Source organism: Durio zibethinus, chromosome 8, assembly GCF_047325235.1.
Source record: "Durio zibethinus cultivar Kanyao isolate XHJ-2024 chromosome 8, ASM4732523v1, whole genome shotgun sequence".
Classification (NCBI taxonomy): domain Eukaryota; kingdom Viridiplantae; phylum Streptophyta; class Magnoliopsida; order Malvales; family Malvaceae; genus Durio; species Durio zibethinus.
Window position 1 is genome coordinate 27,345,414 of NC_143169.1, and position 72,089 is coordinate 27,417,502.

Genomic DNA, 72,089 nt, shown 5'->3' on the forward strand with positions numbered 1-72,089 from the left:
GTGTGCACTACTATGAGCTAGGTGGGTTAGTGGTTAGAACCTCAATGCCTGCAAGTAGATGCGGATGTTTAAGGCCACCTGAGAATCATGGGTTGATCATGCATTGATTATGATAATGGGAGTTAGGTTCCTCCTTACCAAGTTTGAGATTATTGTGAGCAACCCACGAGGTTCAAGCTAAGAAAGGCTCACGAGTATGTACCTTGAAGGATAAAAAATGATCTATCTATGGAGAAAAAAATTTGAGAAAGGTTAACCTCGACTAAGAGTAGTCTTGGTGCTGCATGGACACATGATTTTGGTCTAAGAAATGTACGACCCATGACAACCAGCTTGTAGACTGTGACACATGCACATGCCTTAACCACCATCAGCACCAAATGACCCTCAGTGCATCTTTCATAGTTCACAAGCTAGTCCAAGCCTAGGGATTCTCTTCAAGTTGAGTGATAGTTCTAGTTCTACAGGGATAGTGTCTGACAGCCAAGGGGATCAAGCCATGAGGTGCACTAGAGATCCAGGTTACTTAGAACTAGCCTAAAACAATGAGACGGGTAGTGATCAAGACTCCAGAGGCTCAGAGAAGGTGTTCAAGTTCGGCAGGATTGAGCCAAACCTAGGGGCAGGTGCTGGTGAGCAATACAGGGTCACCCAGTCAGACCCAAGTGGAAGCACGATGATTGAGGTGTGGGCATAAGGTTAGGCCTAGGTTTGGCCATGCCTAAACACAAACTTGGTAGGATTAGATTTGGAGGTTTCTAGAAGGCCTAGTGCTCAACATGAATTTTGCAAGTCAAGGATTGTTCAATAGCACCAAATCTCCTAAAATCAAAGGTTGTATCTTTACTCATGGAATCAAGGGATGGCATTCTCTAAAGTTTAGGAATGTATCTCAAGCACTAAATGTAAGGGGGCTTAGCTATAAATAAAGAGTCCTACACCCTCATTGTACACACACCAGAACCATTGAGTAATAACATCCTTATTCTTGACTTAAACCTTTTTGTTATTCTTTTGTTAGCCTTTTTTCTAGAACTTGCTATGCCTTTTTGTTTTGCAACATACTTGGTAGCCAAGCCTTGCAGTTTAGAGTATTTGTGCACTGTTTCTTATGTTAGTCTAATTTGGGATACAGAAGAGTCTATTCCTAGTCCTAGAGCTTGAGTCTCAATCCGTGACAAGTGGTGTCAGAGCCCAGTTCAAGGGAACCTTTTAAAGTAGGTAGGAAAACTAGTACCAAGGTGTATCAAAGCTTGGATCAGACTAGAGGCAGTGACCAAAGCCTTGGTTCAGAGTGTGAAATAGATCCCAACTTATTACATGAGGAGCCAGAGTTACCATGAGAGTCAGAATTGGCATGGGAAGCTAGAGTTGCCATTGATGTAGGTAGAGCGATTTGTGTGTAGGCATCTTGGTGTGGTGTGCATGCATCTTTCTATGTGTGTGGACATTTGACTATGTGGTGCAAGTAGTTTGCTGCTTGGTGCATGCATCCTAGAAAGGTTATTGTGCTCATATGCTGGTGAAACACTCTTGGTGTGCCAAGTTTGAGTGTACTAGAATGCAAGATAGGTTCTCAACAAGTTGTTGTTGTATGCTATAGGTGAGCTATGTGTCACGGTCTATGTACAAGTCTTCAGCCAAGTGGGTCAAAAGACGTAACTTATTTGAGTTGGCATGGGTAAAGGACCAGGAAAGAGTAAGACTAAGGTCTTAAAGGCGTAGGGCCTAGGCTAAGGTGTAAGGGCATGGAGAGTTAAGTAGCCTAGTACTAAGAATAGGGACTACTCATTGAAAGGATCCTGAATGCCCTAAAAGAATGGCGCGGGAAGGCCAGTACAAAAGGCTCTAAATTAGCCTGGAGATAGGAAAAGTGTGCAAGCACAAAATAGTTTAGAAAAGCTTGGAGGTAGGCTATGTGTGTAGGCACTGAAGGTTTCAGAAAGGCTAGATACAGGAACAATGGTAGGTACTATAGCACCTAGATGAGGAAGGCTTTAGAAGGCCCTAGCAACAAGCAAAGCAATGACTAGTCAAGGAACATTTTGGAACCCAGTAGGGGTAGGCACTCAGTGGGAGTGCCCAAACTCTTCCAAACTCGAGGCTTAGTAGGGAGCCTAGAATAAGCTGGATTCTACAAAGGCCATAGCCAACCTAAGAAGTGTCTAGTGACCATGGAATGGTCTAAAAGGCCTGTGATGGCCACACACTTGGATCAATAAAGGTCATATGTGCTAGAAAGGCTTAAGTATAAATAGGGGCCCTCCTCCTCATTTGTAAAGAGTTAGAAGCTACACAAGTAAGAAGAACCAAGTCATAAACCTAGGCATTAAGCAATTGTCTATAGCATCAAGTAAATAGAAGTTACAATTGCTTTAACTCTCCTTCATAGCATTCTCCCAAGCTCCTAGAGAGCCAATGGAGTGCATGGCAAAAGTGTTTGGCATATAGTCAAGAGAAAGGCTAACCTAGGAATACGAACGATAGTTTCCTACCTAAGGCCACACGATAGCTAGGATTAAGCTCTTGGCCCATGAAACTATGTAGGTGAGAAATGTACATATTAGAGCCTAACCAAGAGAGGCTTGTGTATTGAGCCATTATACAGACCAGTGCCCGATAGTGTGTGCTATGTTGGTGTGCTGTATTGATAGACTAGTGTGCTGGCTTACAAGAACTAAAATCGGATTGCTTGAGTGCCTACTAGAGTTAAGGTAATCTTTTGATTTGTGCATTCATGATCTAATAGTTTGTGCGTTTTGAGCTATGGTATAGCTAGGGAAAACCAAATAGGGGGCCTCAGTGAGGTGCTCGAGGAACACCCACCTACAAATAAGTGACGAAAGGCTTCAAAAAGATATGTCCTAACAAGCACTTGGTTAGCGAAATGTGTAGAGGCCATGCTTCAGATAATAGATCGGTTTAGGACATTAAGGGATCCTTAAATAAGGTAATGGGAAAGCTCATATAGGGTAATGAAGCATTACAGTCCATAGTGACAACCTTATAAGAGGAGTTGGCCAGGCTCAAGATTGACCATGCTGCATTGTGAGCTATTATGGTTGATATTACAGGCTAAGCTGAGAGTGGAGGTGTCTAAGCATTTCATTGATGGACCAAAGTCATAGGTAAAGGCTAAGCTACAATAAAAAGAGGTACAAGAGTCAAGTCAAGTGAAAATTGCTATTAATCATTGAGTCTGATTGAGTACACCAATTCTCCAAGGCCAAAAGGAAAAGGGCAAAGTGGGGGAGAACCGATGTTTATTCCTCAGAAGAGGAAAGGGCTATAGGGAAACCTAAATTTTGCAAGATCACTAGAGCCACCAATAGGAGCAAAAGGCTTCAAGTTACTATTTTTATGCCAGTCAACATCGGGTTAGGGAGTGATCGAAGCTTTTGGCCCTCAAACAAGCAAAAAGGCTATTTGAAAGCCAAAATGGAAGTGGTAAATAGCACCAGAATAAGCCCAAAGAAGAGCAGCCAGGTGCTAGTCAAGAGTACCAAGGGGTTAAGACCTCTTGAGGAGTTGATGAGGGAAAATCAATGGTAGTGGAGAGCCATAACATGAGTCCTATAGTACAGGCAGATTCCTCATAAGAGAGTGTACCACAAGTAACTCAATGAAAGCATAGGAAGCATCAGTAGCATAGATGGAAAGGGCCATTGTAGTAGAGTATTGAGGAACATAGGATTGTAGCAAAATGTTGAGGAACATAGGATCAAGAATAGCAAAATCCAACAAAGTACATGTTTAGGAATAGGACCAAAATGTTGGAAAATTGGCTCATAGGGTAGGACTCAATACTAGTGTGCAAGGTGGGTGCATCATTCCCTAGCAATAAAGGCATTGCTAGAATGAGTGAGGGAGAATGTCACAGCCCGCAAGTTAGTCCAAGTCCAAGGGTTATCTCCAAGTCAAGTGACAGTTGTAATTCTAGAAAGATAGAGTCTTGAGGTGCATTGGAGGTCTAGGTCATGAGGAACTACCCCAAAATAATGGGGTAAATAGTGATCAAGACTCTAAAGGCTCAAAGAAGGTGTTTAGCTTTAGCAGGATTAAGCAAGGCCCAAGGGTGGGTGCTAGTGAGTGATGCACGAGCACCCAATCAGACCTAGCCAGTAGCACCGATGATCGAGTTATGGGTGCATGATCCGACCCAGGTGCGAGCATGCTTAAACATAGACTTGGGAAAATCAAATTTGGGGGCTTCAAGAAGGCTTGTTGCTCAAGTTGATTTTAGCAAGTCAAATATTATGCATTAGCACCAAATCCCCTAAAATCAAGGATTGTAACTTAGCTCCTACAATCAAGGAATTATAATCTCTAGAGTTTAGGAATATATCTCACACACTAAATGTAAGAGGGACTCAGCTATATATAGAGTCTCCCACCCTCATTGTACACACACTAGAACCATTGAGTAACAACATCCTTACTCTCACTTTAAACCTTTTTGTTGTTGTTTTGTTAGCCTTTTCTCTAGCATTTATTGTGCCTTTTTGTTTTGTTCTGTACAAGGCTACCAAGCCCATAGTCTAGAGTGTTCGTGCACAATTTCTTATGTTATGCTAAATTAAGATGCAAATGAGTCCATTCGCATGTCCTGGAGCCACACTAGCCTAAAGCTTGAGTCTCAGCCCATGATAAGTGGGGTTTTCTCCAAGTTGAGTGACAATTTTAGTTCTAGCAGGATAGAGTCTAAAATCCAAGGCAACTAAGCCCTGAGGTGCACTAGAGGTCTAGGTCATGAGGAACTAGCCCAAAACAATAAAAGCCAGTGATCAAGACTCTAAAGGCCTAGGGAAGGTGTTCAAGTTTGATAGGATTGAGCCAAGCCCAAAGGCAGGCACTAGTGAACAATGCACAGGCTCTTATTTGGATCTAGACGAGTAGACTGATGATTGAGATGTAGGTGCATGGTCATTCCTAGGTGTTGGCATGCTTGAACACAATCTTAAGAGGATTAGACTTAAACGCTTCTAAAAGGCCTGGTGCTTAGCATGATTTTAGCAAGTCAAGGATTATGCAGCAACACCAAATCACCTAAAATCAGCTTCTAGAATCAAGGGATTGTAATCTCTAGAATTTATGAATGTATCTCAGGTAGTAAATGTAAGGAGGACTCAGCTATAAGTAAAGAGCCTCCACCCTCATTGTATATACAATAGAACCATTGAGTAATAACATCTTTACTCTTACCTTAAACCTTTCTATTGTTCTTTTGTCAACTTTTCTTCTGACACTTGCTATGCCCTTTTGCTTTACAACATGATGGGTAACCAAGCTTCTAGTATAGAGTGCCTATGCACCATTTCTTGTGTTACGTTGATCTGGGACATGAAAGAGTCCATTTTTATGTCTTGGACCTACTTGAGCTTGGAGCTTGAGTCTTGGCCTATGACATGTGAACATGCATCGACCACTAGCAAAACTTGCTGGCCTTTTGTCTCGACACATGCCTCGACCACCATCGACACATCCTAGCCCTTATATGGGCAGTTCCCTTGAACACTGTCAGCACATGTTGGGTTGTGAACCACATGTGGTTGTCCTACGCTCGAGTCACACACCATGTGCACCATAACTAGGTAATAAATGGGTTCAAGCATATGTTCATACTTTTTCCATGCCAATTGCATTTTTATGGCTTGTAAATTCATATAATGGTCCTCTAACCTTTGTGTGAAGTTTCATGGCAAGATGACTTATTTTCTATTTGTCACAATTTTTAAAATTTTTCGCTATTTAGGATTTTTTGAAATTTTTTTAAGAGTTTTGGCCCCAAATTTGGTATATATGATCCTTGTATTTTTGTTGGAATCTATAAAAAAATTCAATTAAAAAAATCAAAATGTAGAAGATTTTGTGGCCATTTGAAAAAAGCATCCCTATTTTAGACACTTGAATGGTTACTAGCTGAGAAACTATAATAGCTTTTATACTCTTTAAGGGGGTGTGAGTTGTCAAGGTTCCTTAGGGGATAAGTGGCCAACATAATGGGCAAAGACTAGCACCCATTGCATATCATGTGTAAACACTCTCTGACCCCCCACCCCCAATCATCGAAACCCCTAATGCCATCAGTCAAGTTCTATAACGATGCTCCAACAATGGTTCCCTAGGCGAAAAATGTGGCACCAACGCATGCCTGAGCTCAGCATGTGCACCATGGCCTAGAATCAAACTTTAGTTAAGGCCTTGACCATTAATGGCACAAGTTGGCACATGGTGCAAGTACATGCCTTGACCATCATCAAGGGCACTTACCTTAACCACCATTGGCACAAGCTAGCCCTTGGTATAGCACTTGCCTAAACCACCATTAGCACATGCTAGCCTTTGGTGTAGGCACATGCCTCGATCAACATTGGCTGAAGATGGCCTATGGTATGGGTAGCTGGCTTAAACACCATTGGCACATGCTGGCCCTTGCAGCAGGCACTTACCTTGAACACCTTTGGCACATGCTAGGCCTTGGTGCAAGTACATACCTTGACCACCACTGGCACCTGCGAACCTTTGGTGCAAGATAACCTATTTGAAAAAAGTGTCCCCATTTTAGACACTTTAATGTCTATTGCTAGCATATCTCTAAAATCTCTCATGCTCTTTAAAGGGTGGTTGTCCTGGGCCTCCTCTCCCCCTACAAGGGGAGTAGGTGTGTGTGATGGGCCTATAATTTTATACATGCATGGCAATGTCCTTAGAGCAAATTCCAGGCTATGAATGTCTTTTGGCTATGTTGTCCTGTGGCTAGTTACTTTAGTGACCCACAAATGCCCATGGCCTCTACAGATTGGCATACATGTGAAAAAAAGGCTCAGCTATGCCAAGCTTAAGCCTATGCCTATAGCTGATGCTGGCCTAAACACCAGACCAAGTCCTTAAATCAGGTAATGGCACCCTGAAGTGGGCAAGCAAAATCTACGACCATAGGCCAGGTCTAGCCAAGTCTTTTAGGTATTTGGTAGTCTCATGGTTGTGGACCACAAAAATGCCTTAGCCTGGCCAAGCTTGTGCATATGTCACACCCCACATGAGCACCATCGAGGCCAAGGCTTCAGTGCTAGAACATGGAGGCTAGACCCTCACTAAAGCGCTAGGTCACATGAATGAGTCCCTATGAGAGTTACTTGATGTTGAACCTAATGACCATTTGAGAGAAGCTTCTCAAAAGCCCTAAAAAGATGGTGTGGCACTATAGGTGCGAAGGCTCTAGATAAGCCTAGTTACAAGCCAAGTGCATGGGCATATAACCTTCTAAAAGGGTGAGATACAAAAATGGGTATGGTTACTACAACACCAGGTAGGAATGCTTCCAGAAGGCTAGGGGTGTAGGTATTTTGTGAGAGAGCCTAGAACCTTTTAGACCTGGTGCACCACAAAGTGTATAGAACCAACTTCTTTTTAGAAATTCCCTAACCTTGTATGTGTTAAGAGCCTTGCAACCCTTTAGATTGTCTCTAGGGTCCAACAAGTCATTAGTGAGTGGTACACTCACTCAACCCGATTAAAGGATGACTTAGGCATCTGTGAATGGTAGTTTCCTACCTAAGGCTACATGGTTCCAAAGCTTAAGATTGAAGCTTGTGATAGTTGGCACCAGTGCACAGTTTAGTGTGCGACCCCGATCCAGGACAATGTCTACTTTTAAAAGAGCCCTCAAAACACTGAGGGACAAGAGACTCATGAGACACACACTGTTGGAATGGGCAAAAAGACACCAATAAGCACATGATCTTAACCTTAGATGCTCAATTGGCCAAGGTGGAATTAGCCATGGCTAAAATACAAGACAAGTACGAAGACTAAATGGAAGAATTGGTCTTGGCTCGAAAAGAGATCATGGAAGAGTTAAAGCAAACTCTTTATGAAGAAATCAAAAGCCTTACCTATACAAACTCTACCCTAGAGGCTTTAGTGGAGGCCATGAGAGAGGAGATAAAGCAACTTAAGAGGAGGCTTTTTGTATACAAGGCAACCATAGGGGGTGGCATACTCACCATAGCTTCTAGGACTAGGAGGGAGGTTTCCAAGTCAAAGGAGTTCAAGGGGACATGATCTTCAAAAGACATAGCCAACTTCTTATGGGGCATAAAGTAGTATTTTCAAGCATTGGGCACCGAAAAGGATGTTGCTAAGGTAAGCATTGCCTCTATATACCTTGCAGACATTGCACTTCTATGGTGGCATTGCAGGTCCAATGAGGTTAGGCATGGGGGTGCCGCCATTAGAACATTAGAAGAGTTCCAAAGGGAATTTAGGTAGCAGCTTTACGCTAGATATGCTATAGACGAGGCACATACCAAGCTACGATAGTTCACCCAACATAAAGAGGTGCGAGACTATGTTCTGGAGTTCTAAGAACTCATGCTCCAAATTCCCAACCTTAGGGAGGATGAGGCCATTTTTTCATTTATGGATGGGCTCAAGCCATGGGCTAAGCAAGAGCTAAGGAGGATGGGTGTCTAGGACCTCACTCGAGCCATGACCATCACTCAATCCTTAGTGGAATTCAAGAAAAGGTATAATTTTAAGTCTTTCAAGCCCAAAGGCAAGGTAAAGGTAGGGGAGACAGGGACAAGAGTAGAAATGGTAAAACACCAATACACAAATGGAAGTCCTCCAAGAAGGGACATAAAAAGAAGGACAAATAGTTAGTGACCAAAGATGGACCTATAACCTATTTTCTATGTGACAGTCAACACTGAGCCAGGGATTATCCTAATAAAACCAAGCTCATGGCCATCATTAAGGGGTATGAAAAGCAACTCGAGAAAGAGAGACTAAAGCTTGGTTTGATCATGCTAAGTTCTATATTAGCAAAGAAAGGGCATAAGAGAAAAGGGCTCATGTTCGACAAAATCTCAATTATAGGTAAGTACTTGAATGCCTTGGTAGACATAAGTACATTTGATCTCTTCATGTTCGAAGGAGTGGCCAAGAGACTAGGGCTCAAGGCCTAGAAAGGTGTGGGATGGATTAAGAGCATGAACTCTAAAAAGGTTTTGATCATGGGCATGGCACAAGGAGTCGAGCTATAACTTGGAGCATGGAAAAGTAAGGAATCTCTTAAGGTAATCCCTCTCAATGACTATGACTTTGTTATCGATTTAGATTTCCTCTAAAGGATCAATAAACTTTTTATTCCCTTTAGCAATTGCATTTGCATCTTAGATGATTAACATCTTGGACCATTGGTGCCAATGCATTGTCTCAATGAAACAAGAGCAAGAGACCAGAACCAAGGCACTATTCGTAATCTAGCTCGCCAAGGGCATGTGAAAAGAGGAGCCACCTTTTTGGTGGCCCCAAAGGAGGATGAGCCTTAAGAATTAAAGGACAACACCTCTTTAAAGGTGTTGAAGTCCTTCAAGGTTGTCATGCCAATAGAATTGTCCAAGAGACTACCTTCCAAAAGACATGTAGACCACAAGATTGAACTAGTGCTTGATCCCAAGCCACTAGCCTAAGCCCCGTATAAAATGTCACCCCCAAAGTTGAAAAAGCTAAAGAGATAGCTCAAGGAGCTTCTAGATGCAAGGTTTTATCAAGCCTTCTAAAGCTCCATATGGTGCACTTGTCTTGTTTCAATGGAACCACAATGGGTCTTTACAGATGTTCATCAACTATTAGGCACTAAACAAGCTTACGGTGAAGAAAAAGTATCCCACTCCCCTTATTGTTGACTTGTTCAACCAATTGGGAGGAATACGATGGTTTATCAAGCTGGATCTAAGATTAGGATATGATCAAGTGAGGATAGTTGAAGGTGATGAACCAGAGATAGCATGTGTGACTTGTTATAAGGCGTACTAGTTCCTAGTAATGCCTTTCAATCTGATGAATGCACCATTACATTATGCACACTGATGAACAACATACTACAACTATTCCTTGACCAATTTGTTATCATGTGCCTTGATGATATTGTTATCTATAGTCAATCATTTGAGGAACATGTGGATCACTTAAGGCAAGTGTTCCAAGTACTAAGCAAAAATGAACTATACATAAAAAAGGAGAAATATTCATTTACCCAGCAAGAGGTCTCATTCTTAGGCCATGTTGTAAGGAATGGCCAGATCCAGATGAATGTGACAAGGTCCATGCAATCTAAAAATAGAAATCGCCAACCAATGTCATAGAGTTAAAGTTACTCTTAGGTTTAGCAAACTACTATTAACACTTCATAAAATGGTACTCAGCCATTTGTCGCAGTACATGCTTTAACCACCATTGGCACATACTGGCCCTAGTGTGGCTAGTTACCTTTAACACCATTGGCATATGCTAGGCTATGCACCATGTATGGGTATCCTAGGCCTGGGCTGGGCGCCATACACACCATAACAGGGCAATAGGTGGGTTTAGGCACATCTTCATATTTCTGCGGAGCCAATGCCATTTTTATGGCATTAAATTCATATAAATGCTCACCAGTGCTCACATTTTGGCTTGGCTCAATTTTACTAAACATGAACACCATGCCTAGACCACTATTCTAGCAAGTTCTGTATGACCTGGGCCTCTAGTAGGCTTCAAGACCTTTTCCCCTAGCTATCAAACCCTATGTCACTAGAACTAGAACTGCTCCATAACTTAAAGAGAACCTTTAGGTCTGGAATAGCTTGTGGACTATGACACATGCACATGCCTTGACCACCATTGCGACATGTTGGCCCTTGGTCTCGGCACATGCTTCATTCACTATCGACACATGCTTGCCCTTTGTATGGGCAGTTTACTCAAACACCAATAGCACATGCTAGGCCAGACACCATGCATAAGTATCCTGGGCTCAGACTGTACACCATTTACACCATGATTGGGTAATTGGTGGGTTCTAGCACATTATATTTGTGCTATGCCAAAGCCATTTTTATGGCTTGTAAATTTATATAAACACTCACTAGCACACGCACCTTGGCTTGGTTCCCCTGGCTATTGAACCCTATCTTGCAAGAACTAGAATTGCTAATCGACTAAGAAAGAACCTTTAGGCCTGGACCAACTTACCGACTGTGACACATCCACATGCCTCAACCACCATCGGCACCTAAAGACCTGTGGTGCATGTACATGCCTTGACCACCATCGATAAATGCTAGCCTTTAGTGTAGGTTATTACCTCAGACACCATCATCAAATGCTGACAATTTGTATGACATCTGTACCATGACCCTTCCACCACTCTTTTATCCCTTCCAAGGCACTTATCTACCCCTCAAGCACTGTCAACACAAAATGATGCTCAGTGTATGTGTTATGGGCTCTAGTCTTAAGCTAAAATCTGTGTGGCCTTAGATAGGGAATTGACTCTATGTGCCTAAGTTAGCTTACGAAGCTTAAGTGCTTAGCATAATTCTAGCTTGTCAAAGATTGTGCTATAGTACTAGGCCTTCTAGAAGCCTCAAAATCTTATCCTCCTAGGACTATGTTTAGGTGTGCTTGCACTTGGGTCTAACCATGTACCCATACCTTGATCATCAAGGCCATTGCCTGGGTCTGACTATGTTCCCATGAATGTTCACAAGCATTTACACTAGGGCCTTGCTTAATTCTACTAAACTTAAACACTGTGCCTGAGCCTTTAGAGTCTTGATCACTACCTATACCATTGTTCTGTGCTAATTCATCATGACATTAGCCTCCAATAGGCCTCAATGCTTGGTCTCTCTAGTTTTTAGATCCAATCATGCTAGAACTGGACTACTCCTTAACTAATAGAGAACTTTTAGGCCTACACCAACTTACAGGTCATGACACATGCACATGGCTTAACCATTATTGGCACTAAATGACCCTCGATGTATGCACATACCTCGACCACCATCAAGACTTGTTGGTCCTTTGTCTTGGCACATACTTTGACCACCATCAATACATGCTAGCCCTTTGTGTAGGTAGTTCCCTTGAACACTATCGGCGCGTGCTAGATCACGCATCATACGCGTGTATATCGGGCTTAGGCTACGCACCATGCGTACCATGACCTGGTAGTAGGTGGGTTTAGGCATGTCTTAATATTTTTTCCATGCAAATGCCAATTTTATGGCTTGTAAATTCATCTAATGGTCCCTTAAGCCTTCATGTGAAGTTTCATGACAAGATGACACATTTTTTATTTTTCACAATTTTAAAAATTTTTCATGATTCAAGATTTTTTGAAATTTTTTTAGAATGTGTTTTAGCCTTAAATTTGGTGTACGAGATCCTTGTATTTTTTTTAGCATCCAAAAAAAATTTAGGTAAAAAATCAAAGTATAAAAGAACATACCTATTTTGGACGCTTGAATGGCTGCTGTCTATGAACCTATAAAAGCTCTTATGCTCATTAAGGGGGTGTGAGTTTTCAAGGTTCCTTGAGGGATAGGGGGCCAATACAAAGGCCAAAGACTAGCACCCATCACACATCATGTGTGCACACCCCTTAGCCCCTACCCCTTATCACTAGATCCCTAATGATATTGATCAAGTTCTCTGGTGATGCTTTGACGATGGTGCCTTAGACAAAAAAATGTAGCACCATCACATGCCCGAGCCTAGCATGTGTACTGTGGCTTAGAATCAATCTCCAGCCAAGGTCTCAACCATTAATGGCACATGCTGGCACATGGTGTGGGCACATACCTCGATCATCATCAACACAAGCTAGCCTTTGGTATAGGCACTTGCTTGAACCACCATTGGTATATGCTAGCCCTTGGTATATTTTAGATGCCTCGATCAGAATCAATAAAAAATGGCCCTTGATGTGGGTAGTTGCTTTGAACATAATCAGTACATACTGGCCCTTGGTGCAAGCAGTTGCCTTAAACCCATTGGCATATACTAGGCCTTGGTGCAAGCACATACCTTGACCACCATCAGCACCTATGGACCTTTAGTGCAAGATTTGCTTGTTTGAAAAAAGTATCCCAATTTCAAAACACTTTAATGTCTATTGCTACCATATTTGTAAAATCTCTCATGCTCTTTAGAGGGTGGTTGTTTAGGCTCTTCTCACTCCCCTATGAGGGGACTAGGTGTGTGTAACGGGCCTATCATTGTGTACATTCATGGCAACATCCCTAGAGTAAAATCTAGGTTGTGCATGCCTTCTAGCCATGTTGTTTGGTGACTGGTTGCTATGGTGAACCACAAGCACCCATCACCTCAACTAATTGGCATGCATATGAAAAAGGGGCTTGACTATGTTGATTTCAAGTCCATGCCTACGGTTGATGCTAATCTCAAGTCTATGCTTATGATTAATGCTACCTGAAACTATAAACTAAGTCCCTAAATTGGGTAACTACTCTTCAAGGTGGTGCAAGTGGAAGCTAAGGTCGTGGGCTAGGTCTAGCCAAGTCTCTTAAGTATTTGGAAGTTTCATGATCCCTTCTCATAGACCACAAAAATGCCTTGGCTGGCCAAGCCTACATGTGTCATAAGCTGGTAGCTTAAGCCTAGCTACCCTGTAACCTTAGGTGGGAAACTACCATCCATAGGCCTAAATCAGCCTTTCCCTTACTCTTTGCCAATCATTTTTGCCATACACTCCATTAGCTCCCTAAAAGCTTAGAAGAAAGCTAGGAAGGAGGGTTAAAGCAATTGTAACTTTTATTTACATGATACTATATACAATTACTTTATGCCTAAGTCTATGACATGGTTTTTCTTGTTTATGTAGCTTCAACTTGTTTACAAATGAAGAGAATGGCCTTTATTTATACTTGAGCCTCACCAACACATATGACCCTTATTGATCCAAGTGTGTGGCCCTTATGGGCCTTTTAGACACTTTCACGGTCCTTAAACACTTTCTAGGTCAACTAAGGCCTTTGCAAAATCTAGCTTGTTCTACACTCCCTGCTAAGCCTCGAGTCTACAAGTGTCCGAGTACTTTCACTTAGTGCCTGTACCTAGCAGGTTCTAAAACCTTCCCCGTCTGGTCATTACTCCACATGAAGCTAGGGCCTTTTAGAGCCTTTCTTAATTAGGTGTTATAGTACCTATTACTATTCCTACCTTAATCCCTTTTAGAACCTTCAGTACCTATGTAAGTAGTTAGCCTTTAGGCTTATCTAAACTGTTTTGCACTCGTGCACCTAGCGTATCTCTAGGCTAATCTAGAGCCTTCTGTGACTGCTCGTCTATGCCACTTTTTTGAGGCATTTTAGATTCTTCAAATGAGCAATCTTCCTTCTCGGCACTAGGCTGCTTACCCCACCATGCTCTTACAGCTTAGCCTAGGCCCTAATCTACAAACTTGGGCCTCGTATATGCCTTTAGGACCTTATTTTCAATCCTTCCCAATCTTTTACCCACACCAACTTGAACAAGCCACTTCTTTTAACCCACTTGGCTTATGATTTGCACATGAACTATGACACATGCAACTGATGCTACCTAAGAACCCAGGAAAAAGTCCCTGAATCAGGTAATGTCCCCCTGGGTGCTGACAATATAGTTTACATGTGCGGTCCAAACCAGACCAAGCATCGATGGTGTCATGTCATTGTTGTTTATTAGATGGTAGATGTAGTCTCTAGCCTTTACTTGTGTTTTACTTGTGCATAGTAGTTGTGGCATGACCTCATATGTCATTTCCTCTGCTCACTTGTTGTATAATTGAATGGGTGGGTTGTGGAATGATGTGTGTGGATGCTACCACTTATACACAATGGGTATATGAGTGGTGCTATGGTTGTGTATGTTGGCAGACTCCATGATCGATGCATTGAACTATCAACCCATCATCTTTTTCAATCTCCCTCTATGAGGTCATCGTACCTTAAGGGTGCCATCGAGATCCTGTGTTGCATACTAAATCAATGGAAACTGGATGTCTTGCCATCCTTTATTGGTTTTATGTCTTTTTGGGCTATACGTCGAACCTCAATCGTGCCCCATGTCCCAAGTGTGCCACCCAAACCTCTATGGCCACATTGGTGCATTAGTGTTTGATCATGCTCTTAGATGCAGAACATTTTGTAAGCATGGTCTCTTAGCCCTTATTCATCCAATGCTATGCATTTTATGTGCTTGACATGCACGATGCTTATGCTTTGTGTTAGCTCTCTCTGTTGTTTAGTCAGTGTGTTAAGGCCCATGTAGTGCCAACATCCCAAAAGAATGCTACCTAGTTGATCCTACCAGTAGTCATATGCTTGTCTAAAAAATTAAGCCATGCATGTGTAAGTTTAAACTAATTCAGACTATGAAACTACAAATGGTTCAACAAATTAGTTATAGTTTGTTTGATGGTATCTAGTACTCGAATAACCGTAGTAATTCTAGAGCTAATATGTGCAACAAATCTTGACTTCTAAAAGGGATGCATTATTAAATAAAAGGTCAATGCAGGGTTTGCCTATTACTCAAATGATTCATGATAACATGATGGATCACATGGCCTTTGTATCGATGATGCATCATTCAAATTTTTGCCCTATCAACTTTTGATGGTAGGATAGTGGCTTCCTATAGTGGCAACAAGTAACAAAGAATTAGGGTTTGATTCTAGAGAGGGATCCTAAGAAATGGTAGCGGGTGTGCAAATTACCCAATTCTGACTTGAGGAGGTAGTAACAATAAATAACAATACTAGGCTCTATGAGTCTGGTAATTGGAATGAGTATAGTCTAAAACCCTTAATAAGGATCCATTAGAGTTTAAGTTTAGTGCTAGCAGTTACAATAATTCCAGCTCTAATAGTGTATATTTATGTTGTTGCAATTAAAAAACTTGTAGTTAGAACTAAGGTTGGGTTATTCGGTCTACCTCATAGTGAGCATTGGTCTACTCATCCCTGCTGCCAGTGATGTACTCTTGGCCTTAACTAGCCGAGTCATTGCTTTAGAGTTGTTACTTTGAAGAAATTAGAGTGCTCAAAGCAAGCCTAAGATTGTATACATTAGCATGGATAACATCATAGGATTTTAGTCCTACTGTGTTAGCCTTTGGGATTAGAGTAATGATTAATAGGGATAGTCAAGCGCATTCATATTTCATAGTCAGAGGTGAAACTCTTGGATTTATAAAAAATGAACAATTACAAAAGCATTTGCCAAGGATGTTTTCATTAATCAAGAATGAAAGTTGAGGGCTCAAAGACAATCAGATATCATCCTAGTCTCAACCATAAACAATGTTGACCAAGGATTGATAGTGTTACTTTTAGAAATCCATCAACACATTATGAGAAATCAAAGTCATTAGGTTTCGAGGGGAGTATGGTTGCAAGGCTGAAACTTAAAAGGATTGACATAAGGGTACCACCAAGAGTAGAGCCTGTGGCTTAATTTGACTTAACATGGGGGAACTTACCAGGTTTAGACATAGTAAGGATTGATAGAATGAGAGCTCTTTCTTGATTCTATAGGTGGTGGTGCATGGCTGTTCTTGGTTGGTGAAGCAATTTGTCTAGTTAATTTTGTTAACAAATGAGACTTCAGCCTACTAACTAGCTACGAAGAGGTGATCCTTCATGGCTAGCCTCTTAGAGGGACTATGGTCACTTAGGTTAAGGAAGTTTGAGGCAATAACAAGTTTGTGATGCCCTTAGATGTTCTAGACTACACACACACTACACTAATGTATTCAACGAGTTTATATGTCACTGTCCATAGGAAAGACCAAGCCAAGGGTTCTCATTGAGATAGGGAGCATTTCTAAAGCTAATGAGACCAAGTCAATTTGTAAGGTAGACTAGGCATAGAGGTGCAATAGAGGTCCCAGGGGTAGGACCATGACCCAAAATGGATGCATAGGCACTGAAATGAACTCAAGAAGCTTAAGCCAGTGGATTTGGTTTAGTAGCTTTCAGATAGACCCAGGCATGGGTGCAGGTGTATGCCTAAGCATAGGTAGAACCAAACCTAGCACAAGCCCAAAAAAGGGCCCTACATGGGCACTGCTAAAGAAGGAGTCCAAGATAATTCAAACTCCTTTGTAATAGAGTCCATGTAAAAATAGAACTCTTTAATGTAATCCTATTGTAATGTCCTATATATATTGGACTCTTTGTAAGCTTAAGATAGGAACTATGTCAACCATTGATTCAAGGGAGCCTTAGTTATAAATAGATGGGGCCCCCAACCTCATTATACTCTCCACAACTTGAGTAATACAAGTTTACTCTTGCCTATCTCTATCATTCACTTTAGCTTTCTATTAAACAGTTTAGGTATAGCCTTATCTAATAGCAGATTGGGGCAACTAGCCTTGGAGTTTTGAGTACCCATGCATATGTCTAGTTAAAGGATTATCTAAGATACTAGATAAGTTAATTCCAGGGTCTTAGAGCCATACAAGTCAAAGAGTCTCAGCCTATGATAAGTGGTATTAGAGTAGGTTTAGAACTAGTTTAGAGTCAGCAAAAACTATTCCAGAGTGATTAATACTGTGTGCTGCTGGAACTAAACTTAACATTGGGAGAGGTTTCGAACGTGTTGGTGTAGGCATTCAATTTTTTGGTGTAGGCATTCAATTTTTTGGTGTGGGCATCGTAGGTCATTTTTGTGCTTGTGTGCTGGTGATATGCCCCTTAGTGCACAAGATACATGTGTACAAAAGTGTAGACTAGGTGTTCAATCGATTACTATTATGGTACTATAGAAATGCTAGGCATGGTGTGTAGGTGCATAGACTGGTGGCTGACCAAGAATGCAAGGCATGTTAAGCTAATGTGTAGATTGGTGCTTGACAATGTGTGTGTGTTGGTGTGTTGTGCCAACAGATAGGTGTGTTGGTTCATAGGGACCAAGACTAGATCACTGGAATGTGCAAAAGGTTGAGGTAGTCTCTTTAGTTTTGTAAATTGTTTAGGGTTGTTGCATCACTAGGGAAAACTAGACTGAAGGCCAGGGTAAGGGCCTTGATAAGTGCCCTCCTATAGATGAAGAAAGGAAGGCTAGATTGAGAGACATGGTGATGTCACTAGATACCCAATTGTAAAAGTTCAAGGTAACTATTGTTGAATTGAGGTATAGGTTCAAGGATAAGGAAGGATCCTTGAATGAGGCATTAGAGGTGCTCATGCAGTGGAATGAGGCATTGGAGGCCATGGTGTCAACCTTGCAAAAGGAGCTAGCAAGGCTTAGGGTTGATCATACTACATTTCAAACTGCCATAGTTGTTGGTAAGGGCTTAGGACCTAAGGTGGTGGTGGCTAAGCAATTTTTAGATGGTCAAAAGCTAGGAGTAAAGACCATGCTGCAACAAAGAGGTATGTAAGAGTCAAGTTGGGCTAATGTTGTTATGGAATCGAAGACTCGGGTTTAGTGCACCAAATCTCCAAAGCTTAGGGGAAACAACCAAAGTAGGGAGACACCAATGTTTGATCCTTAGGGGAGGAAAGGCCTATGAGAAATCCCAAATTTTGCATGGCCACTATTGCCACTAATAGGGGCAAGGAGAATAAACCCTTGAGTTGTTTTTTATGTAACAATTAGCATAGGGTGAAGGAGTGCCCGAGGTGTGCAAGGCCTTCAACCATCAACTACTCAGAGAAGTTGTTTGTAGGCAAGAGTAGTAGTGGTGATGAGCACTAAAATGAGCCTAAGGTGATGCAGCTTGACACTTTTTAATTCTGTTGAAAAGGCAGAACCTCTCTAGGAGATGACAGTGAAGTGGTAATGGAGTGCCACAGCATTAGTCCCAAGATGTAGCCATATCCCTCCAAAAAAAATTTTGTAGCAGGCAACTTAAAGAAAGTAGAGGAGACATTGGGTGTGTAGGCAAAAAAGACTAGTGCAGCACAGGGTTAATGATACTCGAAGAACAACAGTAAAGTACTTATTTGGGTATAGGACAGACACATAGGAAATCTAGTTCGAGGGGAGAAGACGAAGTTGATTTGCACAGAAGCATGCAGTTCAAGTGTAGCATCCATCTAGCAATGAGGATGTTGCTAGAATGAGTGGGAGAGAATGTCACAGTCCATAAGAAAGACCAAGCCCATGGGTTCTCACTGAGATAGGGACGGGTTCTAAGGTAATCAGGACCAAGTTAGAATGCAAGGAAAACTAGGCCCAGAGGCGTAATAGAGGTCTTGGTGGTAAGACCATGACCTAGAATATATGCATGGGTGTCGAAACAAGCTTAGGGAGCTCAAGCTAAGGGATCTAGTTTGACAGCTTTCAAATAGACCTAGGCATAAGCACGTGAGTAGGCCCAAGCATAGTAGAACTAAACCTGCAAAAAAGAGCCTCATATGGATATTGCTAAAAAAGGAGTCCAAGCTAATTCAAACTCCTTTCTGATAAAGTTTATGTAAAATTAAAACTCTCCAATGTAATCATATTGTAATGTCCTATATATATTGGACTCTTTGTAAGCCCTAGGATAGGAACTATGTTAGCCATTGGTTCAAGGGGGTCGTAGCTATAAATAGGAGAAGCCCCCCACCCTCACTATACACACTACAATTTGAATAATACAAGTTTACTCCTTCCTATCTCTATTGTTCTCTTTAGCTTTCCATTAAGGCTATAAATAGGAGAAACCCCCCACCCTCACTATACACACCACAATTTGAATAATACAAGTTTACTCCTTCCTATCTCTATTGTTCTCTTTAGCTTTCCATCAAGCAATTTATGTGCAGCCTTGTCTAGAAGTATATTAGGATGGTTGGCCTTGGAGTTTCAAGTGTCCATGCATTAATCTAGTTAAAGGCTGCTCTAGGACACCGAATGAGTTAATTCTTGGGTCTTAGAGCTACACAAGTCAAAGCTTGAGTCTCAACCTGTGACATATAGCCTTGGCTGATAGGCCCAAGTAATATTTGAAATTTCATCATCATGGTGATTGATCATTTTAATTGTTGGTATTTAATGAGGAATTCCTAGTAGGCATGAGTCATCAGCTCACACTAACTACATCCTTGCCCTTTGTACATACCGCCCATCACTCCTACTGATTGAATGGTCTGATGAAGTGTTTGGATCATGGCAATATGATAGTTCATTGCCTATGATGTCTCGAGAAGTCCATCGAACCTTACATTTAGAGGAAGGAAAAGTGATAACAAGGTTTTCGTATGTGAACTTGTGAAAAGATCATTATTGAAACTTGCTACAATGCATTAACAAAACACTAAGGGGGCAAGGGTACCTTCATGTGTCAAGCCCCTTCCTGTTCTAGCTGTGCATGACAATCGATTCATTTCACTTCCTAAGCGGGTGAAACTATTAGTATCATTGCTTACGGCTGAATAACGAACCCTTGGTGCCAAACACCCTAGTGAACCAGAATGAAAAAGAGTATGTGTGCCTTCTCTATCCTGTTCATGGTGCATACATGGGCGACATCATGACTCTTTTTTTCATGAAAAATGAAAACAACTCTCAGCAATGGATATCTCAACTCTCACATCAATGAAGAATGTACTAAAATGTGATACATGATGTGAATTGTAGAATTTCATGAACCATTGAGTCTTTGAATGCAAGTTATGCTACAAGCCATTAGGCTGAGGGCACGCCTGGCTGGGTGTCATGCGTTATCTCCCCCTCTAAACCCCCACCCATTAGGCTCTACAGTAAGGGGCTGAAAGTTGCCCCTCATGATCTCACTGATCGTGGTTGGCCCAAAAGCGAGTCCCCGACAATGATAGCATTGTGATCATTGGTGGTAAAGCTCTTGGCATGCCTCAACTCTAGTGTTGCATGCTCGTTGTCCATCTAGACCCCATTGGACCCCTTGCATCACTTGATTGATGCTAGCATCATAACCCCAGGTTAAGTAAGATTACATGATGAATTTAAGCATATATACATGTAGAGAAAAGAAACTTACCAAGATTCCCTTAGCAATAAAAAGCAAACTAGAAAGAGCCGAACTTGAGAATCGGGTGCCCACGGTGTCTGAATTGTAGTTTACAGACAAGTCCTCAGTGGTGGACCAGGCCCAAGTCCCCAGGAATGGGAAGCCAAAAAAGTTGAGAGCCCAGTTATGCCTAGACCCTATCACACCATAAGGCACTATCTGTGAGTCAGGTTGTTTGGGTATATAGCCCTAATAAGGTAGTAAATTCCATCCAAGGCTGAATATGGGTGAGAAACTGATAGAGAACAAGTATCACGAGGGAAAGATGAAAAGGACTTTGAAAAGAGAGTCAAAGAGTTCTTGAAATTATTAAGAAAGAAGTGAAATGGGGGCCAATGATGCATCTTGGTTAAATGTGGAACAATGATAGCTGATCCGTCGATCGACTAGGGCATGGGCCATTGTGGGTCATGGCGGTGGCCCAAACCTAAGCTTTCAATATGCCTATGGAGACATTGTTACCATAATTATAAAATGTAGCACATGCCATCTCGACATGCCTCAACACTCACATGCTCCTGACATAGGCTTGTAGGTTCCTCATCTGACTTATCTTGAAACATAGACCAAAGAGTCTAACATGTGTGTGAGTCAATGGGGTAGAAAACCTATAAAACACAAAGAAGCTGATTGATGGGATCCCTCATGAGTGAGCTACTGACCGACCTTGATCTTTTAAGAAGGGTTCGAGTGTGAGCATGGTTGTAAATACCTAAAAGATAAGGAACTATGCCTAAGTGGGACAAAGCCAAAGGAAACTATGGTGGAGGCCCACAATGATACTAGCATGTAAATTGTTCAATTAACTTGTGAATAGGGGTGAAAGACTAATCAACAATTTAATAGCTAGTTCCCTCTGAAGTTGTTCTTAGGATAGTTGGAGCCCTTAGTGAATTCCATCAGGTAAAGCTAATGATTAGAGGCATTGGGTCCGTAACACCCTCGACCTATTCTTAAACTTTAACTAGGTAGGACAGTGTAGCTTCATTAAGCCATGCCATGAAATTGAGAGCTCCAAGTGAGCTATTTTTGGAAAGTAGAATTGGTGATGCAGGATAAACCAAAAGCCAAGTTATGGTGCCCAACTTTGCACTAACCTAGAACCCAAAAATTGTGTTGGTCGATTAAGATAGTAGAATAGTGGTCATGAAAGTTAAAATTTGCTAAGGAGTGTGTAACAACTCACCTACTAAGTCAACTGGCCTTGAAAATGGATGACGCTTAAGCATATGACCTATACTCAACTATTAGGGCAATGGCCGAGCCCTAATAAGTAACAAGACACATGGTCACTATAAAACCTGAGGCATAAGCTTGGGTGGAGCAGCCCTCAATGTAGATCTTGGCATTAGTAGTAAATATTCAAATGAAAACTTTGAAGGCCAAAGAGAGGAAAGGTTCCATGTGAATGGCACTTGTATATGGGTCAGTTAATCTTAAGAGATGGGGGAAGATAGTCTAATAGTGCATCCTGAACAAGCTTTTAAAAGGGAATAAAGTTAAAATTCTTGAACCGAGATACAGCGATTGATGGCAACATTAAAGAATCTAGAGACATTGGTGGGGTCCTCGAAAAGAGTTATCTTTTCTATTCCATGGCCTCCCTACCTTGGAAATGACTCAACTGTAGGTAGGGTCCAGTAGCCAAATGAGCAACGTATGTTGCTTGGTGTCTGGTGCACCCTTGGCAAGTCTTGAAAATTTGGAGCATCGAGTGCCATTCATGTATGATCATACTCATAACCACATCAGGTCTCCAAGGTAAACAACCATTGGTCAATGGAACAATGTATGCAAGGGAAGTCAGCAAAATGGATTCGTAACCTCGAGAAAAGGATTAACTCTAAGGGCTATGCATGGAGGTCCTATTTTTAAACCCGTCGACTATCAATGCACTACTGAGCTACTCCCATGGTAAGAGCAAGTCACCATGTGCCAGTTAAAAGCCTTCCTTAAACAATGAATAGTCAACTTTAAACTAGTATGGACTAAGGGAATCTGACTACTTAATTAAAACAAAACATTGTGATAGTCCCTACAAATGTTCACACAATGTAATTTTTGCCCAGTGTTTTTAATGTTAAAGTGAAAAAATTCAGCCAAGCGTAGGCAAATGGTGGGAGTAACTATGACTTTTTTAAGGTAGCCAAATGCCTTGTCATCTAATTATTGATGCGCATGAAAGGATTAATGAGATTCCCACTATCCTTGTCTACTATCTGGCGAAACTACAACCAAAGGAATGGGTTTGGCAGAATCAATGAGGAAAGAAGACCCAATTGAGCTTAACTCTAGTCTGACTTTGTGAAATGACTTGAGAGGTGTAGGGTAAGTGGCAGCCCTCAAGTGAAATTAAAATACCACTACTTTTAACGCTACTTTACTTATTCTGTAAATCAAAGGTAAGGTACGACCCCTTCTTCTAAACCTAAAGCCAGCCTCGATCAGTGAATCTAAGTGAAAAACATTATCAAGTAGAGAGTTTGGTTGGGTGGTACATATGTTAAAAGATAATGCAAGTGTCGTAAGATGAGCTCAATGAGAATAGAAATCTCATGTAGAACAAAAGGGTAAAAGCTCATTTGCTTTTGATTTTTAGTACAAATACAAACTATGAAAAAATGGCCTATCGATCCTTTAGACCATCAGAATTTGAAGCTAGAGGTGTTAGAAACCACATGGATAATTGGCTTGTGGTAGCCAAGCATTCATAGTGACTTTGCTTCTTTATCTTTCAATGTTAACTTTTTCAATCATTATGAAGCAAAATTCACCAAGTGTTGGATTGTTCACCAGCCATTGGGAACGTGAACTAGGTTTAGACTATCATGAGATAGGTTAGATTTACCTTACTAATTACAGTGTCGCAATAGTAATTCAACCTAGTATGAAAACAATTGTTTATTTGCACAATAGGTCATCGCATTTGGTTGAAAAGCTAAAGGTACAAAGCTACCATGTGCTGGATTATAACCAAATGCCTTCAAGTCAAAATCTAGGCTAGAAGTGATGCATGTGCCTATCACCCAAATGTTGACCCACAGTAGGGGCCAATGCCCCCAAGGGCATGTGTCCTAGGTGTAGCCCCCATGGTGAATAAGCCACACAAGCCTCCTTGGAGCTCAGTTCCCATCGAGTGGCAAGTAGAATCTTTTATAGATGACTTAAATACGTGATAGGATATTGTATGTGGTAGAGTAGCCTTGCTACCACATCCATTGAGATTTAACCCTTTATTGCTTCAATTTTTCCCTCCCCCCACAACACCCATCGAAGTCCTTTCATTTTATTTTTTTACACCGCACCCTTCTAGGGTTGGGGATGAATGGGGTTCTCCATTGCAATAGATTTGGTCAGGAATTTGTTATAGCCACCAAGTAAACTACAATTGAATACCTTTGGTAGTTGTTATAATGATAGCCTCGCCCTTAGTGTTGGCACTTGCCTTGAACTCTATCAGTGCATGCCAGCCTCTAGTGTAGGTTGTTGCCTGGAATAGCATCAATAGCATGTGGCCTTTGGTTGGAATAGGCAATTGCATCCAATACCATCTACTGATGCTGGCTTATTGTTACCCCGACACCATTAATAGATGTTGGCCCTTAGTGTAAGATGTTGCCTCGAACACCATTGCCAAATGCTGGCACTTGGTATAGGCACTTGCCTCAACCACCGATAGTGCAAGTGAGCTCTTGGTATAGGTTGTTGCCTCGAACTCCTCTTAGTAGATGCTGGCACTTGGTGCGGCTTGTGTATCATGAACCTCCCACCCATAACACTTGCGTACCCCTCGATCACCATCAGCACCAAATGATGCTCGATGCATGCGTTACATGCTCCAATCTTAAGCCAAACTTCATGCAACCTTGGATAGGGAATTGACTTTGTTTGCCTAAGTTAGCCTACAAAAGTCAAGTGCTTAACATAATTCTAGCTTATCAAAAATTATGCTGCAGTATTAGGCCTTTTAGAAGCCCATAAATTTGATCCTCCTAGGACTATGTTCAAGTGTGCCCATACTATGTCTGACTATGCACCCATACCTCGATCATCAGTGCCCATAGCTGGGTCTGATTGTGTGCCCATGCATCGTTCACCAGCATCTACACCTAGGTTTGGCTGAATTCTACTAAACTTGAACACTATGTCTAAGCCTCTAAAGTCTTGATCAGTACCCATACCACTAAAAAAGGCTAGTTCCTCATGACCTAGGCCTCTAGTAGGCCTCAAGGCCTAGCTCCCTAACTATTGAACCTATCTCACTGGAATTGGAACTGCTCATCGACTCGAAGAGAACCCTTAGGCCAAGGCCAGCTTATAAACCATGATACATGTGTCACTAGTTAAGACTTAAGCTTTGACTCTTAAGGCTCCAGGACCTAGGAATGGACCCATCCAACTTCCCACATTAGCCTTCAACTGAATTGGTGAACAGACACTCAAGACTTTAGGGCCAACCACCTAAGCTACTGCTAGACAAGCCTCTGTATAAGGTGTTTAATGGAAAGCTAAAGAGAACAACAAAGATAGGCAAGAGTAAACTTGTATTACTCAAGTTATGGTGTGTATAATAAGGGTGGGCACACCTTTTATTTATAGCTAAAACCCCCTTGAATCAATGGTTGACATTATTCCTATTCTAATGCTCACAAAGAGTATAATATGTATAAGACATACAATGGGATTACAATGAATAGTTCTAAATTTACATGTCTACACATACTTTGGTTTTGCCTGCACCTAGGCTTACTCTCACACTTGTGCTTGGGTTTGTCTAAAAGTTGCCAAACTAGATCCTTTGGCCTAAGCTGCCTAAGCTTGTTTCAATGCTTGCACACCCATTCTAAGTCATGGTCCTGCACATAGGGCCTCCATTGCACCTTTGGACCTGGTTTCCCTTACATTTTGACTTGGTCCGTGTTTTCTTAAAACCGCTTCCTATCTTGGTAAGAACCTTTCAAGAGCAGAATGCATACGCAAGCATCATAACCGCTCATGCAAGCTCCCTAAACCAAGGTTAACACTTGTAAATGGGCCTCAAATGGACTAAGCCCCGGTGCAAGTGGACTAGGCCTTGGTGTGGGCACACCATGCCATAGTAGACCTAACTATCATCAGGCCGAAGTAGACCTAATAGGTAGAACTTTCTAGAAGGATCTGGAGACTCCCATGATAATATAGTTCCTTACACAATTCAAACTTTTGACGTATATCTCATGTAATCTCTTTGTAATCTTGGATACTGTAATAGCCATTAGATTGAGTCAATCCTAACCATTAATTCATGGGGGCTTCAACTATAAATAGAGGGCTTCCCCACCCTCATTTGGTATACAAAAACACTTGAGTGAATACAAGTTATAGCATTTCCAAGCATCTCTTGCTTTCTAGCCTTTTCTAGCTTTATAGTGCCTTTCAATGTTCTTTTAAGTGCTCATTGCTTGAAAGTGTTTGCATGCTAACTTAAGCATACAAGGAGGGAGTCCAGCCTAAGGCCACATGGAGCATTTGGTTTAAGTCCTAGGCCCATGACACATGTACATGCCTCAAGCACCATCAGGACATGTTGGCCCATGGTCTCAGCATATGTTTCGACCACCATCAACATATGCTGGCCCTTTGTGCAGGTAGTTCCCTTAGACACCATCAACATATGTTGGGCTATGCGTACACCACGATAGACAGTATGTGGGTTCAGGCACATCTTCATATTTCTACCATGCCAATGCCATTTTTATTGCTTGTAAACTTGTATAAGAGCTTACTGGTGCCCATACCTAGGCCTGGTTCAATTTTGCCAAACATGAACATCATGCCTGAGCCTCAAGAGTCTTGATCACTACCCATACCACTACTCTAGGCTAGTTCCTCATAACTTGGGTCTCTAGTAGGCCTCAATGCCTAGTCCCCCTAGATGTCAGACCCTATCCCACTAGAACTAGAACTGCTTTTTGACTTAGAAAGAACCTATAGGCTTGGACCAGCTTGCAAACTATGACCCATGCATATGCCTCAACCACCATTAATACATCTTGGCCCTTGGTCTCGACATATGCTTCATGCACCATCAACACATGTTGTGTCATGCACCACGTGTGGGTATCCTAGGCTCAGGATGTGTGTCATGGGCTCCAACCTAAGACTCAGAATTCATGCAACCTTAGGCTTGGAATCACCTCCTTCTAGCCTAAGTTAGCCTAGAACACAAGTGTGCAGGCAATAGAACAATAGGAAAGACAGAATGCTCAAGTTTGAGAAAAACAAAAGAACAAGAGAATTGTTGGAATATACTCTATATTTTACTAAAACTAAAGTGTAAGATAATGTACAAAGGAGGGTGGGGCAACCCTTTATTTATAATTGAGGTCCCAGCTACACTTATGGCTAAATCCCTAGAATCAAGGAATTACAATCAATCAAGGATCACATAGATTACATTAATACATGATTTTGCTTTCCAATTTTTAAGGTCAACCAAATCTTCCAAAAGGCTCCTGCTGATCTTGTGTGCTTCTAAAAAATCTTGCTGGACACTTCCTTTCTTGTGCCTTCTTGGATATGGTGTGGGCATCTTGTGAGCCTAGCCTTAGCCTTGCAAGCTAACCTGCATACTATATAGGCGGTTTGAACTCCTCTCCAAGGGCTAGTGTGCAAACCCTCACCAATGCTCCTAGTGCACGAGCCTCAACCTCAAGTGCTTGAGCTTGTGTGCCTTGTACACCCACCCAGGGCATGACATTCTCCCTCACTTGATTGCGTAATGCCTTTATTACGTCTTCTATATGGTGCTACTTCATCTGGTCCCAAAATTGTCTAAGTCTTCTGCCAGTTCACAACTTGCCTCACTATTTGGAAGTCCTTTTCAGTACACCAATTACTCTTGTCTTGGTTGGTAGTTCTTCTACCTTATTTTTTGGTCAACTATGATGTTGTGGACCTCCTTCTTATATAAGACCCTAGCTCCTAATGGCATATGCTTTGACTCTGCCCATCCTAGATCTCTTTTATCTTCACAGAATGGCTTGAGCATGCTAACTTGGAACATCGGGTGTACTTTTAGCTTGGGTGGCATATCTAAGTTACAGGCAACCTTGCCTACTCTCTTCACTACTCAAAAAGATCCTTTATACCTCTGGACTAGGCCTTTGTGTAGCCTCTTGTGGTGCACAATGGGGTGCAGCTTCACCAACACCAAGTCTCCTACTTGGAACTGTATCTCCCACCTATTATGGTCTACCCATTTCTTTGACCTCTTTGTCTTTTTGTGTAGATAGACTCTAGCTAAGTTAGCTTGCTCTTGCCAAGCCTTGGCAAACTTGTATGCTACTGGATTTGGCCTTGTATAACTTACAGTAATCAAACCGGGTGTTAGCGATTGCTAACCTATTATGATCTCAAATGGAATCTAGTTCGTTACCTCACTCTTTTACAAGTTGTAAGAAAATTGGGTGACATCTAACAGCTTTGGCTAGTTCCTTTGTGTGGTACTCACATAGTGCCGAGGTAGACCTCTAATACTCCATTCACATGCTCAGTCTGCTCATCGGTCTATGGATGTATACTAATGGAAAAGTTCAAGTCTGACCCTAAAAACTTGAACAACTTAGTCCAGAACCTACCCGTGAAATGCCTATCCTGATCACTAACAATGGTCCTTGGCACTCCCTAATACTTCACCATGTTCTTCAGAAACAACTAGGCTACTTCTCAATTGGCACTCTTTAGTTACTGGAATGAAAATCCCATACTTGGAAAACCTGTCCACCACTACCACGATGCTTCCAAACCCTTTTGCCTTAGGTAGACTGACTATAAAGTCCAGAGTGATGCTCTCCCATGGTCGCTTTGGCACTGGCAATGGCTCCAAGAGACCACTTGGTTTCTTGAGCTTCACCTTATCCTATTGGCACACAAGATAAGTCTTCACATAGGCCTCCACATCTTCCCTCATGTATGGCTAGTAGTAGCAGTCCTCTATTAAAGCTAAGGTACAACTTACCTATGGGTGTCGAGCCAACCTCGAATCATGGCACTCTTGCATGACTTCCCTACAAAGTGTCTTATACTACGGCACAAATAGCCTACTGCCCTTAGTGTACAATAAACCATCCTACAACCAAAATCGCCTAGTCTTACTTTGCTAAGCGTACTAGCATCATGCACAAGGCCTTCCTTGATGCGCGGCACCAAAGACTTCTTTTGTTGGCTAATGGTAGCAAGGTTTGCCTTTCTGATTAGGGTGTCAACCACTAAGTTCACCCGTCCTGGCTTGTACTCCATATAAAAATCAAACTCCACAAGAAAATCTTACCACCTTACCTGCTTGAAGGATAGCTTCTTCTGTGACTGGCAGTAGTTGGTCACCACATTATCCATTCTGACCATGAACCTCAACCCCAATAGGTAATGGCATTAAGTACACAAGTAGTGCACCATTGTAGTCATCTCCTTCTCTTGGACCGTGTATCTACACTCAGTCTCATTGAGCTTTTAGCTCTCAAATGCAACTAGATGTCCTTCTTACATCAACACACCCCTATTGCATAATCTAATGCATCTATATACACCTCATATGACTTGGCATGGTCTAGCAAGGCTAAGACTGGTTTCTTGGCCACAATATGCTTCAACCGATCAAAGGCTTCTTGGCACCCTATGCTCTACTCCCATGCTCTTTCTTTCTTGAGCAAGTTAATAAATGGCATGTGGCTGAGTGGCTTTTGATAAAGGGCTTGTAGCAGTTGACCAGCCTAAGGAATGATCAGTGACCTTGGTTGGTGGTTCCCATTCCAAGATGGCATGCACCTTGCCTTCATCCATGTGAATCCTACCACCTCCCACTATGTGGCCTAAGAACAAGATCTCCTGCTAGGCAAATGAGCACTTCTCCTTATTGACATACAGCTTGTGCACTTACAACACCTTAAACACCTATCTCAAGTGGTCTACATGCTCTCCTAATATCTAGCTATAGATCACAATGTCATTTAGATAAATCACAACAAATTGATCAAGAAATGACTGAAGTACCTTGTTCATGAATGTACAGAAGGTTGCTGGGGCATTGGTAAGTCCAAATGGTATGACCAAGAACTCATACGAGCCATACCAAGTGACACACGCTATCTTGGGCTTATCTCCCTCCATGATCCTAACCTAATAGTAGCCTGACCTCAAATCCAGCTTAGTGAACCACTTTGTGCTCCCAAGTTGGTCGAACAATTTCGTAATGAGTGGGATAGGATACTTGTTCTTGATGGTCAACTTATTCAAAGCCTGGTAATCTATACACAACTGCAATGACCCATCATGCTTGCACTGGAATAGAACTATTGCACCATATGGCACCTTAGATGGCCTTATAAAGCTAGCATTAATCAACTTCTTGAGCTGTTTCCTTAACTCTTCAAACTCTGGTGGGGACATTTGGTAAGGGGCTCTAGCTGATGGCTTGGCCTTGGGCACTAGCTTGATTTTATGGTCCACCTTCCTCTTAGATGGTAGCTTGCTAAGCAACTTTGCAGGCATCACATCACTAAAGGACTCCAGCTCCTTTAGCACCTCCAAGGGGGTATTAGACTCCTCTTCTCTTGGCTCCTCATACTTCAGAGCTGCCAATAAGGTGTCTTCATCCCTGTTCACTGCCTTGGCAAATTGAATGCTAACACCACTTTAGACCCAATCTAAAACCCTCCCCTCAATGGTACAAGGCATTGGCACTGTGCATCCATAATGCAAATACAATTGGCAAAAGGCACAAGGAGGGCATTAATCCGAACAAGGAAATGCAACCCAATCACAAACTCATAGTCATCCAAGGGTATTACCTCATTGGTTTCTTTACCCTTCCAATCTCTAAGCTATAACTCCACTCCTTATGCTACTCTAATGGCTGAAACTTCCTTGGAGTTCATTGTCTTGATGGTACTAGTTCTTTTCTACACCTTTAAAATGAGCTTTTAGGTTCAAACCCATGAAATAAACAAGTGTGAGGCATTTGTGTCTACTAGTGCACTCACCTTCTAACCTGTACCCATCAAATCAGCAAACATCAAGCCTTTGGTTTATAGCTCCCCTTACTCTAGATAGCATTGAGCACCAATGACCTAAGCTTTGCTGCCCTTACCTTTGACTCCTCATCAAACTCTTTATATACAATAGCCAGCTTGCCTTTCTATGGGTAGTTACATGTTATGTAGCTCCCTTCACATAGGTAGCATGCAAGCGGCTTTTGATCCCTCTTTGCCTTCCATTTCCTTACTAATGGCTCGCCATCTTTGTCTGAATGGTCTCGGTCCCCATCCTTGGACTATTGGTCATAGTCTCTTCTCTTGGACTACTTCTCCCTGTCTCTTTTATCCTTACCCTTACCCTTTCCCTTGGGCTAGGATGACTCAAACTTGTTTAATGGTTTGAACTCCACCAAGGACTCCGCAATAGACATGGCTTTAGCCAAGTCATGAACTCCCTACCTTTGTAGCTCATGCTTCTATCATGGTCCTAAAGTAAAGTCAAGAATCCCACATCAGTTAAGTACTAGAGCTGGTCTTGGGATATAAAGGTTCACACCTCTTCTTCCTTGTGAGGCACCTTTTGTGGGAAAAAACCATGAGGCCAAAAGAGCCAAAGCAGACAATACCTTACAAGGGTGTGAACTGTAGTAAGTAGGCTAATCTAGGATGCTGGATGAGTGCATGATTGAGTCTTGGAGCCACATAGGCTTGGATATTAATTCTTGGTCTATGACAAATGGAATAAAAGCCAACTCTATAAGGTACTAGAGATGTGCCATGAAGGATGGTGGGCCCTCATTAGAGTGGGAAAAGATGTCATGGTCCTGAAGTGAAGTCAGGAATCCCACATTAGTTAAATACTATAGTTGGTCTTGGGATATAAGGGTTCACACCTCTTCCTCCTTGTGAGGCATCTTTTGTGGGACAAAACTATGAGGCTAGAGGGGCCAGAGCGAACAATACCTCACAAGGGTGTAAATTGTAGTACGTAGGTTGATCTAGGACATCGAATGAGTGCACGTCGAGGCCTTGGAGCCACATAGGCTTAGAGATTAAGTCTTGATCTGTGGCACTTCACCCACAGCTTCAACCTATCCATAAAAGCAAGTAGGCCCTTTATCTCACTCAAATCTTAGATCTAAAGCATCAGTTTAGAGAATTTTTAAACATAGTCCCTTATCTCTCATTACTGGGTAACCCTACACAACTCTGCCTGAGCCTCATTGTTGGTATACTCTGAGTTGAATTGCTCTTTGAACTTTCTTTTTAAACTCTACCCAAGTTCCAATCATGGCACCTCACACCTTACATCATTACACCCGCACCTTCACCACAACAAGGCAACATTAGTAAGATACATTGATGTAATGCTTACCTTGGTAGCCTCATCTTGCATGCTCATGGCCTAGAAGTACTGGTCCATGCCCTATAAAAAGTTGTCTACTTTCCTAGTTGCCCCGGTCTTCTTGAACCCTTTGAGCTTAGGGATCTCCACACGGGTCTTAGATGCTCCAGCAAACATGCCATTCCCTATGGCAGTCTTGCACGCAGTGAACTCGTTCTTGAGCTCCTCTATCTCTTTGAGCATGGCCTGCATGCCATCATGCATGGTCTCTACCTAGGCCTCCAAAGTCTTATTCCTTTGGGTGATCAAATCCAAGCCTTGATTGAGAATAGTTTCTAACTCACCCTTGAGCTTTTCCTCCATAGAGTCTAGCACTTTAATATGAGCCTCCATATCATCAAGCTTCTCCTTCATGTCACCCACGGTCACCTCCACCTTGGATAGCCTCCCATCCATGGCAGACCAGATGTCTCTTGAACTGGCCTTTTTGCCCCTTCTATGCCCTTACTCTTGGGCCTGTGGTTGTTGGCTAGCCACATCGCTCTGGGATGCCATCTCTTTGACTGCAATCTAACCTGCACATACATAAACAAGCAGAACCAAAACTACTCTGATACCAACTGTCATAGGCTCCGACCTAAGACTCAAAATCCATGCAACCTTAAGCTTGGAATCACCTTTTTCTAGCCTAAGTCAGCCTAGAACACAAGCGTGTAAGCACTAGAACAATAGCAAGGATAGAATGTGCAAGTTTGAAAAAAACAAAAGAATAAGAGAATTGCTAGAATATGCTTTGTATTTTACTAAAGCAAAAGTGTAAGATGATGTATAAAAGAGGGTGGGGTGACCCTCTATTTATAGTTGATGCCCCTAACTACACTTACGACTAAATCTCTAAAATCAAAGAATTACAATCAATCAAGGATTACATATATTACATTAATACAGGATTCTATTTCCTAATTTTTAGGGTCAACCAAATCCTTTAGAAGGCACATATTGATCCTATATGCTTCTAGAAGATCTTATTACGCACTTCTTTTCTTGGGCCTTCCTAGACGTGGTGCGAGCATCATGCGGGCCTGGCCTTGGCCATGCAGGCTATCTTGCATCCTGTGTAGGTGATCTGGACTCCTCACCAAGGCCTAGTGTGCAAACCCTGACCAATACTCTTAGTGCGTAAGCCTCAACCTTGGGCATTTCAGCTTGTGCACTCGGCGCGCTTGCCCAGGGCGTAACACATGCACCATTTACACCATAACTGGGTAATAGGTGGATTTAACCACATCTTCTTATTTTTGCCATGCCAATGCCATTTTTATAGCTTGTCAATTCATATAAGTGCTCACTAGCACCCATACCTGGGCCTAACTCAATTCTGTCGAACATGAACACCATGCTTAAGCCTCTAAAATCTTGATCACTGCCAATACCTTTGTTCTAGGCTAGCTTTTCACAACCTGGGCCTCCAATAAGCCTCAAGGCCTATCCATCTAGCCATCAAACCTTGTCTGGCTAGAACTGGAACTACTCCTTGACTTGTAGAGAACCTATGGGATTAGACTAGCTTATGGACTGTGATACATGCACATGCCTCAACCACTATCGGGATATGTTGACCCTTAGTCTCAGGTCATGCTTTGACCACCTTTAAAACATGCTGGCCCTTTATGTGAGTAGTTCCCTTGAACACATGCTAGGCCACTCACCACACATAGGTATCTTAGGCTCGAGATATGCACTATACATACCACGATCAGATAGTATGTGGGTTAAGGTACATATTTATATTTCTACCATACCAATGCCATTTTTATGACTTGTAATTCATATAAGCACTCACTAGTGCCCATATATAGGCTTGGCTCAAGTCTACCAAACCTAAACACCATGCTTGAGCCTTTAAAGTCTTTATCACTACCTATAACACTATTTTGGGGTAGTTCCCTACAAAACCTCAAGGCATGGTCCTTGTGGCTGTCAAACCCTATCCTACTAGAACTAAAACTATTCATTGACTTAAAAAGAACCCCTAAGCTTGGACCAGCTTGTGGACTATGGCACATCTCATGCCTTGACCTCTATCGACATTGAAAGACCCTTAGTGCATGCACATGCCTCAACCATCATCGGGACTTGATGGCCCTTTATCTCAACACATGTTTTGACCCCCATCGACACATGCTAGCCTTTGTGCAGGCAATTCCCTCAAACAAGATCAGCACATGCTGGGCCCCACACTATGCGCAAGTATCCTAGGCCTAGGCCACACACCATGTGCACCATGATTGGGCAATAAGTGGGTTCAAGCACATCATCATATTTTTGTTGTGCCAATGACATTTTCATGGCTTGTAAATTCATATAATGGTCCCTTAAGCCTTCATGTGAAGTTTCATGGCAAGATGACTCATTTTTTATTTTTCATAAATTTTAAAATTTTTCTCAATTTAGATTTTTTGATTTTTTTTAAAAGAAGTTTTGGCCCTAATTTTGGAATACATGATCCTTGTATTTTTATTGGCTTCCCTAAAAAAATTCAGCTAAAAAATTGAAGTGTAGACGATTTTTTGGCCATTTAAAAAAAGTACCCCAATTTTAGACTCTTGAATGGCTACTAGCTGTGAACCTGTAAAAGCTCTTACGCTCTTTAAGTGGGTGTGAGTAGTCAAGGTTCCTTGGGGATATAGGGCCAATATAAGGGCCAAGGACCAGTGCCCATTGTATATAATGTACGCACACCTCCCCCTACCTTCAATCGTTGGAACCTCTAATGGCACCAATCAAGTTCTCCAACGATGGTGCCCTAGGTAAAAAAAAGTTAAACCAGCACATGCTTGAGTCCAATATGTGCACCATGGCCTAGAATCAAGCTTTGACCAAGGCCTTAACCATCAATGGCACATGTTGGTGCAAAGTGCAGGCACATGGCTCAAACATCATTAGCACAAGTTAACCTTTGGTAGGGGCACTTGCCTCGACCACCATCGACACAAGTTGGCATTAGGTATGGGCACTTGCCTTGACCACCATTGGCATATGCTGGCCTTTGGTATGGGCACATGCCTCGATCAGCATTGGTAGTAAATGGCCTTCGATGCAAGTAGTTACCTTAAACACCATCACCACATGCTAGGCCTTGGTGTCCGCACATACCTTAACCACCATCAAAACCTATGGAATCTTGGTGCAGGATATACCTGTTTGAAAAAAGTGTCCCTATTTTGAATGCTCTAATGTCTACTACAAGCATATCTATAAAACTCTCATGTTCTTTATAAGTTGGTTATCCGAGCCCCTTTTCTTCTTTATGAGGGGAGTAGGTGTACATTATGGGCCTATCAATGCATATATCCATGATAATGTCCCTGGAGAAAAATCTAGGCCATGCTTACCCTCTCATCATGTTGTCTAGTGATTAGTTAGTCTAGTGACCTGTAGGCACCTATGGCCTTGACTAGTTGACATGCATGTGAAAGAATGGCTTGGTTGTGCTAAGCTCAAACCCATGCTTGTGTCACAAGCCAGGAGCTTATGTCATGCCCTGAACAGGTGCGCCAAGCACATCAGGTGCACCAACAGGTGAGCAAAATATTGAGGCTCGCAGACTAGGCGCACCGGCAAGTATTTACACGCAAGGCCAAAGAGATGAGGCCAGAACACCTGCCCAACTTGTAGGCCAGCCCGTGAGGCCAAGGCCTGGCATTCAGGCTACCCGTACCATATCCAGAAGGGCCCAAGGTGCTAGATATGCAAGTGAACATTCTGAAAGCTTGCAGGATCAGCAGAAGCCTCCTAGCAGATTTGGTTGACCATGGAAATCAGGAGTTAGAATCCTGATTGATTGTAATCTGTGTAATCCCTTGATTTTAGCCTTTATTCTAGGGATATTGCCATTAAGTGTAGCTAGAGCCTCAACTATAAATAGAGGGCTACTCCACCCTCATTTGTACACCATCAAACGCTTTTGTTTCAGTGAATACAGAGCATATTCTAGCATTCTGCCTTGTTATCTTGTTTTTCTTTAACTTGCGTAATCAGCCTTTCCCATTATTCTAGTGCCTGCACGCTTGTGTTTTAGGCTAACTTAGGCATAAAAGAGGAGATTCCAAGCCTAAGGCCACACAAATTTGAGTCTAAGGTCAGAGCCCGTGACAATTGGTATCAGAGCAAGTTTGGTTCTACGTGTTTATGTTGTGCAGGTTAGATCGTGATTGAGGAGATGGCATCCCAAAGTGACATTGCTAACCAACAACCTGAGGCCTAGGAGCAGGGGCATGGAAGTGGTAGGAAAGCTAGTTCAAGAGATATCTGGTCTACCATGGACAGTAGGCTGAGCAAGGTGGAGGTGACCATGGGTGACATGGGAGAGAAGCTTAAGGAAGTGGAGACTCACATTGCATTGCTAGACTCCATGGGAGAGGAGATCCAAGGTGAGCTGCAAGCTGCTCTCAACAAAGGCATGGACGTGATAACCTAAAAGAATGAGGCATTGGAGGCTGAAGTGCTGACCTTGTGTGATGGCATAGAGGCCATGCGCCAGCGGATGGAGGAGCTTGCCAGTGAGCTCGTTACTTGCAACACTGCCATTAGGAATGGCATGTTTGCTGGAGTGTCCAAGTCCAGAGTGGATGTACCCAAGCCTAAGGAGTTCAAGGGGACTAGGGTGGCCAAGGAAGTAGACAACTACCTATGGGGTATGGAGCAGTATTTCCAGGCCATGGGCATGCAAGATGAGGTGATAAAGGAAAGCACCATTGCTATGTATCTCACTGATGTAGCCTTATTGTGGTGGAGGCACAGGTGTGATGATGTCAAGCGTGGGAGTGCCAAGATTGGAACTTAGGTAGAGTTCCAAAAGGAGTTCAGAGAGCAATTTTACCTGAAGTATGCTGATGATGAGGCATGGGTAAAGTTACATGGGCTGAATCAGTAAGGGGACATAAGGGAGTATGTCTAAAAATTCTCTGAACTTATGTTACAGATCTTGGATCTAGGTGAGATGGATGCCTTATTTGCTTTCATGGATGGGCTGAAGCTGTGGGTGAAGCATGAGCTACAATAGAGGGGAGTTCATGACTTGGCTAAAGCCATGACTACTGCTAAGTCTTTGATAGAGTTTAAGCCTCTGAACAAGTTTGAGTCTTTCAAGCCCAAGGGTAAGGGTAGGGACTGGAAGAAGCAGTACAAAGGGAAGGATTGTGATTGGGAGTCCAAGGAAAGAGACCGAGACCGTTCAATTGAGGATGGTGAGAGGAAGCCACCAGCACGCAAGTGGAAAGCAAAGGGGGACCGAGAGCCACTAGCATGTTACCTATGTGGAGGGAGCCATATAGCACGTAATTGCCCACAAAAGGGCAAGCTGGCTACTATAAACAAGGAGTCTGATGAGGAGCCAGAGACAAGGGTAGCAAAGCTTGGGTCGTTGGTGCTCAATGTTGTCCAGAGTAAGCGGAGCTACAAGCCAAAGGGCTTGATGTTTACAAATCTGGTGGTGGACACAGGTGCCTCACATCTTTTTATTTTAGGTGATGGAGCCCAGAAGCTCGGACTGAAGGTGCAGAAAGGGACTGGTACCATTAAAATGATGAACTCCAAGGAGGTTCCAGCCATTGGAGTAGCATGAGGAGTCGAGTTACAGCTTAGAGACTGGAAAGGCAAGGAGACCATAGAGGTAATACCCCTTGATGACTATGAGTTTGTGATTGGGTTGGATTTCCTTGTTCGGATTAACACCCTCTTTGTGCCTTTTACTGATTGTGTTTGCATCTTGGATACAAGGTGCCAATGCCTAGTGCCATTGAGAAGAGGGTCTGGAGTTGGGTCATGGGTGGTGTCAGCCATCCAATCTACCAAAGCAGTAAACAGGGAAGAAGACACCTTCTTGGTAGCCCCGAAATATGATAAGCTAAGGGAAAAGGAGGTCGAGTCACCCTTGGAGGTCTAAAAGTGTTGAAGACCTTTAGTGATGTGATGCCCGTAAAGCTGCCTAGCCAGCTACCACCTAAGAGGGAGGTAGACCACAAGATCGAGTTGGTGTCCAAGGCCAAGCCACCAGCTAAAGCCCCTTACCGAATGTCCCCACCAGAGTTGGAAGAGTTGAGGAAGTAGCTCAAAGAGTTAGTTGATGCTAGCTTCATCAAGCTATCGAAGGCACCCTTGGTGCACCGGTTCTATTCCATTACAAGCATGATGGGTCGTTGTAGCTGTGCATAGACTACCAAGCTTTGAACAAGCTGACTGTCAAGAACAAGTACCCTATCCCACTCATTGCAGACTTATTCGACCAACTTGGGAGTGCAAGATGGTTCACCAAGCTGGATTTGAGATCGGGCTATTATCAAGTTAGGATCACGGAGGGAGATGAGCCAAAGATAGTATATGTCACTTGGTATGGTTCGTATGAGTTTTTGGTGATGCCTTGCAGACTCACGAATGGCCTAGCAATATTCTGCACCCTTATGAACAAAGTATTTCAGTCATTCCTTGATCGATTTGTTGTGGTTTATTTAGATGACATTGTGATCTACAGCCAGATTTTGAGAGAGCATGTAGACCACTTGAGACAGGTGTTCGAGGTGTTACGGGCACACAAGCTATTTGTCAAGAGGGAGAAGTGCTCATTCACCCAGTAAGAGATCCCATTCCTAGGCCACATAATGGGAGGTGGTAGGATACGCATGGATGAAGGCAAAGTGCACGCCATCATGGAGTGGGAATCATCAGCCAAGGTCACTAAGTTGAGATCATTCCTTAGGCTGGTTAACTACTACAAGTGTTTCATCAAAGGTCACTCAGCAATAGCCATGCCATTGACTAACTTGCTCAAGAAAGGGAAAGCATGGGAGTGGAGCGTAGGGTGCCAGGAAGCTTTTTATAGGTTGAAGTAGGCTGTGACCGAAAAGCTACTCTTGGCCTTGCCAGACCATGCCAAGCCATTTGAGGTGTGTATGGATGCATCAGGCTTTGCCATAAGGGGCGTGTTGATGCAAGAGAGACATCCAGTCACGTTCGAGAGTAAGAAGTTAAACGAGACTAAGCATAAGTACACGATCCAAGAGAAGAAGATGATTGTAGTGGTGCACTGTTTGTGCACTTGGCATCATTACTTGGTGGGGTTAAGGTTTGTGGTTAGGATGGACAATGTGGTGACTAGCTACTTCTAGATGCAGAAGAAGCTGTCCCCTAAGTAGGTGAGATGGTAAGATTTTCTTGCACAATTTAATTTCCAGATGGAGTACAAGCCAGGACGAGTGAACCTAGTGGTAGACGCCCTAAGCAGGAAGGCTAACCTTGTTACCATTAGCCAACCAAAGGGGTCACTAGTGTCGCACATCAAAGAGGGACTTGAGCATGATCCTACAACCAAGGCTCTTATCGAGTATGCCCAGCAAGGTAAGACTAGGCAGTTTTGGATGCAGGATGGTTTGTTGTACACCAAGGGTAGTAGACTATTTATGCCGCAGCACGAGAAGCTCCGCAAGGAAGTTTTGCAAGAGTGTCATGATTTAAGGTGGGCTGGACACCTAGGAGTGAGCTGCACCTTAGCGCTGATCGAGGACCGGTACTATTGGCCGCACATGAGGGACGATGTGGAGGCTTGTGTGAAGACTTGTCTTATGTGCCAATAGGACAAGGTGGAGCTCAAGAAACCAAGGGGTCTCTTGGAGCCATTGCCAATGCCAGAGTGACCATGGAAGAGTGTTTCTCTAGACTTTATAGTCGGTCTACCCAAGACAGAGGGGTTTGGAAGATTATGGTAGTGGTGGATAGGTTTTCCAAGTATGGAATCTTCATTCCAGCAACCAATGAGTGCCCAATCAAGGAGGCAGTTCGATTGTTCTTGAAAAATATGGTTAAGTACTAGGGAGTGCCGAGGACCATTGTTAGTGATCGAAACGGGCATTTCACGGGCAGGTTCTGGACTGAATTGTTCAAGCTGTTGGGGTCAGACTTTAACTTTTCCACCAGCATGCATCCGTAGACCGATGGGCAGATAGAACGTGTGAATGGACTATTGGAGGTCTACCTCAGGCACTATGTGAGTGCCACACAAAGGGACTGGCAAAGCTGCTAGATGTTACACAGTTTTCCTACAACTTGTAAAGGAGTGAGGCAATGAACTAGAGCCCATTTAAGGTTATGACAGGGCAACAACCACTAACACCCGATTCGATTGCTATAGGTTATATAGGGTCGAATCCAGTAGCATACAAGTTTGCCAAGGCATGGCAGGAGCAAACTGACTTGGCCAGAGTTTGTCTACATAAGGCGGTAAAGAGGTCGAAGAAGTGGGCAGATCAGAATAGACGGGATGTGCAGTTCCAAGTTGGAGACTTGGTGTTGGTGAAGTTGCATCCCATTGTGCACCACAAGGGGCTGCACAAAGGCCTAGTCCAGAGGTATGAGGGACCTTTCCAAGTAGTCAAGAGGGTAGGCAAGGTTGCCTACAAGCTGGATATGCCACCCAAGCCGAGGGTACACCCGGTGTTCCATGTAAGCATGCTCAAGCCGTTCCATGAGGATGAGGGAGATCTAGGATGGGTAAAGTCAAAGCGTGTGCCATTGAGAGCTAGAGCCTCAAATGAAAACGAGGTCCACAGCATCATAGCTGATCGAGAGGTGAGACAAAAAAACTACTAACCAAGATAAGAGTACTCGGTGCGCTAAAAGGGACTTCCAGACAATGAGGTGAGTTGGGAACCAGTAAAGGACTTATGGCAGTTCGGGGACCAGATCAGGCAGTACCATACCAGGCAGTACCATACCATATAGAGATGTGCTCCTAGCCTTACTGGTTGAGTCATTCCTCTAGTGCTATTATTTTGAAAAAATTAGAGTGCTCAAAGTAGGCCTATGCTTGTATACATTAGCATAAGATAACATCATAGGATTTCTATCCTATGATGGTGGCCTTTGAGATCAAAGTAATGATTAACAAGGATAGTCAAGGGTATTCGTATTTCATAGTCAGAGATGAAATTTTTGGATTTATGAAAGATGAACAATTGTGAAAGCATTTACCAAGGATGTTTTCATTAATCAAGAATGAAAGTTGTGAGCTTTAAGATGATCAGATATCATCCTAGTCTCAACCATAAATGATGTCAACCAAGGATCGATGGATGTTACTTTCAGGACTCCATCGACACCTTATGAGAAATCAAAGTCTTTGAGTTTTGGAGGGAGTATGGTTACAAGGCTAAAACTTCAAGGAATTGATGGAAGGGCACCACTAGGAGTGCAACCTATGGCTTAATTTGACTCAATGCAGGGAAACTTACCAAGTCTAGACATAGTAAAATTGATAAACTGAGAGCTCTTTCTTGATTCTATGGGAGGTGGTGCATGGTAGTTCTTAGTTGGTGGATTGATTTGTCTAGTTAAATCCATTAACGAACAAGACCTCTACTTACTAGCTAGCTATATGGAGGTGATCCTTTATGGCTAGCTTCTTAGAGGGACTATGGCTACTTAAGCTAAGGAAGTTTAAGACAATAATAGGTTTATGATGCCCTTAGATGTTTTGGGTTGCACGTGTGCTACACTGATGTATTCAATGAGTCTATAGCCTTAGCTGACAGGTCCAGGTAATCTTTGAAATTTCATCATGCTAGGGATAGTAAGTATGAGTCATCAGCTCATGTTGACTACATCATTGCCTTTTTTACACACCACCCATCCTACTAATTGAATGTCTAGTGAAGTGTTTGGATCATGGTGACATGGATGGTTTGCTACCTGTGACATCATGGGAAGTCCACTGAACCTTATCATTTAGAGGAAAGAGAAGTTGTAACAATGTTTCTATAGGTGAACCTGGGGAAGGATCATTGTTGAAACTTGCTCAATGAATGACCCACAAATGTGTTAATGAGACTCTAAGAGGGCAAGCGTGCTTTCATGCCGTGAGCCCCTTCTAGCCCTGGGCAAAATGATTGGTATCATTGTCTGTGGCCAAATAACGAGCCCTCGATGCATATCACACTAAGGAACTAGAATGAAAAAAAATACGTGTGATGTTGCTATCCCTTTCATAGTGTGTTCGCAGGTGGCACCGTGACTCTTTTGTCATGGAAAACCAAAATGACTCTCAGTAATAGATATCTCGAGTCTCGCATTGATGAAGAATGTAGCAAAATGTTATACTTGGTGAGAATTGCAAAATCCCATGTGTAGAAAGATTCTTGTATTTTTGTTGGCATCTACAAAACATTTAGCTAAAAAATCAGTGTAGAAGATTTTGTGGCCATTTGAAAAAAGTGTCCCCATTTCAGACACTTGAATGGCTATTGACTGTGAACCATAAAAACATTGATGCTCATTAAGAGGGTGTGAGTTATTAAGGTTCATTAGGGGATAAGGGGCCAATATAAGGGCCAAGGACCAGCACCCATCACACATCATGTGTGCATACCCCCTGGCCCCCCACCTCTAATCATTGAAACCCCCACTGCTGTCGGTTCGGTTCTTTGATGATGCTATGGTGATTGGAGTAATGATTAATAAGGATAGTCAAGGATATTCATATTTAATAGTCAAAGGTGAAATTCTTGGATCTATGAAAGATGAACAACTGTGAAAGCATTTGCCAAAGATGTTTTCATTAATCAAGAACAGAAGTTGAAGGCTCAAAGATGATTAGATACTGTCTTAGTCTTAACCATAAACAATGCCAACCAAGGATCAATGGATGTTACTTTTAGGACTCCTCTTGCACCTTATAAGAAATCAAAGTCTTTGGGTTTCAAGTGGAGTATGGTCATAAGGCTAAAACTTAAAGGAATTGATGAAAGGGCATCATTAGTAGTGGAGCCTATGGCTTAATTTAACTCAACACATGGAAACTTGCCAAGTTTAGACATATTAAGGATTGATAGATTAAGAGCTCTTTTTTTATTCTATGGGTGGTAGTGCATGGCCATTCTTAGTTGGTGGAGTGATTTGTTTGGTTAATTCAATTAACAAATGAGACCTCAACCTACTAACTAGCTATGCGAAGGTGAACCTTCATGGCTAGCTTCTTAGAATGACTATGGCCTTTTAGCCTAAGAAAGTTTGAGGCAATAACAAGTCTATGATACCCTTTGATATTTTGGGCCATACACATAATACACTAATGTATTCAATGTGTCTATAGCCTTGGCTGATAGGGCCAGGGAATTTTTGAAATTTCATCATGATAGGGATAGATCATTGCCATTGTTGGTCTTCAATAAGGAATTCCTAGTAAGCATGAGTCATCAGCTTGCATTAACTACATCCCTACCCTTTGTACACACCACCTATTACTCCTACCAATTGAATGGTCCATAAAGTGTTCAAATCATGGCAACGTGGATGGTTTGTTGCCTACGACATCATGAGAAGTCCAGTAAACTTTATCATTTAAAGGAAGGATAAGTCATAACAAGGTTTTCATAGGTGAACTTGTGGAAGGATCATTGTTGAAACTTGCTCAATGAATGACACATAAATATGTTAACAAAACATTGACGGGGTGAGGTTGCCTTCATGCCCTAAGGCTCTTTCGATTATGGCTGTGCATGATGGTCACTTTGTTTTGCCTGTCAAGTGAGCGAAATAATCAGTGTCATCACTTGTGGTCGAATAACGAATCCCTACATGAATCGCACTAAGGGATCGAAATGAAAAAAAGCATGTGTACCATTGTCATCGATTCACATTGCATGCATGGGTGGCACTATGACTCTTTTTGTCATGAAAAACCAAAATGACTCTCAACAATGGATATCTCGACTCTTGCATCGATGAAGAACATAGTGAAATATGATACTTGGTGTGAATTGTAGAATCCCATGAGCCATCGAGTTTTTGAATGCAAGTTTCACCCCAAGCCATTAGGCCAAGGGCCTGATTGCCTAGGTATCATGCATCATCACCCCCTCTAACCCCCCACTCATCGACCTTCAAGCGAGGGGGAAAAAGATGGCCTCCTATGATCTTGTTGGTTGTTGTTAGCCTAAAAGTGAGCCCCCGACAGTGATAGTGCTGTGACTATTATTGGTAAAGATCCCAACATGCATTGTCTCTAGTAATGAGCATTTATTTTCCATTTGAACCCCATCGGACCCCTTGCATCACTCAATCAATGCTTGCATCATGACCCTAGGTTAGGTAAGATTACTCTTTGAGCTTAAGCATATCAATAAGTAGAGGAAAAGAAACTTACCAAGATTCCCCTAGTAACAATGAGCGAATTGGGAAAAGCCTAACTTGATAATCAAACACCTTCGATGTCCAAATTGTAGTCTAGAGAAGCATCCTCAATGGTGGACTGGGCCCAAGTCCACTAAAAAGAGGTATCGAAGAGGGTGAAAGCTTTGTTATACCTAGACCTTGTCACACCACGAGGCTATCTACGAGTCAAGTTGTATAGGAATATAACGTTAATCGGGTAGTAAATTTATCCAAGGCTGAATACAAGGAAAAGACCAATAACGAACAAGTATCATGAGGGAAAGATGAAAAGGACTTTAAGAAAAAAGCCAAAAACTGCATGAAATTATCGGTAAAGAAGTAGATAGGGTCTAGGGATGTGCCTCAGTTGGATGTGGAATGGCCATAACTGGTCCACCAATCAGCTTGGGGCATGGATCGATGCGGATCATGGCAATGGCCCAAGCTTGAGCTTTTTATATGCCTACAGAGATGTTGTTGCCTCTATCATGGAATGCAACACATGCCATCTAGATGTGTGTCAAACCACATGTGCTCCTGGGGTCAACCTATAGGCTCCCCATCTAGCCATCTTGAAATACAAACCAAGGAGTTTGACATTTGTGCAAGTCAATGAGCTAGAAAACCCATAAGGTGCAAGGAAACTAATTGGCAAGATCCCTCACAAGTGCACTACCAACCAACCTTGATCTTTTAAACTACACCTGAGTGAGGTGAAGGCAGAGAAAACTCTAGTGAAAGCCCATAGTAATACTAATATGCAAATCATTCGTCTGTCTTGGGTATAGGGTGAAAAATAAATTGAAATGTCTAGTAGCTAGCTCCCTCTAAAGTTTCTCTCAGGATAGCTGGAGCCCTTAGCAAGTTCTATCAAGTAAAGTTAATTATTAGAGGCATCAGAGGTGCAACACCTTAACCTATTCTCAAACTTTAAATAGGTAAGAGGGTGAGGCTACTTCATGGAGCTATTCCATGGAATCGTGAGCTCCAAGTGGCCCATTTTGTTAAGCAAAATTGGCGATGCAGGATGAACTAGAAGCTAGGTTATGATGTCTAATTGTATGCTAACCTAGAACCCACAAGGGGTGTTGGTCAAATAAGACAATAGGACAGTGGTAATAAAAGTCAAAATCCACTAAAGAATGTGTAATAACTCACCTGCCAAATCAACTAGTCCTAAAAATGGATGGTGCTTAAGCACATGACCTATATATGGCTGTTAGGGCAAAGGCCAAGCCTTAATGAATAGCATGGTGTGGAGGCACTGCAAAACCCAAAGCATGAGCAGAGTGACCATCAGTATAAATCTTGGTGGTAGTAGCAAATATTCAAATAAGAACTTTGAAGGCTAAAAAAAGGAAAGGCTCCATGTGAATGGCACTTGCATGTGGGTTAGTCGATCCTAAAAGATGGGGAAGGGTAATCCGATAGCACATCCAGCATAAGCTTTAAAAGGGAATCAAGCTAAAATTCCTAAACCAAGATGCGATGATTAATGGCAATGTTAAGGAGTCTTAAGATGTTGGTGAGGGCCTCAGGAAGAGTTATCTTTTCTATTTAATGGCTTACCTACCTTGGAAATGGCTCAACCAAAGGTAGGGTCCAACAACCAAAAAAGCACTACACATTGCATGGTGTCTAATGTGCCCCTGGCGACCTTTGAAAATCTAAAAGATGAACTACCGTCCATGCCCAGTCATACTCATAACCTCATCAGGTCTCTAAGGTGAACAACCTCTGGTCGATGAACCAATATAAGTAAAGGATGTTGGTAAAATAAATTTGTAGCCTTGGGAAAAGGGTTGGCTCTGAAGGCTAGGCATGAGGGTCCCAATCTTGAACCCATTGGCTACTGGTGCACTACTCGAGCTACTCTTACAATGAGAATGGGTCATCACATACCAGCTAGAGGATGGACTAGGAATGGCTCCCTTCGGGGTCTTTCTTAGATGACAAATAGTCGACTCAGAACTATTATGAACAAGGGGAATCCAACTATTTAATTAAAATAAAGCATTGCAATGGTCCCCATGAATGCTCACTCAATGCAATTTTTGCCCAGTGCTCTGAATGTCAAAGTGAAGAAATTCAACCAAGTGTAGGTAAATAGCAGAAGTAACTATGACTCTCTTAGGGTAACCAAATGCCTCGTCATCTAATTAGTGATGTGCATGAATGGATTAACGAGATTCCCACTATCCTTATCTACTATCCAACAAAACCACAACTAAGGGAATAAGCTTGGCAGAGTCCAACTTTGTGAAATAACTTGAGAGGTATAGGATAAGTGGGAGCCCTTGGGCAAAATTGAAATATCACAACTTTTAACATTATTTTAGTTATTTCATGAATCAAAGGTGGGGCATGACCCTTTTTTTTGGAACCAAAACTGCCCTTGGTCGATCAATCCAAGTAGAGGACCTTTTTAGGTGGAGAGTTTGACTAAGGCGGCACATTTGTTAAAAGATAATGCAAGTGTCCTATGATTAGCTCAACAAGAATAGAAATCTTATGTGGAACAAAAGGGTAAAAGCTCATTCGATTCTATTTTCTAGTATAAATACGAATCATGAAAGTGTGGCCTATCAATCTTTTAGACCTTTAAAATTTGAAGCTATAGGTGTTAGAAAAGTTACCAGAGGGATAATTGGCTTTTGATAACCAAGCATTCATAGCGACATTGCTTTTTGATTCTTTGATGTTGGCTCTTCCTATCATTGTAAAGCAGAATTCACCAAGTGTTAGATTATTTGCCCACCACTAAGAAACACGAGCTAGGTTTAGACTACCATGAGTTAGGTTAGTTTTACCCTCCTAATGGTAGCGTCACACCTAGTATGAGAGGAAATGTTGATTCGCACAATTGGTCATCATGTCTGGTTGAAAAGCTAGTAATGTGAAGCTACCATGCACTAGATTATGACTAAACACCTCTAAGTCAGAATCCAGGCTAGAAATAATGCACACACCCTTTGCCTGATTGCCAACCTATAGTAGGGGCCCATGGCCTTCAATGGCACATGTCATAGGTGCAGCCCTTACGGCAAACAAGCTAAACGGGCCTCCTTAGGGCTCAATTCCCATGGAGTGGTGGGTAAAATCCTTTACAGATAGCTTAAATATGTGACAAGGTATTGTAAGTGGTAGAGTGGCCTTGTTACCATGATCCACTAAGATTCAGCCCTTCATCGCTTTGATTCATCCCTCCCTCGCTTCACACCAACCAAAGTCCACTCACTTCATTTTTACACTGCATACCTCTAGGGTTGGGGATGAATGATGTTCTCTATTGCAATCGATTTGGCTAGGCGATGACATCCCACCTTCAGGAGTCCAAGTAAACAACAACCAAATGCCCTTCGTATTTGTTAGAAGGAAGGGCTTGCCCTTGGTACAGGAACTTGCCTTGAACTCCATTAGCACACACTGGCCCTTAGTGCAAGTTGTTGCCTCAAACACCATCGATAACATCTGGCCCTTGGTTGGTGCAGACAATCACATCAAACATAATCGATAGATGCTAGCCTATTGTTACCTTGGACACCATATGTAAATGCTAGCACCATGGTGTGGGATGTTGACTCAAACACCAACGCCAGATGCTGGCACTTTATGTGAGCACTTACCTTAACCATCGTCGGTCCAAGTGGGCCCTTGGTGTAGGTTGTTACCTTGAACACCTCTTTGGTAGATATTGGTACTTGGTACGGCATGTGTATCATGACCCTTCCACCTAAGGCACTTGTTTGCCCCTTGATCACCATCAACACCAAATGGTGCTTGGTGCATATGTCACAAGCGGTCTTAAGCCAAACCTCGTGTGACCTTGGATAGGGAATTGACTCCATTTGCTAAAGGGGTAAATGATACATTAGTACTCACCAGCTATTTGGGTCCAACTCAAATAAAATTCAAATTTGGCTTGGTTATTATCAAGTCAAGCTCAAACTTGAGTAGCTGGACTTATCGATCGAGCCAAGTTCAGTAATTCTTATTCCTAACTTAAGTAGCTCACAAGCCTAATTGACCTTTTATATTTTAATTATTTTAATTAATAAAATATCTTGAACTTGAGTTTGAGCTCAAGCACAGCTAATTGAGCATTTGTCAAATAAAAGAATCGAGCCTAATCGAGCAAGCTTAAGTAGCTTAAATTCTATCTTAAGTCAAAATTAAGCTAAAAAATAAAACTTAATGGAGTTTAAGCTTCAAATTTTGAGTTGAGCTTGAGTCAAGTTTTGAGCTTTAAATTTTGAGTCAAGCTTAAGCTCGAGCTTAATGCTATATTGGCTTAAACTCGATCGATTTCATCTTATTGTCTACCTAAGTCAGCATACTAAACTCAAGTGCTTAGCATAATTCTAGCTTGTCAAAGATTATGCTGCAGTGTTGGGCCTTTTAGAAGCCCACAAATACTGATCCTCCAGGATTGTGTTTAGGTGTGTTTGTACCTTGGTCTGACCATTCATCCATACCTAAGTCTAATTGTGTGTCTGTGCATCACTCACCAGCTTTTGCACCTTGTACCTAAGTCTTGGCTCAATTCTGTCAAACTTGAATACTATGCCTAAGCCTATGGAATCTTGATCACTACCCATACCACTGTTTTAGGCTAGTTCATAATGACCTGGGCCTCTAATAGGCCTCAAGGCTTGGTCCTCATAAATGTCATAGATGTCAGACCATATCCCACTAGAACTGGAATTGCTTCTAGACTCAAAAAGAACCCCTAGGCCTGGACCAGCTTATGGATCATAACACATACACAAGCATTGCCTACCTTTAGGACATGTAGGCCAGTGGACTTGGCACATGCTAGCCCTTTATGCGGGCAGTTCCCTCAAAAAGAATCAACACATGCTAGGCTACACACCATATGCAGGTATCTTAGGCCTGGGCCATGCACCATGCACCATGCACACTACGATTGGCTGTAGGTAAGCTCAGGTACATCTTTAATTTCTACAGTACCGATACCATTTTTATGGCTTGTAAATTCATATAAATGCTCACCAATGCCCACATCAGGGCCTAGCTTAATTATGCCTAACTTGAACATTATGTCTGAGCCTCTGTAGTCTTGATCACTGACCATACCACTATTCTAGGCTAGTTCCTTAAGACTTGGGCTTTCAGCAGGTCTCAAGGCTTAGTCCCCCTAGTTGTCGAACCCTATCCTACTAGAACTAGAACTGTTCCTTGACTTGGAAAGAACCTGTAGGCTTAGACCAGCTTGTAAACCGAGACACATACACATTCTTTGACCACCATCAGGATATGTTATCCCTTGGTCTTGACACATGCTTCATCTCGACACATGCTTTGACCACCATCAGCACATACTGGCCCTTTATATGGGTAGTTCCCTTAAAAACCATCAGCACATGCTAGGTCGAGCACTACACGCAGGTATCCTGGGCCTTGGCCATGTACCATGCATAGCATGACCAAGTAGTAGGTGGGTTCAGGCACATCTTCATATTTTTGCTAAGATAATGCCATTTTTATGGCTTGTAAATTGATATAAGCGCATAACAGTGCCTGCACTTGGGCTTCACTCAACTCTGTCAAACTAGCCTAGAATAGTGGTATGATCAGTCTGCAATACTTGGCTTTCTAGAATAGCACCATGCCTGAACCTCTAGAGTCTCGATCACTGCCTGTACCATTGTTCTGGGCTAGTTTCCCATGACTTGGGCCTCTAATATGCCTCAAGGCCTGGTTCCCCTAGCTGTCAAACCCTATCCCACTAGAATTAGAACTATTCCTCAACTTAGAGAGAACCCTTAGGCCTGGACTAGTTTTCAGACCATGACACATGCATATGCACATGCACATGCCTTGACCACCATAAACACCTAATGAACTATTTTGCATACACATGCTTTGACCATCATCAGGACATGTTGGCCCTTGGTGTCGATACATGTATCAACTATCATAAGCACATGTTGGCCTTTGGTGTGGGTTGTTGCCTCAAACACCATCGTTAAATGTTGGCACTTGGTGCAACATCTGTACCATGACCCTATCACCACTCTTTAATCCCTTTCAAGGCACTTGTTTGTCCCTTGAGTGCCATCAACACCAAATGACACTCAGTGCATGTTTCATGGGCTCTAATTTTAAGCCAAACTCCATGTGACCTTAGACATGTAATTGACTCTATGTGCCTAAGTCAACCTATGAAACTCAAGTGCTTAGTATAATTCTAACTTGTCAAAGATTGTGCTGCAATACTTGGCCTTCTAGAAGCCCCAAAATTTGATCCTTCTAGGACTGTGTTTAGGCATGCCCACACTTGGGTCTAACCATGCACCCATACCTCAATCAGTAGTGCCCTCACTTAGGTTTGGCTGTGTGCTTGCATATCACTCACTAACAACTGCGCTTGGGCCTAGCTTCATTTTGTCAAACTTGAACACTATGCCTAAGCCTTTGGAGTCCTAATTGCTACCCATACCATTGTTCTATGCCAATTCCCTATGACCTAAGCCTCTAATAAGGCTCAAGGCCTGGTCCACTTGGATGTCAAACCCTATCCTATTAGAACTAGAATTGCTCTTTAACTCGAAAAAAACCTTAGGCCTAGAAAAGCTTGTAGACCATGACACATGCACATGCCTCAACCTCCATCAACATCAAATGACCCTCGATGCATGTATCACGGATCACACAAAAGTTCAAGACCAAAAGGGTCATGTAACGAGACTTGCTTATGATGATATGGGTAATGATTTAGGAAGGATTGAAACAGAAGCCTTAAAGGCACTTACTTTACCCAAGTGTGTGGGTCAAGCCAAGGCCAAAGTGCAGGAGTGCACTCAAGGTAAGTTGCACAGTGATAGGGATGAAGGCTACTCATTGGAAGTTTCTAGAAAGCCTCAAGATGTGGCACAAGCAGTCAGGCACAAAAGGCCTAGAACCACTTAGAGATAAGCTAGGCTTACAAGCATGGAAACTTTTAAATCAACCTAGAAATAGGCCAAATAGGTGAGCATGAAAGGGCTAGAGAAGCTTGGAGGCAAGCGAGGTGTGAGGGCACTGAAGGTTCCAAAAGGGTTAGGCACACGCATAGTGATGGGCACTATAAAGCCTAGATGGGGAAGCCTCTAGAAAGCTCTAGTTGTAGGTAGAGTGGCACCAAATGGAGAAGGCTCAGGAACTAGCTAAGCATGAACACTCAAGGGAAGTGCCTAAAATTTTCCAAATAAGGGGCTCAACAAGGAAACTGAAACTAGCATATCTCTAGAAAGGCCTTAGCCAACCTTATTAGAGCCTGGGCACCCTATAAATGTCTAGAAGGCCTTTAATGGACATACACTTGGATTCATTCTAACCACAAATGCCAAGGGGGCTCAAGCATCAATAGGCGAGTCTCCCCCTGATTTGTATAGAAGCCATAATCAAGTGACAACAAGAGAATCAAGAGTATAAAGCATTAGGGACTTAGGCCTTGAGAGCCTTTGTAGAGAACACATAAGGACTGTGTTCCAAGAGTAAGTGTACATACCCCATCAAGTAAATAAACTACTCTTGCCTTAACCATTTCCTTCCTAGATTTCTCCTAAACTCCTAGGAGGTTTGTCAAGTTTCAACATAAGTTCATAGCATAAAGAGTCGATTAAAGGCTAACTTAGGCATACGGATGATAATTTCCTACCTAAGGCTACACAATAGCTAGGCATGTAAATGGTAGTTTCCTAGGCTACGCACCATGCAAACCAAGATCGGATAGTAGGTAGGTTCAAGCACATCTTCATATTTTTGCCATGCTAATGCCATTTTTATGGCTTGTAAATTCATATAATGGTCTTCTAAGCCTTCATGAAAAGTTTCATGGCAAGATGAACCATTTTTTATTTCTCATGATTTTTAAAATTTTTTATAGTTTAGGATTTTTTGAAATTATTTTAAGAGTTTTGGCCCAAATTTTGGTGTACATGATCTTTGTATTTCTTTTGGCATCCACAAAAAAATTCAGCTAAAAAATCAAAGTATGGAAAATTTTGTGGCCATTTGAAAAAAGCATACCCATTTCAGACACTTAAATTGCTATTAGATGTGAACTTATAAAAGCTCTTATGCTTATTAAAAGGGGAGAGTTGTCAAGGTTCCTTGGGGGATAAGGGCCAATATAAGGGCTAAGGATAGCACCCATCGCATATCATACAGTCACCCTCTAGCCCACCACCCCTAATTGTTAGATCCCTCAATGCCATCAATCAGATTCTCTGATGATGCTCTAATGATGGTGCTATAGGCAAAAGAATGCAGTGCCAGCACATGCCTGAGCCCAACATTCTTATTGTGGCCTAAAATCAAACTTTGGCTAAGGTCTTAACCATCAATAGCATATGCTACTACATGTTACGGGCACATGCCTTAACCATCAATAGCACAAGTTGGCCCTTGGTACAAGCACTTGTCTTAATCACCATTGGCACAAGCTGGCCCTTGGTATGGGCACTTACCTTGATTACCATCAACACATGCTAGCGCTTGATGTAGGTACATACCTCGATCTAGCCTTTGGTACAGGCACATGCCTTAATTAGCATTGGCATAATCTAGACTTGGTACAGACATATACCTCAATCAGCATTAGCACAGGATGGCCCTTGGTGTGAGCAATTACCTCAAACACTATCAGCACATGTTGGGCCTTGGTATGAACACATGCCTCGACCACCATTGGCACTTATGACCCTTAGTGCAGGATATGCCTATTTGAAAAAGTGTCTCCATTTTAAACACTTTAATGTCTACTATTGAAATATTTGTAAAATCTTTCATGCTTTTTAAGTGGTGATTGTTTGGGCCCCCCTTTCCTCCCCATAAAGGGAAAAGGTGTGCATGATGAGCTTGTCATTACATATATCCATAACAACATATTTGGAGCAAAATCCAAGCCATGCATGCCTTCTAGCTATGTTGTTAGGTAATTGGTTGCTTCAGTGACCTGCAATCATCCATTGCCCTAATCAATTAGCATGCATGAGAAAAAGGCTTAGCTATGCCAAGTTTATACCCATGCCTACAGCTGATGTTACCCTAAACCATAGACCTAGCCCTTAAATTGGCCTTTTGTTTATTGCATGGACCTTAGACACTTCCTAGGTTGGCTAAGGCCTTTGCAAAATCTAGCTGGTTCCAAGCTCCCTATTGAGCCTCATGTCTGGAAGTGTTTGGGCACACTACTTGAGTGCCCATGACTAGCAGGTTTTAGAATATTCCATATTTAATCACTATTTTTCTTAGAAGTAGGGCCTTCCAAAGCCTTTCTTATCTGGCACTATAGTACCTATTGCTATTCCTACACATGGCCCTTCTAGAACCTTTAATGGCCATGCATGTGGCCTACCTCTAGGCTTTTCTAAACTCTTCTACACTTGTGCACCTAGCCTGTCTCTAGGCTAATCTAGAGCCTTTTGTGCCTACCTTCTCATGCCACTTTTTTAAGGCATTCTAGATCTTTCCAATGAGTAGTCCCTATTCTCAATACTAGGCTGCTCACCTCACCATACTCTTGCACCTTAGCCTAGGCCCTAGTTTGCTCACTAAGCCTAGTATGTGCCCTTAAGACCTTAGTCTCAATCCTTCCAGCTCTTTCACCTACACCAAGTTGAAAAACCTGAGTCTATCAACTAACTTGGCTTAGGACTTTGTGTGCAGACCTTGACATTCTATCACACTTGTTAGATCGATGTCCCACTCTCATCTTGATGGTCTTTGGCACACAATGGTTCTTGGTACAACATCATAGTCATCTTTTATTATGGTCATAATCCCAATATGATTCCTATGAAACCAATGTTTGTCAATTTAAGTAGTGCCTTAGTTGGTGATATGCCATTACCTTCTCTTCATGCTCAATTGGCCCTTTGAGGCATGCAGCACTTGCATCACATAGGCTTCTATGATCCTAGCTTGTTGAAGCATGCAACACCTCTATGCCTAACGTGCCATTACTCTCTTCTCTACATCATGGGGTCTTTACCCTCTTCTCGCACTCAATGGGCCTTTTTAGGTGTACAGTGCACAAGTGTAGGGTGTCCATGCTTATGTCTAGGCCATTACCCTTTCTTTAACAAACCATCCATCTCCAGGGCTGGTGTCACCTATGCCTCCACCTTAATAAGGCCACATCAGTAAGATACATCGAAGTGGTGCTTAGCTTAGTAGCATCTCCTACATACTCGTGGCCTAAAAGTATTACTCCATCCCTTATAGATAGTTATCTACTTCTTTGGCTATCCTAGTCCCCTTGAACTCCTTGGGCTTAGGAATCTCCACACAAGTCTTAGACACTCCAGTAATCATGCCATTCCCAATGGCTATCTTGCAAGCAGCAAACTCCCTCTTGAGTGCCTCCATCTCCTTATGCATGGTCTCCATCTAGGCCTCCAAGGCTTCATTCCTCTAGGTGATCATGTCAATGGCCTCATTTAGAGCTGCTTGCAACTCACTTTTGAACTCTTCCTCCATTGAGTCTAATGCCTTGATGTGAGTCTCAACCTCATCAAGCTTCTCTTTTACATCGCCAACTGTCACCTCTACCTTAGATAACCTCCCATCCATGGTAGACTAGATGTCCCTTAAACTAGCTTTCTTCCCTTTTCCATAGCCTTACTCCTAGGCCTCTGGTTGCTGGCTAGCAACATTACTCTGGGATGCCATTTCTACAAATGCCTTAAGTGTGATCTGAATATCACCGAACAAAACCTACTCTGATACCAACTATCATAGGCTTGGACCTTTAAACCAAAATACAAGCAGCCTTAGACTAGGAATGAGCTCCTTATGTCTAAGTCAGCCTATGAACTAAGCATGTGGGCACTAGACCAACTAGAAAGGCAAAATATGCAAGTTTGAGAGAATAAGAGAATGTTGGAATATGTTGTATATTACTGAAGACAAAATGTGTTTGATGATGTACAACTAAGGGTAGGGTGAACCTCTATTTATAGTTGAGGCCCTAGGACTAATTATGGCTACTTCTTAAAATCAAAAGATTACAAGATTCCAAGAATTAAGGGATTTACACATTAATACATAGATTAAACCCTGATTCTAAGGACCTCTTCCTGATTCTTAGGGTTGACCAGATCCTCCCATTGAATGTTACCAATCTTGGATGCCTCTAGAAGATTCTGGATCTGCCAATCTCCCCTGGATCCACCTAGTTAAAGTGCGAGCATGTTGCAGGCTAGGTTCTGGTTGGGCGGTCTAGACATTTCTCCCATGCTTATTATGCCAACCCCTGCAATAGTCCCTAGTGCTTGAACCTATTAATATTTAAACAATTAATAAGTAAAATATTTAAAAAATAAATTTGTTTATCGAATAAGTTTAAATAGTTATGTTTATTTTAACACTTATTTATTTTAAATCGTTATGACTTTTAGTTTTCTCATATAACAATTGTTTTTGTTCATACAAGCTTATTCAAATTAAAATAATATTAATTTATTACTATTTCGACAATTAATAAGAAAAAAATTTTTAGATAAATATGTTTACCAAACAAGTTCAAATAGTCACAACTATTTGAGTAATTATTTATTTCAAATTGTTATGACCTTTTGTTTTGCCATAAAACAATTGTATCAATTCATATAAACTTATTCAAAATAAAATAATACTAATTTATTAATATTCCCAAAATTAATGAGTAAGAGATTTAAAAAATGAATCTATTTACCGTACAAGTTCAAATAGTTATAACTAATTGAACAATTATCTATTTCAAATCATTATGACCTTTTGTTTTGTCATAAAACAATTGTTTTTGTTCATTCAAGCTTATTTCGAATAAAATAATATAAATTTATTAATATTTCAAAAATTACTAAGTAAAAATTTAAAAAATAAATCTATTTTCTGAATACATTCAAATAGTTATAACTATTTGAATAATTATCTATTTCAAATAGCTATGACCTTTTTTTTTGTCATAAACCAATTGTTTCTATTTATATAAACTTATTTGAAATAAAATAATACTAATTTACTAATATTTCAAAAATTAATAAATAAAAGATTTAAAAAATAAATTTATTTATCGAGCAAGCTCAAATAGTTATGACTATTTGACAAAACAAAAGTCATAACGATTTGAATTATATAATTGTTCAAATAGTCATAACTATTTAAACTTATTTGGTAAACAAATTCATTTTTTAAATCATTTACTTATTAGTTGTCTGAATATTAATAAATTTGTATTATTTTAATTGAAACAAGCTTTTATGAATACAAAATAAATATTTTATAACAATAATTATTTAAATATGTTTAGTAAACAGATTCATTTTTTAAATCTCTTTATTATTAATTTTTGGATTATTAATAAATTAGTATTATTTTATTTTGAATAAGCTTATATGAATTGAAATAATTCTTTTATGACAAAACAAAAAGTCATAATGATTTGAAACAGATAATTATTTAAATAGTCATGATTATTTGGTCTAGTTTAATAAACATATTTATTTTTAAAATTTTGACTTATTAATTGTCAAAATATTAATAAATTAGTATTATTTTAATCCAAATAAGCTTGTATGAATAGAAATAATTTTTTTATAATAGAACAAAAAGTCATAACGATTTAAATAAATAATTGCTTAAATAGTCATAACTATTTAAACTAATTTGATAAATAGATTTATTTTTTAAGTCACTTATTAATTTTTGAAATATTAATAGGCTATTATTAATTTATTTCGAACAAACCAAAATGATTAGGTAAACAAAACAAAAGGTCATAAGGATTTGAAATATATAATTCTTCAAATAGTCATAATTATTTGAACTAGTTAGGTAAATAGAATTATTTTTTAAATATCTTATTCATTATTTTTTGAAATATTAGTAAATTCATTTTATTTTATTCAAATAAGCTAGTATGAATTCAAACAAACCTCTTTTATGACAAAACAAAAGTCATAACGATTTGAAATAGATAATTATTCATATAGTTTTAAATATTTGAACTGGCTCGATAAACAAATTTATTTTTTAATTCTATTAGTTATTAACTTTTGGAATATTATTAGATTAGTGTTATTTTATTTCAAATAAACTTGTATGAACAAAAATAATTGTTTTATGACAAACCAAAAGGTTATAACAATTTAAAGTTTATAATTGTTCAAATAGTCATAACTATTTGAATTAGTTTGGTAAATAAATTTATTTTTTAAATCTCTTACTTATTAATTTTTGAAAGATTAATGAATTAGTTTTATTTTATTTTGAATAAGCTTGTATGAACTGAAATGATTGTTTTATGATAAAACAAAAAGTCATAACGATTTGAAATATATAATTGTTCTGAACCACTTCAGCAAAAAGATTTATTTCTTAAATCTCTTAGTTACTAATTTTTGGAATATTATTACATTAGTATTATTTTATTTCGAACAAGCTTATATGAACTGAAACAATTATTTTATAATAGAGCAAAAGGTTATAACAATTTGAAATAGATAATTGTTCAAACAAGAATTGGTTCGGTAAATAGATTTATTTTTTAAATCTCCTACTTATAAATGTTTGAAATATTAATAAATTAGTATTATTTTATTTAAAATTGGTGTGTATGATAAAAACAATTATTTTATGACAAAACAAAATTTCATAACAATTTGAAATAAATAATTGTTCAAGTGGCCATAATTATTTGAACCAATTTGATAAACTGACTTATTTTGTAAATCTCTAACTTATCAATTTTTGAAATATTAATAAAGTAATATTCATTTATTTTGAATAAGCTTTTATGAATTGGAATAATGGTTTTATGATAAAATGAAAGGTCATATTTATTTTAAATAGATAATTGTTCAAACAGTCATAACTATTTCAACTTGTTCGATAAACAGATTTATTTTTTTAATTTCTTATCTATTAATTTTATAAATGTTAATAAATTAGTATTATTTTATTTCGAATAAGCATATATGAACTAAAAAAATTATTTTATGATTAAATAAAACGTTAGAACAATTTGAAATAGATAATTATTCTGATAGTCTTAACTATTTGAATTAGTTTGTCAAACACATTTATATTTTAAATCTCTTATTAATTTTTAAAATATTATTAATTTACCAATATTTTACCCCGAATAAGCTTGTATGAAGAGAAACAATTACTTTATGACAAAACAAAGATCATAATAATTTGAATTGGTTTAATAAACAGATTAGTTTTTAGATCTCTTATTAAATTTTGAAATATTAAAAAATTAGTATTATTTTATTTTGAATAATTTTGTATGAATCAACAATTATTTTATGACAAAACAAAATGTCATAACAATTTGAAACAAATGATAGTTCAAATGGATATGACCATTTGAACTTATTCGATTAACATATTTATTTTTCAATCTCCAACTTATTAATTTTTAGAATATTAATAAATTAGTATTATTTTATTTGAAATAAAATTGTATGAGTAGAAACAATTGTTTTATGACAAAACAAAAGATTATAACAATTTAAAATAAATAATTATTTAAATAGTCATAACTATTTAAACTCTCTCAGTAAACAAATTTATTTTTTAAATCTTTTATTTAATAATTTTTGGAATTTTAATAAATTAGTATAATTTTATTTCGAATAAGGTTTTTATGAACAAAAACAATTGATTTATAACAAAACAAAAAGTCATAATGATTTGAAATAGATAATTCTTCAAATAGTCATAATTATTTGAATGTGTTCGGAAAACATATTTATTTTTTAAATTTTTACTTATTAATTTTTGAAATATTAATAAATTTATATTATTTCATTCAAAATAAGCTTGCATGAACATAACCAATTATTTTATGGAAAAACAAAAGGTAATAATGTTTTGAAATAGATAATTGTTCAGATGGTCATAACTATTTGAACATATTCGATAAATAAATTCATTTTTTAGTTCTCCTACTCATTAATTTTTGGAATATTTATAAATTAGTATTATTTTATTTCAAATAAACTTATATGAACTCAAACAAATGTTTTATTATAAAACAAAAGGTTTCAATGATTTGAAATACATAATTATTCAAATAGTCATGACTATTTGAACTTGTTCGAAAAATATATTTATTTTTTAAATCTTTTACTTATTAATTGTTGAAATATTAATAAATTAATATTATTTTATTTTGAATAAGCTTGTATGAACAAAAACAATTATTTTATGACAAAACAAAGAGTCATAACAATTTGAAATAAATAATTATTCAAATAGTCATAAAGATTTGAACTTGTTTGGTAAACATATTTATTTTTTAAATCTTTTGCTTATTAATTATCTTAATATTAATAAATTAGTATTATTTTATTTGAAATAAGCTTCTATGAATAGAAAAAATCATTTTACGACAAAAAAATGGTTATAGTAGTTTCAAATAGATAAATTATTGAAATAGTTATAATTATTTAAACTTGTTCAGTAAACAATTCATTTTTTTAATCTTTTAATTATTAATTTTTGGAATATTAATAACTTAATATTATTTTATTTTGAATAAGCTTATATGAACTGAAATAATTTTTTTATGAAAAAACAAAAGGTCATAACGATTTGAAATAGATATGTATTCAAATAATCACGACTGTTTGATCTAGTTCGATAAAAATATTTATTTTTAAAATTTTTTAGTCATTAATTATTGAAATATTAATAAATTAGTATTATTTTAATTCGAACAAGCTTGTATGAATAAAAACTATTATTTTATAGCAAAAAAAGTCATAACAATTTGAAAAAACTAATTGCTCAAAATGTCATAACTATTTGAAGTGGTTCGATAAATAGATTTATTTCTTTAAACCTCTTATTAATTTTTGAATATTAGTAGATTAGTTTTTTTTTTTTCCAAACAAACTTATACGAATAAAAACATTTGTTTTATGACAAAACAAAAGGTCATAACGATTTGAAATAGATAATTGTTCAAATATTCATAATTATTTGAACTAGTTAAGTAAACAAAATTATTGTTTAAATCCTTTACATATTAATTTCTAAAATATTAATAAATTCATTTTATTTTATTCTGAATACGCTAGTATGAATTGAAATAGATAATTTGTTTTATGACAAAATAAAAGCGATTTGAAATAGATAATTGTTCATATAGTCTTAACTATTGGAATTAATTTGGCAAATAAATTTATTTTGTAAATCTCTGTCATTAATTTTTAGAATATTATTATATTACTATTATTTTATTTGAATAAACTTGTATGAACAAAAATAATTGTTTTATGACATAACACAAGGTTATAATGATTTGAAGTATATAATTATTCAAATAGTTATAATTATTTAAACTAATTTGATAAATAGATTTATTTGTTAAATCTTATACTTATTAAATTTTTAAAGATTAATAAATTACTATTATTTTATTTCGAATAAACTTGTATGATAAAAAATAATTGTTACATGACAAACAAAACATAATAACAATTTTTGAAATAGATAATTGTTGAAATGGCCATAATTATTTGAACTGATTTGGTAAACAGATTTATTTTTTAAATCACTTACTTATTAATTTTTAGAATATTAATAATTAATATTATTTAATTTTGAACAAGCATTATGAACTGAAACAATTGTTTTATGACAAAACAAAAAGTCATAATGATTTGAAATAGATAATTGTTCATATAGTCTTAATTGTTTAAACTGCTTCAACAAACAGATTTATTTTTTAAATCTCTTAGTTATTAATTTTTGAAATATTATTAAATTAGTATTATTTTATTCTGAATATGCTTATATGAACTGAAAAAATTATTTTATAATAGAATAAAAGGTTATAACGATTTGAAGTAGATAATGTTCAAATAGGAACTAATATAGTAAATAGATTTATTTTTTAAATCTCCTACAAATTACTTTTTGAATATTAATAAATTAGTATTATTTTATTCTGAATAAGCTTATATGATGAAAACGAATTGTTTTATGACAAACAAAAGTTTGTAATGATTTGAAATAGATAATTATTTGAAAGGCAATAGTTATTTGAATTGATTTGATAAATTGACTTATTTTTTAAATTTCTAGCTTATCAATTTTGAACTATTAATAAAATAGTATTATTTTATTTCAGATAAACTTTTATGAACTGAAACAATTGTTTTATGATAAACCAAATGGTACATTTATTTTAAATAGATAATTATTCAAAAAGTCATAACTATTTAAACTTACCCCGTAAACATATTTATTGTTTAAAATTTCTTGTGTATTAATTTTCTAAATGTTAATAAATTAGTATTATTTTATTTCAAATAAGCTTGTATGAACTAAAAGCAATTATTTTATGACTAAATAAAAGGTCATAACGATTTAAAATAGATAATTGCTCTAATAATCTTAACTATTTGAATTGGTTCGACAAACATATTTATTTTTTAAATCTCTTACTTATTAATTTTTAGAATATTATTAATTTAGTAATATTTTACTCCAAATGAGCTTGTATGAAAAAAAAAATTGTTCTATGACAAAACAAAAATCTTAACGATTTAAACTGGTTTGATAAACAGATTTAGTTTTTAAATCTCTTATTAATTTTGAAATATTAAAAAATTAGTATTATTTTATTCTTAATAATTTTGTATGAATAGAAACAATTGTTTTATGACAAAACAAAATATCATAATGATTTGAAATAGATGATAGTTCAAATAAACATGACTATTTGAACTTGTTCGATCAACAAATTTATTTTTTAAATCTCCAACTTATTAATTTTAGAATATTAATATATTAGTATTATTTTGTTTCGAATAAAATTGTATGAATGGAACAATTGTTTTATGACAAAACAAAAGATAATAACAATTTGAAATAAATAATTGTTCAAATAGTCTATTTAAACTTGCTCAATAAATAAATTTATTTTTTAAATCTTTTATATAATAATTTTTGGAATTTTAATAAATTAGTATTATTTTTATTCTGAATAGGCTTTTATGAATAGAAACAATTAATTTATGACAAAAAAAAAAGGTCATAATGACTTGAAATAGATAATTCTTCAAATAGTTATAACTATTTGAACGTGTTTAGAAAACATATTTATTTTTTAAATTTTTACTTATTAAATTTTGAAATATTAATAAATTTATATTATTTTATTTCAAATAAGCTTGCATGAACAAAACTAATTGTTTTATCACAAAACAAAAGTTCATAATATTTTGAAATAGATAATTGTTTAGATAGTCATAACTATTTGAACATGTTCGTTAAACATATTCATTTTTTAATTCTCTTACTCACTAATTTTTGAAATATTAATAAATTAGTATTATTTTATTTTGAAGAAACTTATATAAATTGAAACAATCATTTTATTGCAAAAAAAATGGTCACAATGATTTAAAATAGATAATTATTTGAATAGTCATGACTATTTGAACTTGTTCAATAAGCATATTTATTTTTTAAATCTTTTACTTATTATTTATTGAAATATTAATAAATTAATATTATTTTAATCTATATAAGCTTATATAATTAAAAACAATTGTTTTATGACAAAACAAAAAGTCATAACAATTTAAAATAAAAAATTGTTCAAATAGTCATAAAAATTTGAACTTGTTCGATAAACAGATTTATTTTTTAAATCTTTTAGTTATTAATTGTAAATTTGTATTATTTTATTTGAAATAAGCTTGTATAAATATAAAAAAAATCTTTTTATGACAAAACAAAAGGTTATAGTGATTTCAAACAGATAATTGTTGAAATAATTATAATTATTTAGACTTGTTTGGTAAATATATTCATTTTTTAAATCTATTAATTATTAATTTTCAAAATATTAATAACATAGTATTACTTTATTTCGGATAATTTTATATGAACTGAAACATATTTTTTTATGACAAAAGAAAAGATCATAATGGTTTGAAATTGATATTTATTCACATAGTCATGACTATTTGATCAAGTTTGGTAAATATATTTATTTTAATCCAAATAAGTATTATTTTAATCCAAATAAGCTTGTATGAATAGAAACTATTATTATTTGATAGATAAAAGGTCATAACAATTTGAAATAAATAATTCCTCAAATAGTTATAACTATTTGAACTGGTTTGATAAATAAATTTATTTTTTAAATCTCTTATTAATTTTTGAAATATTAATAGATTAGTATTTTTTTATTTTGAACAAACTTATATAAACAAAAATATTTATTTTACAACAAAACAAAAGGTCATAAGGATTTGAAATAGATAATTGTTCAAATAGTCATAATTATTTGAATTGGTTAGGTAAACATAATTACTTTTTAAATCTCTTACATATTAATTTTTGAAATATTAATAAATTCATTTTATTTTATTCTAAATAAGCTATTATGAATTGTAAAAATTGTTTTATGGCAAAACAAAAACAATTTAAAATAGTTAATTGTTCATATAGTCTTAACTATTTGAACTAGTTTGGTAGACAATTTTATTTTTTAAATCTCATAGTTATTAATTTTTGGAATATTATTATATTAGTATTATTTTATTTCAAAACAGCTTAGATGAACAAAAATAATTGTTTTATGATAGAACAAAAGGTTATAATAATTTGAAGTATACAATTGTTCAAATAATCATAACTATTTTAACTAATTTGGTAAACATATTTATTTTGTAAATCTCTTACTTATTAATTTTTGAAAGATTAATAAATTAGTATTATTTTATTCTGAATAAACTTATACAATCAAAACAATTATTATATGACCAAACAAAAAGGTAATAATGATTTGAAATAGATAATTATTGAAATGGCCATAATTATTTGAACTGACTTGGTAAATAGATTGACTTTTTAAATCACTTAATTATTAGTTTTCGAAATATTAATAAATTAGTATTATTTTATTTTGAATAAACTTGTATGAACTGAAACGATTGTTTTGTGACAAAATGAAAGGTCATAATGATTTTCGATAGACAATTGTTTAAATAGTCATAACTATTTGAATTTGTTTGGTAAAAATATTTATTTTTTTAAACTCTTGTTTATTAATTTTTGAAATATTAAGAAATTAGTATTATTTTATTTTGGATAAGCTATTATGAACTGAAACAATTGTTTTATGTCAAAACAAAAGGTCATAATGATTTTAAATAGTTAATTCTTCAAATCGTCATAACTATTTGAATTTGTCCGATAAATGAAATTATTTTTTCAAATATTTTGCTTATTAATTTTTCAAATTTTAATAAATTGAGATTATTTTATTCCAAATAAGCATGTAAGATATGAAACAAATATTTTATGACTAAACAAAAGGTTAGAATGATTTAAAATAGATAATTATTCTAATAGTTTTAACTCTTTGAACTGGTTCGATAAATAAATTTATTTTTTAAATCTCTTATTAATTTTTGAAATATTATTAAATTAATATTATTTTTAACCGAATAAGCTTCTATGATCAGAAATAATTGTTTTATGACAAAACAAAGATCTTAACAATTTGAGACTAATAATTGTTCAAATAGTCATAACTATTTGAATTGGTTTGATAAACATAGTTGTTTTTTAAATCTCTTACTTATTAATTTTTGAAATATTAATAAATTAGTTTTTTTTTTTTTGAATAAGCTTGTATGGTCAAAAACAATTATTTTATGACAAAAAAAAGGTCTTAACGATTTGAAATAGATAATCATTCAAATGACCATAATTACTTTAATTGATTCGGTAAACAAATTTATTTTTAAAATTTTTTCTTATTATTTTAGGAGATATCAATAAATTAATATTATTTTATTTCAACTAAGCTTGTATTAACTTAAACAATTATTTTATGACAAATCAAAAAGTTATAACAATTTTAAATAGACAATTATTCTAATGGTAAACAAACTTATTTTTTTAAATATCTTTCTCATTAATTTTTTGAATGCTAATAAATTATTATTAATTTATTCTAAATAAGCTTGTATGAACTAGAACAATTGTTTTATGACTAAACAAAAGGTCAAAATGATTTCAAATAGATAATTGTTCTAATAGTCTTAACCATTTGAAACAATTCAGTAACAAATTTATTTTTTAAATCTCTTAGTTATTAATTTTTAAAATATTATTAAATTAGTATTATTTTGATCAGAATAAGCTTATACAAACAAAACAATTATTTTACGACAAAAGGAAAGGTCATAACAATTTAACATAGATAATCATTTATATAGTCTTAACTATTTGAACTAGTTAGACAATTAGATTTTTTTTTAATTTTCTTGGTTATTAAGTTTCAAAATATTATCAAATTAGCATTATTATATTTCAAATAAAATAGTATGAACAGAACCAATTGTTTGATTACGAAATAAAAAGTTATAACGATTTGAAATAGATAATTATTCAAATAGTCAAAACTATTTGAAATTATATAGTAAATAGATTTATTTTTTAAATCTCTTACGAATTAATTTGCTAAATATTAATAAATTAGTATTATTTTATTTTGAATAAACTTATCTTAACCAAAACAATTGTTTTATGCCAAAACAAAAAGTCTTAACAATTTGAAATAAATAATTGTTCTTATAGTCTTAATTGTTTGAACAAATGGTCATAACAATTTGAAATAAATAAATGTTAATAAATTAGTATTATTTTATTTTGAATAAGCTTGTATGAACTAAAACAATTATTATATGAATAAACAATAGGTCAAAACAATTTAAAATAGATAATTATTCTAATACTCTTAACTATTTGAATTGGTTTAGCAAACACATTTATTTTTTAAATCTCTTATTAATTTTTGGAATATTATTAAATTAGTATTATTTTTATCTGCATAAGCTTGGATGATCAAAAACAATTTTTTTATGAGAAAACAAAATCATAATGATTTGAGATTAATATTTGTTCAAATAGTCTTAACTATTTGAATAGGTTCGAAAAATAGTTTTAGTTTTTAAATCTCTTCTTAATTTTCAAAATATTAATAAAGTAATATTATTTTATTTCAGATAAGTTTTTATGAACTGAAACAATTATTTTATGACAAAATGAAGCTCATAATGACTTTAAGTAATTAGAATGATTGTTTAAAAAGTCAAATATTTTTTTAACTTTTTCAATAAACAGATTTATTTTTTTAAATCTCTTATTCGTTAATGTTTCAAATGTTAATAAATTAGTATTATTTTATTCTGAATAAGCTTGTATGAACTGAAATAATTTTTTTATATCTAAACAAAAGGTTAGAATGATTTGAAATAAATAATTGTTCTAACAGTCTTAACTATTTAAACTAGCTCCGCAAACACATTTATTTTTTAAATCTCTTACTTATTAATTTTTGGAATATTATTAAATTGATATTATTTTAATCTGAATAAACTTGTATGAAAAGGAACAATTGTTTTATGATGATATAAAGATCATAACATTTTGAGATAGATAATTATTCAAATAGTTATAATTATTTAAACTGTTTTAAAAAACAGATTTAGTTTTTAAATGTCTTATTAATTTTCAAAGTATTAATAGATCAATATTATTTTAATATGAATAATTTTGCATTAACAAAAACAATTATTTTATGATAAAAGAAAAAGTCAAAATGATTTAAAATAGATAATAGTTCAAATGGACATGACTATTTGAACTTGTTTGGTAAATAGATTTATTTTTTAAATTTCCAACTTATTAACTTTTTTAATATTAATAAGTTAGTATTATTTTATTTTGAATAAAATTGTATTAATAGAAACAATTGTTTTATGAACAAACAAAAGATCATAACGATTTGACATAAATAATTATTTAAATAGTTATAACTATTTGAACTCGCTCGGTAAATAGATTTATTTTTTAAATCTTTTACTAATTAATGTTTGGAATTTTAATAAATTACTATTATTTTTTCCAAATAAGTTGTTATGAATAGAAACAATTGGTTTATGACAAAACAAAAGGTCATAACGATCTAAAATATATAATTGTTCAAATAGTCATAACTATTTGAACGTGTTTAAAAAACATATTTATTTTTAAAATTTTTACTTATTAATTTTTGGAATATTAATAAATTTATATTGTTTTATTCGAAATAAGCTTGTTGAATAGAACCAATTGTTTTATGAATGAAAACAATTGTTTTATTACAAAACAAAAAGGTCACAACGTTTTGAAATAGATAATTGTTCAGATAGTCATGACTATTTGAACTTATTTAGTAAACATATTTATTTTTTTAAATCTTTTACTCATTATTTGTAGAAATATTAGTCAATTAAAATTATTTAATCTGAATAAGCTTGTTTGAATAGAAACAATTGCTTTATGACAAAATAAAAAGTCATAACAATTTAAAATAAATAATTGTTCAAATAGTCATAAAGATTTGAACTTATTTGATAAAAATATTTATTTTTTAAATCCTTTACTTATTAAGTGTCTTAATATTAATATATTTATATTATTTTAATCAAAATAAGCTTGTATGAACAAAAAAATCATTTATTGACAAAACAGAACGTTATAGCAATTTCAAATAGATAATTGTTCAAATAGTCATAATTATTTAAACTTGTTCGGTAAACAGATTCATTTTTTAAATCTCTTAATTATTAATTTTTGGAATATTAATAGCTTAGTATTATTTTATTTTGAATAATTTTATATTAACTAAAATAATTTTTTTTATGATAAAACAAAAGGTCATAATGATTTGAAATAGATATTTATTCAAAAAGTCATAACTATTTGATCTAATTTGGTAAACATATTTATTTTTAAAATTTTTTATTTATTAGCTATTGAAATTTTAATAAATTAGTATAATTTAAATCTGAATGAACTTATATGAACATAAACTATTATTTTATAACAGAACAAAAAGTCATAACAATTTAAAATAAATAATTATTCAAATAGTCATAACTATTTCAACTGGTTTAATAAACAAATTTAATTTTTAAATCTTGTATTAATTTTGAAATGTTAATAGATTATGACAAAACAAAAGAACATAATGATTTGAAATAAATAATTATTTATATAGCCTTAACTATTTGAACTGGTTCGACAAACAAATTTATTTTTTAAATCTCTAAGTTATTGATTTTCATGATATTTTTAGATTAGCATTATTTTATTTCGAATAAGCTTGTATGAATATAAATAATTGTTTTATGACAAAACAAAAGGTTATAACAACTTGAAATATATAATTGTTCGAATAGTCATAATTATTTGAATTGGTTCAATAAACAAATAATCTTCTACTTATTAATTTTTGAAATATTTATAAATTACTATTATTTTATTTTGAATTGGCTTGTATGACAAAAAATAATTGTTTTATGATAGAACAAAAGTTCATAATGATTTGAAATAGATGATTGTTTAAATGGCCAAAACTATTTGAACTAATTCAATAAACTGTTTTATTTTTTAAATCTTCAACTTCTCAATTTTTGAAATATTAATAAAGTAATATTATTTTATTTTGGGTAAACTTTTATGAAATGAAACAATTGTTTTATGATAAAACAAAAGGTCATAATGATTTTAAATAGATAATTATTCAAATAGTCATAATTATTTGAACTTATTCGGTAAACAAATTTATTTTTGTAAATTCCTTGCTTATTAAATTTCTAAATGTTAATAAAATATTATTATTTTATGACTAAACAAAAGGTTAGAACGATTTGAAATATATAATTATTCTAACAGTCTTAACTATTTGATTGGTTTAGCAAATACATTGTTTTATGACAAAATAAAAGGTTAAAAAAATTTATAGATAATTATTCAAATAGTCATATCTAATTGAAATTGTTCAATAAATAGATTTATTTTTTTTAAATCTGTTGCTTTATTAATTTTTCAAATGTTAATATAGTATTATTTATTTCAAATAAGCTTGTATGAACTGAAATAATTATTTTATAACTAAAAAAAGGTTAAAATGATTTGAAATAGATAATTGTTCTAATAGTCTTAACTATTAAAACTAGTTTGACAAACATATTTATTTTTTAAATCTCTTACTTATTAATTTTCAAAAATTATTAAATTATTATCATTTTAATCGAATAAGCTTATGTGAAAAGAAACAATTGTTGTATGTCAAAATAAAGATCATTACAATTTGAGATAGATAATTGTTCAAATAGTCATAACTATATGAATTGGTTCAGTAAATAGATTTACTTTTTAAATCTCTAATTAATTTTTAAAATATTAATAAATCAGTGTTATTTTATTTTGAATAATTCTGTATGAACAAAAATAATTATTTTATGACAAAACAAAAGGTCATAACGATTTGAAATAGATAATTGTTCAAATGGACATGACTATTTGAAGTTGTTTGGTAAACAAATTTATTTTTTAAATCTCCTACCTATTAATTTGCAAAATATTAAGTAGTATTATTTTATTTTGTATAAACTTGTATGAATAGAAATAATTATTTTATGACAAAACAAAAGATCATAACTATTTGAAATAAAAAATTGTTTAAACATTAATACTTATTTGAGCTTACTCAATAAACAGATTTATTTTTTAAATCTTTTACTTAGTAATATTTGGAATTTTAATAAATTAGTATTATTTTATTTCAAATAAGCTTGTATGGATAGAAACAATTGGTTTATCACAAACAAAAAGTCTTAACTATTTGAAATAGATAATTATTCAAATAGTTAGAACTATTTGAATATGTTTAGAAAATAAATTTATTTTTTAAATTTTTACTTATTAAATTTTAGAATATTAATAATTTAATTATTTTATTTGAAATAAGCTTGTATGAACAAACAATTATCTTATGACAAAACAAAAGGTCATAGCATTTTGAAATAGATAATTATTCAAATAGTCATAACTATTTCAACTTGTTTAGTAAACAGATTCATTTTTTTAAATCTCTTACCAATTAATTTTCAAAATATTAATAAATTAGTGATATTTTATTTTGAATAAGCCTATATGAATTGATACAATTATTTTATGACAAAACAAAATGTCATAACGATTTGAAACAAATAATTATTCAAATAGTTATGACTATTTGAACTTGTTCAATAAACATATTTATTTTAAAATATTTTACTTATTAATTTTTAAAATATTAATAAATTAATATTATTTTAATCTGAATAGGCTTGTATGAAGAAAAACAATTGTTTCATGACAAACAAAAAGTCATAACTATTTGAAATAAATAATTTTTCAAATGGTCAAACTATTTGAACTTATTTGATAAATAGATTCATTTTTTAAATCTTTACTTATTATGTGTCTACACATTAATAAATTTATGTAATTTTATTTGAAATAAGCTTGTATGAATGGAAATTTTTGTTTTATGACAAAACAAAAGGTTATAGCGATTTGAAATAGATAATTGTTCAAATAGTCATAATCATTTATACTTGTTCGGTAAACAAATTCATTTTTTAAATCTCTTACTTATTAATTTTTAGAATATTAATAAAATAGAATTATGTTATTCAAATAAGCTTGTATGAATAGAATCAATTGTTTTGTGATAAAACGAAGGTTATAATGATTTGAAATAGATAATTGTTCAAACAATCATAACTATTTGCACTGGTCAAGCCAACAGTTTCATTCTTCAAATCCGTTACTTATTAGCTTTCAAAATATTAATAAATTAGCATTACTTTATTTCTAATAAGACTATATAAACAGAAATAATTGTTTTTATCACAAAAAAATAGTCATAATGATTGAAATTAATTGTTGAAATAGTTATAACTAATTAAACTAGTTTAGTAAACAGATTTATTTTTTAAATTTCTTACTTTTTAATTTACAAAATATTAATAAATTAATATTATTTTATTCCAAACAAACTTATATGAACAAAAATATTTGTTTTATGACAAAACAAAAGGTCATAAAGATTTGCAATAGATAATTATTTAAATAGCCATAATTATTTGAACTGGTTAGGCAAACATAATTATTTTTTAAATCTCTTACTTATTGAGATTTGAAATATTAATAAATTATTTTATTTTATTTTGAATAAATTACTAAGAATTGAAAAAAGTTTTTATGACAAAATAAAAGGTCATAATGATTTGAAATAAAGAAATGGTCATATAGCCTTAACTGTTTGAACTAGTTTAGCAAACAAATTTATTTTTTAAGTCTCTTAGTTATTAATTTTCAGAATATTATTACATTAGTATTATTTTATTTCAAATAAACTTGTGTGAACAGAAATAATCATTTTATGAGATAACAAAAGGTTATACCAATTTGAAATATATAATTATTCAAACAGTCATAACTATTTGAACTGGTTCAGTAAACATATTAACTTTTTAAATCTTATTGATTAATTTTTTGAAATATTAGTAAATTAGTATTTTTTTTATTTCGAATAAGCTTGTATGATGAAAAACAATTGTTTTATGACAAAAGAAAAGTTCTTAATGATTTGAAATAGATAATTGTTTAAATGGCCATAATTATTTAAACTAATTTGACAAACTAATTTATTTTTTAAATCTCTAACTTATTAATTTTTGAAATATTAATAAAGTAATATTATTTTATATCAGATAAACTTTTGTGTACTGAAATAGTTATTTTATGATAAAATAAAATGTCATAATGATTTTAAATAGATAATTATTTAAATAGTC

The 72,089-nt window shown here is 36.8% G+C and overlaps 2 non-coding genes and 5 pseudogenes across 2 annotated transcripts; all 7 read left to right on the top strand.

The window, feature by feature from the left end:
* Window positions 1-15,130: 15,130 nt before the first annotated feature.
* On the top strand, window positions 15,131-16,215 carry LOC149517771 (18S ribosomal RNA; annotated as a pseudogene).
* Window positions 16,216-20,334: 4,119 nt separating this feature from the next.
* On the top strand, window positions 20,335-20,490 carry LOC149517772 (5.8S ribosomal RNA). The gene has a single exon (XR_016344387.1). It is a non-coding gene; the product is annotated as a 5.8S ribosomal RNA (ribosomal RNA).
* A 232-nt stretch (window positions 20,491-20,722) lies between these two features.
* Window positions 20,723-24,070, top strand: LOC149517773 (25S ribosomal RNA; annotated as a pseudogene).
* A 16,763-nt stretch (window positions 24,071-40,833) lies between these two features.
* LOC149517774 (18S ribosomal RNA) lies at window positions 40,834-42,007 on the top strand (annotated as a pseudogene).
* Window positions 42,008-42,324: 317 nt separating this feature from the next.
* LOC149517775 (18S ribosomal RNA) lies at window positions 42,325-43,625 on the top strand (annotated as a pseudogene).
* Window positions 43,626-43,914: 289 nt separating this feature from the next.
* Window positions 43,915-44,070, top strand: LOC149517776 (5.8S ribosomal RNA). The gene has a single exon (XR_016344261.1). It is a non-coding gene; the product is annotated as a 5.8S ribosomal RNA (ribosomal RNA).
* Window positions 44,071-44,302: 232 nt separating this feature from the next.
* Window positions 44,303-47,581, top strand: LOC149517777 (25S ribosomal RNA; annotated as a pseudogene).
* Window positions 47,582-72,089: the final 24,508 nt, after the last annotated feature.